General features: G+C 36.9%; 4 protein-coding genes and 1 long non-coding RNA gene across 5 annotated transcripts; all 5 read right to left on the reverse strand.

The window, feature by feature from the left end:
• Positions 1-149: 149 nt before the first annotated feature.
• Positions 150-14,398, reverse strand: LOC145207083 (sushi, von Willebrand factor type A, EGF and pentraxin domain-containing protein 1-like). Its single transcript, XM_080078575.1, has 17 exons — positions 14,300-14,398; positions 13,976-14,092; positions 12,850-13,038; positions 11,910-12,086; positions 10,497-10,676; positions 9,482-9,595; positions 8,388-8,564; positions 7,537-7,713; positions 6,622-6,831; positions 5,878-6,057; positions 4,717-4,908; positions 4,094-4,282; positions 3,228-3,390; positions 2,545-2,674; positions 2,154-2,307; positions 1,691-1,801; positions 150-778 (listed from the first exon to the last, which is right to left on the reverse strand). Exons 1-17 carry the CDS (start codon positions 14,352-14,354, stop codon positions 633-635), a joined length of 2,661 nt encoding a protein of 886 aa, XP_079934701.1. The 5' UTR covers positions 14,355-14,398; the 3' UTR covers positions 150-632.
• Positions 14,399-21,283: 6,885 nt separating this feature from the next.
• LOC145207084 (uncharacterized) lies at positions 21,284-26,375 on the reverse strand. Its single transcript, XM_080078576.1, has 8 exons — positions 26,142-26,375; positions 25,562-25,753; positions 25,076-25,264; positions 24,043-24,202; positions 23,270-23,399; positions 22,878-23,031; positions 22,238-22,348; positions 21,284-21,525 (listed from the first exon to the last, which is right to left on the reverse strand). Exons 2-8 carry the CDS (start codon positions 25,635-25,637, stop codon positions 21,389-21,391), a joined length of 957 nt encoding a protein of 318 aa, XP_079934702.1. The 5' UTR covers positions 25,638-25,753; positions 26,142-26,375; the 3' UTR covers positions 21,284-21,388.
• A 2,475-nt stretch (positions 26,376-28,850) lies between these two features.
• On the reverse strand, positions 28,851-29,635 carry LOC145207086 (uncharacterized). The gene is made up of 2 exons (XR_013853733.1): positions 29,439-29,635; positions 28,851-28,996 (listed from the first exon to the last, which is right to left on the reverse strand). It is a non-coding gene; the product is annotated as an uncharacterized LOC145207086 (long non-coding RNA).
• Positions 29,636-29,762: 127 nt separating this feature from the next.
• LOC145207087 (uncharacterized) lies at positions 29,763-39,643 on the reverse strand. The gene is made up of 5 exons (XM_080078577.1): positions 39,529-39,643; positions 31,645-31,761; positions 30,938-31,153; positions 30,315-30,491; positions 29,763-29,794 (listed from the first exon to the last, which is right to left on the reverse strand). The coding sequence occupies exons 1-5, from the start codon at positions 39,641-39,643 to the stop codon at positions 29,763-29,765; spliced, it is 657 nt and encodes a 218-aa protein (XP_079934703.1).
• An 819-nt stretch (positions 39,644-40,462) lies between these two features.
• On the reverse strand, positions 40,463-51,000 carry LOC145207088 (sushi, von Willebrand factor type A, EGF and pentraxin domain-containing protein 1-like). Its single transcript, XM_080078578.1, has 13 exons — positions 50,810-51,000; positions 49,795-49,908; positions 48,701-48,877; positions 47,850-48,026; positions 46,935-47,144; positions 46,191-46,370; positions 45,030-45,221; positions 44,407-44,595; positions 43,541-43,703; positions 42,858-42,987; positions 42,467-42,620; positions 42,004-42,114; positions 40,463-41,091 (listed from the first exon to the last, which is right to left on the reverse strand). Exons 1-13 carry the CDS (start codon positions 50,964-50,966, stop codon positions 40,946-40,948), a joined length of 2,100 nt encoding a protein of 699 aa, XP_079934704.1. The 5' UTR covers positions 50,967-51,000; the 3' UTR covers positions 40,463-40,945.
• Between the last annotated feature and the right edge of the window lie 366 nt (positions 51,001-51,366).

Consider the following 51,366-nt stretch of genomic DNA (forward strand, 5'->3'; position numbering starts at 1 on the left):
CAAAAAGTCTAGGAATTATGTCATTTTTTCTTTTTGGTTTTACAGTTTTGCTGGGTTTCAGCAGCTAAAAATGTTGCCAAAAACTTAAAGTCCAATTGTAAAACTTCTATACTTTTCCTTTGTACAAGTGAACATTCACTCAAAACAACTTTTGATATCAACACCTTTTATTTTCCAATAATAGTTCACAATTTGTGACAGCACAGCATCAGCACACAATATCTGCCATATGACAAGGATTTGTTGATCATCTTTTTAAATATTACTATCGTAACATGCACAAAGTATTTTCTATGAACAAAGCAATTCCGGAGCAGATTGTTTCTGACAAAAAATATGACATGTGATATTTAATGGCTCGTGTAAATACAAAGATTTATTCAAAAACGTTTGTTTTGTTTGTATGAAATTAATTTTTTAGTTGTCTTTATTTTGGAGTGCATGTTGATGGCAACCCTGACAATTTAGTTCTCACACTGGAGAGAGACCATATCGATGTAATATTTGTGAACTGCAATTTAGCAGTCGGGGATCAGTAGAAACACATAAACTAAAATCTGTGCTTAATAATTGCTCAAAAAATAATTTGATATTAACAAAATGTTTTGGCTTTTGGATAATTAGTGAGCTTCTTATGGTTGTTGGCTTTCAAACTCCACAACTGCAAGTTTTTGAAGGAAATCGTAGACTGCGTCATTTTCTACGTCATCATACATCGAACCGAGGAAGTACTTGCACCCGGAAGTGACAGTAGATCCGCATGCAATCTCGCTGAGATCTGGGTTCAAAAAGGATTTTGTTGTAGTATGGTCGGTATTGTTCTTGCAGTGCAACATAAAAGTTAAAACAAAAAACTCTACACTAGTTACACATAATAATAAAACTGCTTCAAAACCTTGTAGGTTGCAAAAACGTCAATGTGAAAACAAACGCAAGGATTTAAAATCGCAGCAGCCACCCTCAGGCATGTTTGAAAGCAACATTATCACCTTTTTACGTAGGGAATGAAATAAATAAAGTTTTGTTATGGTGCTGAGCGATCTAGACCAGTGATTATCAACCGGGGCCACGAGCTGTATTCCGGGGTCTACGGGTGTAGCCTCACCAGAAAGACGCACAAAAATCAGTGAGTTATTTTATTTTATTAGGCGCAGATTTGAGTGTGTGCTGCAAATATCTTTATTCCCTAACATTCTACATCCACATTGAGGTTTGTCAGCATTACAGTTTGTAGTTTACTTTATTCGACTTGTTTAAAGTCGAAAGTAATACTGAATTTTAACACGAGCCATTTACATTTGTTTTACAGGGCACAAACATTGTTATTTAAAGGGGTCCAAGAGACCCAAATTATACTTTTAGGGGGTACGGTCCATAAAAATTAAAGGCTATTGAAACAGTTCAAACAATGCGAAAATCAAAACCTACTTTGGCCACACGGGATGCTTGGCAACTGTCTGATTCGATATATTGCCTGGACTTGGCTTGGCGTACTATGTAGTTTATTTATGAATGTGCCGTGGTTGCTGCTCTGCAGTACCACATCTTAGTTGATTTTAATAAGTAATTTGTTACGTTGAGAACACAGAATTGTGAAAAATAGTTTAAACTGTAGTAGCCTGGACAAAATTTACGATATCGTTTTTTCTGGTCACCACCAATTAACAAATAAAAGAAACAAAATACGTACATTCCGAGTTTGCCTGATAGTCGCTGTCAGTGCTTTGTAAAGTTGATATGGTTAAGATCCTAAAGTTGGGATTGCTTGTTCGAAAATTTTCTGCCACAGTTATTGGAATACCTGAACAAAAACTGAATTAAGTTTCCTGCATGGACACTTAAGCGCTAAGTTTATTATGAAACTAAAAACAACACAGCAATGTAAAAATGCAAAGTGTCAAAAAAGGTTCAGAATCCTTATTACCATTATACAAAGAGGGGAAAAACGTTTAAATTATCTGCAAAGAATCACCATTAGCTGGTTAAATAATAAAAAAACAAAACATTCGAAGAAGTGTCAAAATGGGTCTATGCTGAAATTTAAGGCAGTTTATAGTGATATACTAACACAGTACCTCAAAAAATGCCAATCATACTCAAAGAAGTATTTGTTTAAAGGTCTTTTATTTACAATCAAGGCATAATATTCTTACTTAACGCGAAGCTATCTTTTCCAACAACATTCTCGCTGAAGATAATAGTGACATTTACATCCGCCTCGCCTCCCATAGGGAAATGGTGTTCAATTGCACACGGGAGGAGAAGCGAAAGGGTCCAGGAATTACATGCATATTCCATCATGCTCATCTTAAATGAATGTAAAAACGTTATAAGTTAAAACACGATAATTTAGATTGATATTTTTATATCATTTGTTGTGCATCCGTTACTGGAACAAAGGGACATTTATTGCATAAACATTGTTTTTTAGTTTTAGTGTAACAAAAAAAAAGGATGTCAAGTGTATGTGCTTTTTCGGTTACTTTGGTTATTTTAAGTAAAACACAGCAATGTTGCTTGAAATATGACAGTACTGAATCCTACCGTTGCTTCATAGTCAGTTTCATCGAAAGTCATCACAACATCATGAAAACTGTTGCTGGCTGAACAAGTTCCCGAATGCTGGTGGATTGCAAACAAACTGTTGCTGTTTTCAGAAAGCCAACGGTTGAGTCTGTAAATCGCGGTGTTGAATATTTATTAACTAAGTTATAGGAAATGAAACTCTTCATGAATAACATGCCTCTAATTTTTTCCAGATAAATCCAACCGATTTTACCCGCATCTAAAGTATTGCAATTTTGCACATTACTTGATGCATAAAAATTAAAATAACGTAGGCTACTGGGATTTGTCTATATGTTTTTTAGAAAGCCACCCTCTATACAGACACGGGTGAAAGCAGAAACTTTAGCACCCTTATGCATGCAGTCAAATTGATTACCTGGACATTCTGTGGTGTTATGTGATACATTGTCTTTTGTGTGCCACCCATATTGTTAATCGTAATGCACAAAATTTGTCATTGTTTTATGGTGAGCATGGAGCACAGATTGGGGGTTATTAAGGCCACGAACTGTTAAAGGTTGAGGCTAATAACATTAATAATAATAATAATAATTGTTCTAGACTTTACTTTCAAACTGTTTTGTGTGGTTAGATGGGTGAAAGTTTTTTTTTTTTGTAGCGTGCAAGAAAAAACAAAGCAAAACACGAGTTTATCTTACGCTATGAATCTGTCCATTTGATCGAAGTAAATGGGGAAGTTTGTACGGGTAAGCACACCACCAGCAGACGACTGCCTATGTGGGTTGCTTGAGGCTAAACTTGTTTCCTTTTGAAGACATTGGTCCAGTTCCTTATTGCCATCGAAAATCGCGAGTAACTTGGCTGCAGAAAACAACAAAAATCAATGTCAAGGATATAACACACATTACTTGTTAACACTAGACATAGACTGTTTAATTTGTCGTATTCAGTGTGCAGAAATGTTTTGTATACCCATGCTACTGGAGCACTGACATTCGAACCTGTTTTACAAATCAACTAAAAATCTGACAAACTTGGAATTAAACAACCTGCTTTTGCCAGTTTATTGTTATGTTTTTACATTTTTTAAAAATTATGGTAAATCCTCCAGAACCCGTTAATCATTGCAAGAAACTTTCCTACCATATTAAGAATCAGTCTCCCAGGTAAAATGTCGGTTAGCTTTTAATTGCTCTTGGAGAGAAAAAATAGTGAAATATACTTTGGTACAGGACGATGTAATGAAACATAAACACGACAATGATGTGCTGAGATTACTAAACCCAAACAGAGAGTAGTGGTACAATGAATGCTCACTTTGTTTTTTGAAACAGAGACACTTAGTATAATTTGTATGTGTAGCATTTAGTCTAAAGCAGGGTGCACAACCTGCGGCTATGTAGCTAAACATGACCAATAATACAAATGAACAGATAATAAAAAATCGTGAATTGATATATTTACCCATTTTTATAACTTTTTTTGGTTTTGATTTTTTTAATTAGGTTAGTGCAGGTTTTCTAGTCGTATGTCTGTGTTTTAGTCTAAATTTTGCTCCACTTACGAGAAATACATGAGACTTCTGTGACAGTGGGGAACATCCATTCTCCGTTTTCAATACACTCGTTGGTGTCATCGGTTCCTGATTTTATATATCCAGGATTGCAAAAGTAGAGGATCGTCGTTCCAACAGGGTTTGACGTGTTGGAAGTGGTAAAGTCTCCTCTTGTCAGCAGCGGAGTTGCCGGACAAGCTGGTGAAATAATTTCTGGGTTTTGTATTTTGTCGCTAAATCATTAACAATATAACTTAAGGGTAGAGGGAACGAGACATGTTTTTCCCTTTATAGACAATATTGTCATTAACGACTGCTGTTTTAAGTAAAATACTAAATATAGAAACAAGGTACCAAGTAATAAAAAAATGTATTTCGCTTACAAATATATTGTTACTTCATTTAATCTATTTAAACGAGTAACAGCCGATATCAATAATGATTGTATTTCTTGAAACGCGTTTTCATATTAAGCAACATCCAAAAAAGTTGCAAAAATAAATAACTATCTGGTTTCGGAGATTTACTTCAAACCCTTTTACAAACAGCTAGACTTTGGTTTCCAAACAACGTTTAACTGTGATTGCTTATTAGATGTACAACATGTGCATGATACAAAGAATATAACCCACGTTGAGCCTCAATAACACAGGTTGGCAGGTTAGCTAGTGTAATGCTCCAATTTCCACTCGATTCACATGTGGATGTGGCATCTCCCATAATAGTTCCATTGATGCAACCGTATTCAATCATAGACCCCTCTGTTGTGGTACCAGGGTCGGTGATTAGTTCGAGTGCATTACTGATAGGAGCAGGACCGCATTCTGTCGGGAAAAAATACATATTTTAGATGTGAATGCCATGATACATAGTTGTCTTAGAAACACCATCTGTTATTACAGCTGTGAAACTTCTTTTTGATAAAATAACCGATCACACCGACTAGTATTTAAGTGTCCTGCGGATTAAAATATATATACTGGCGACCGAGAATTGAAAAAAATGTCTTTGGTGGACATTTGTTTTTTTATTTAAAAATAACTGTTTGCAGTGGATTTGGTTTGAAAGAAAATGTATATTACTCGCCCAGTACAGTAGAGCTACTAACACCATACCTCACGGTAAAGCACTGGAACTCACATCACAGGCCTGCTAATTTCCGATAGGTGGCGCAACAGAGTATTTACGTTTACAGTGGCAATGTTTGTAGTTTCTACAAGTATTGCCAATGCAAACACTTAGGCTCTGTTGCGCCACCTATCAGAAATACGCAAACTTTTCAAGGTAAGTTCCTGTATGGTAGCTCTACCATACCTCACAGGAAACAAACATTTAGCTAATTTTTATTAGATGGCGCAAAGAGCCGAATTATTTATTTTGCAGCTGAAGAGTAGAAGGGTAGGGATGTAAGGATGTAAGGTTTTCTTATCTTATTGAAATTTAAATGTTAACATCCAACTCCAAAAGCCTTTAACGCCAACATTTCTAGAGATATATTGTTTACGATTGGTAAAAGTGCTCATTGCGTCCCCTACCGAAAATTAGGTAAATGTGGATCAACCGTGAGGTATAGTGTTTTAAGATTTACTGCCCAGTAGCCACACGTTTCGGACTATTGTACGGCTATTATGTGAAAACAATTAAATAAACAGGCAACAAGCAACGTAACAGAACAAATGGTGACGTCATAAACAGTTAAACAGTTAAAAAGCGTTTAAACGTGCATATTACTTAAAAAATACAAACGTTCAATCAGTTTGTAAACCACGCAGCAAAATAGAAGTTATCCTTACCTGCAGTACAGGTCGGGAATACAACTCCCGCCCAAGAACCATTTTCGAGGCATGTCAGGGTGTTTGCACCATCCATCATAGCTAAGCCTGCGCATTGAAGAAATACTTCTTCAGTGTGGTGGAGTGGTTCATTATAGGTTAGTTCAAGCAATTCGTCTAAAGCTGGGAACGGGTCACATTCTGCAAAGCAATGATTAAAACTACTGCAGGATTTCTAGTTTAACGTTTCAGCCGGAACCGGGTTTAAAACCTATACGTCTATGCAGAATATTGATTAAAAATTTAAGTCAAAAAAAAGTGAAGAATATAATAAAAAACAAAGAACCAATTGTGCGAAAAACAGTTGCATAGTGGAATTATAATCACTATTGAATCGGTTGTAAAGAGGTAAATATCGCTGCCGTGCCCCAGTTCGTACAACTCACACAGCTTGTTAAAATACGTCGTTTAAAATCGTTTCCTTTGTAGCTTCCTTTGCGTTGGTTTTGACAATATTTGAGTATTATTGCTGGTAAGGTGCACAATATCTCATACACACGCTCTTCGAGCATATCTATGAAAACGATAAATGAGACATGCAAAATTTTTAGTGGACGCTAAAACTGCACATTCGAATACCGTACGTTTAAACTACGCAATAATAAGCGCAAAGTAGATTTTAATTGAAAACACCTTAAGCAAGCCAAAATGTGTCTCAGTGAAGAACTAGATCGATTTCCTGATAGGAAAATATATTTAACCAACCTGCAAGACAGACTGGGAATGGGGCAGAAATCGAGCCGTTTGAAAGACACTCAAGGGTGGAAACGCCTTCGAGACGACCCATGGTGCAATTGAAATTGAGTACAACTCCGGGAACCAAAGTGCCAATTTGATCCTCGTAAGGTAAAAGCGCATCAGGGACAATAAGGTTGAATCCAAGTTTTATGTCAAAGTCTGGATCAAAATCACAAACTGCTCGAAAAAAAGAAAAGGATTAGAACAAAATGATACGTGGCTCAATTGTAATCAATGATCTTGGTTGACGCTGCTGATTTCTGCCGACTATTAATGCAATGGGCCAATACATTGTAAACAGTGTAGGCATTGTGTCGAAAAAGCATTACACAGTTTCGGCCTTACCAAGACAAAGAAACACAAAAATATTGTGTGAAAAAAGTAGACCTCGGTTTTTGTTTTTCCTGTGCGCTTTAAGCAAGCAGTTATTTAAGATCTCAAGCATAGAGTTTATTTTAAACACTGGTGTTTTATTTAGCAGCTAGTGAACTATAAATTACTGATTTTCACCGAGCTGATTAAAGCTGCATTTTTACATTGTGCTGGTAAGTATGGCTTCATCCCATGTTTTCTAGTGTTTATTTCTATTCCTGATAATGTTTGTCTGTTGTACAGGTCTCATTCGGATTTTTACAGACGAATTTAATGCCCAAACCTCTCTAACCAAAGATTAGGTATGTTCCGTTTATTTAAGTGCTATTTCGTGTCGCTTTAAGTTTTAGTTTTTCTCTCATAGAAAAAGAAACGGGATTGACCGGAACTTTAAAGTGGTTCGTTGATTTGGTGCCTGTGGTTACATTAGCCACCTTATGCAAAGCTTTCCGTCGACAGGTGCAAGCAAAAAAAGAATTTCAATGAAGAGTTGCAAAACAGTTCACTTGCCTAACAGACATTGTCCAGCTTCCGACTCTGACCAAACGCCGTCATTGCACGTATTTTCATACGGGGGCAGTCTTAAATAACCCTCTGAACAGTTGTATTTCACCACTGTCCCGTTGTCATGATTTGTGCCAGCCGGCGTGTTTACACCGTTCGGGTCCGTTGGAAGATTGATGCAGTCTGTGGTAGTAAAATTGTTAATTACTTTTATTGTTAAGGTTGGTCATTTTTGTGTGTTTCACATCTAAGTGTATAGCCTATGTCAGGGGTCGGCAACCTTTTAAGCGACGTGTGGCAATTTGCTTGTTATTCCTATTTGGCAATGACTTCGCGTGCCAAGATTTTTTTGTGTAATAGTGGTTTGTGAGGATATCAATTATAAGGAGGAGACAGCTAGTTCAGTATTAGAATTTTAGTGTTGGAAAGGCTTGATTTTAAGAGAATGGCATGATAGTAAAAAACAAGCAGTGTAACAGGTTAAATTATTACTTAACTATAAACACGCATATCATTTAGGATGCCAACAAAGTCACTTTGGGGTGAAATGTTAAAACTTGAAAGGAGGAATTGAATGCAACTTGTACTTGTGTAAATAGACAATTCTAGTCTCTAGGGTGCTAACACTACAGGCTGCGTATAGGATGGGTGTAAGGAAAACAATGAGCGGAAATGACGTATGAACCATTCATAAAACAAGTCAGTGTAAGTCGAACAGCTTTATTTAATCTCTGTATAGTGCACTACTGGGAAGAAAAAGTTGTATTTTTTCGTCATTTATAGTGTTTATTGTTTATAAGTCCAAAATCGAAGGATGTCTTTTAGGAGTGCATCTAATCTACTGTATAACAGCGTACCTGTTTGAGAGCAGATCGGCCCCACTGTGTCAAACCAAGTCTCATCATCCAAACATAGATTTTGGTTGTAACCGAAAAGGTTTCCATTTTCGCAAGTGTAGTTGACAATCTGTCCTTGTACGTATGGACCAGCAGGAGAAACAGTCACGCCGTCGCCGGCCGGGGGTGCAGGGCAATCTTTGCGTGAAAACATTGATTGGTTTAAACTTAAATAATTTGTTTATGGCTTGGGTTTAACACAGCGGTTTTTAAACAGATTTTGCCACGTCAAGTGGAATTTTACTCGATTTTGCATCCAGTTTATGAAAAAACTTTTGCAGTCTTGAAGTTATAATCACCCTTATAAAGTTTGTTTAATGTAGCATTGTCTATGTCAGGGGTGCACAACCTTTTTGCAAAGACGGCCGCATCGCAGATCCTTATTTCATCAACGGCCGCCAATTACCTGCTTGTTTTTGGTTTTTAAATTTATTCTGTGAAAATAGGGCTTGTCCCACATACATAAACCATCTAATGGCGTCTAAAAAGCCCAGATAATTTAAAACTTGATCCACAGATTGAACAGTCTGACGACCAGTCTGAGCTATTTATGACGTCATAATCTATATTGTGACGCAAGAGATGACTGTTCATTTGCATGTTTGCACACAATAGGCGTATATAAAGTGTTATGCACAGGGTTATTAGGCTGGTAATATTCTTTACAGTCTTACAAAATCTATTTATTGCAGTTAGAAAGTCAAAATATTTAGCAAAAGAGTTTTTTACGTCACGGCCGCCAGTGCATATATTTTAATAAACATGTTCACGGCTGCACAAAATCGTCTATTCGGCCGCATGCGGCCGTACGGCCGCAGGTTGTGCACCTCTGGTCTATGTATTGTGTGGAATATCGGAAAGAAATAAAAATGAAAAGTGAGGCAAAGTGTTGGTAAAAAGTTGGCAACCAGTGGATGTACACCAAGCCTAGCAACAGTAGCCTAAGTCATATACAGTTCCCCAAAACAAGGTATAGTTTGATAAGCCTGTTAAAGCTTACCTTGGTTTTAGGTAAATAACTCGTCAGATATAGCCTGAAAACCATTTTAACTTACTGAGGCAAAGATCACAAGATTTTGTGCAGTATTCTTCATTGTACTCAGCATAAGAAGGAAATCCGCAGTAGCCAAACTCAACGTTGACTGAACAATCCTGTTGGTCGACACAATCTACAAAACGAAATGTGTGTTTCAAATCAATGTTGTTTAAATGTTTACAAGTTGTCAATAAACCTTTAAATAGGCTATAGGCCAACTTATTGTTGGATAAACCAGGTGTGTCAGGATTTTTTTAACAGTGGTCAATTGTTTTTAGGTTAAGACGCCCGCGAGCCAAAATTTTTGCAAAGTTTTTATCCGTAGAATTGGAACACAAATACATTAGAGAAAACTGTGAAATTTTGTTGCGTCAGCGCAACATATGCTTTCTTTTTTATGGTAAATAATATTCCATGGAAAGCTTTGCGTGAAGTCGCTAGTCGCCAAAACCTAATCCCAATAATGACGAGCCATACAGTCGTGGTCCGCATTTAATCCGTAATTCGCCATTAAGACACTCCTGTCATAAACAAGCACTAAGGCGGAAGCAAATGCGCTATCGTGGATTGTTACAAAGCGCAACAAACGGCTCAATCATTGGAAGGGTATTTAAAGCGCTGCTTCTTTTTCAACAAAATTGCATTTTTTTACTAACAGCCCCTGTGTTTGGCGCATACCACTTAAATTTTTGGAACCGTAAGGCTTTGGAAAAAAATAGCAATACTTTATTTTTTCCGTTTTATTATAAGTTACCAAAATCTTTTTTTAATTTTAAGTTACCAAAAAAATATTTTGACACAAAAATAAAATGCAATTTTTGGGGTTTTGCAGCAAAACAAATTCTGCGTGCTCGATTTAGTACAGTTGTGAAATTTTACCTTTCTACCTGTTCCAGAACAAAAGATATGCGATGTTTTGGGTGTTTGCTGAAGCACTTTGTCGCGGATTTGCCAGGGTCGCGTAGGTATCTACTCTACATTGTTTTTGCAAGCCGTGACAAAACTTTGAGAAGCGAAAACCGTGTTTTCCCCACCTTGATAGCAGAAGGGGGCAGCGTTTGACCATTCTCCTTCTGAGCATGTGTTAATTCCAAAACCGACCATCAAACGTCGCGGGTTGCATGCATAAGATACGGAGTCACCATTTGCGTAGTCTCTGCTTTCTGGGTTGATGCCACCGCTTGCAATCATTGGTGGTGGGCCGCATGCATCAGCTGTAAACGGTAAGTGAAAACAGTTGTTGCTTGTTGCTGAAAGATATGTTGAGAATAGCCTAAAACCAAAAACCTATAAGGAACACTATGCACGGATCAGTTTATCAGTTTGAATATAACGGCCCAATTAGAAAAATCGGCATGCTTTATATAACGTTTCGGTTAATGCTCATGACTACGAGGCGCCAATGGTGAAAAATTTTTAACGCAGTTGTTGGACCAAAATTTACCCTGTATGTAAACATATATGTTTATATAATTATATGAGAACGGGAATGTAATAATTATTCCGATATAAATTAGAACGGTAAGTCCTTTTAATTAGCACTAAAGCGCGACGGACTGAGAAATGGGTCGGACCATTCAACAATGACAGGGGGTAAGTGAGAAAAAAAATTGAGGGAAGCCGTTTGCTGTAACTAAAAGTAGAAAAAAATGTTTTTAGGGTTGCAAAATTGTTGTTTCTTTGGTTTAAGATTTTTTAGTTTTCTTATGGTCTACTTCAAATACAGCAAAACTTTTACACTTTTGAAGGCCGTACACCCTATTTTTTATACTGGTTCGACCCATCCCAGAGTTCGACACGGTTCAGCGCTGATTTAGAATGACATTCGCGAGGTCTTTAGCTACATAAAAATGACAGATATTTTTACCAACGGCAATGCATACAAGCCATCATCAGTGATATAACCACTGATGTACAGGATATTTAACAGAAAATACAGAGTGGGATTTAGTCTACGAAATAGTTAAAATCCTTTAATCATAAACATTCATGCCAAATCACTGGTGTATATAGAATACATTGTGCGGACGTTCAACAAGCTTGATTGACAACCTGCACTGATGATGACAACGGAGATTGTTGAAACGTCTGCACGATGTATTCTGTATAAACCAGTACTTTGCCATGAATGTTTATGATTAAATTACTTTATAAGTCCGTGTATACTGTATACTGTACCTATGTTATCATCTTGTTGTCGATATAAAGTTTATAGTAATGGTTACGAACCAAATCAAAATAAAAAAAGAAGTTCACAATTGTAAGTGGTGGAATAGGCCTACTTGTTAGATTCGGATTCAAGCATGAACTTAACTTGCTTGATTTTGGTTTGGCTTTGCTGTGGGCATTACTTTATTTCACATTGACCAACTCATGCAACACAGTTTTATTTATTGCCCTCATGCTTTTATACACTATTTATTCACTAGTAATAACTAATAACTTACATGTTTCGCAGTCCGGAAGATCAGTCAAGCTCCAGTGCGTACCATTGCACGTACTGCTCAGTGGACCAGATACTGTAGCAGTGGAGTCAATGCAATCATAATAGATTGTATCGCCACTCTTGTAAGGTCCACTAGGAGAAATCGAAAGTTCAGGATCGGTTGCTGGTGCGGGGCATTCTAGATAAAGTCATTTAGAGATTAATTCTAAGCACGACAATAAACAGGTTATCAACAACGTGTATTGGAATAAGATTTTCACATAAAGTTTTAATCCGTGTTGTTATTATTCTGGGGTAGTAAAAACTGGTTTTAGAAACACTTATGCAGTTTGTCACTTACGGAACTTTTCATGGACGATGTGTCATTATTCCTTAAATCAGAGTTGCAAACGGGCCTGAAGTTTGAGCCCGAACCCGAACCCGAACCCGAACCCGATTCGTTTTTGAGAAGCTCGTTTAGGCCCGAAAGTTTTTTTCCCGTTCAGGTCTTTGTATTAAAAGCTTTCGAAAAGACCAAGACAACAATCACAAGATCAAGAAAGGCCAAGACAACAAATATAGACAATAATGGCCAATCGGTTTTGAACAAGGCATTTTTGGCATAAGACCAGGTCCAGCAACTAGCTCCTTTTAGGTAATTAAATTTCATGAAAAAAATACTGACTCAGAGTGTAAAGTCAGGCCCAAATCAGGCCCGATTTTAGAAGAAACCTAAGCCCGAATCCAGCTCGACTTACAACTCTGACCCAAACAACTGTTAACATACAGCTTTTGCAAATTCTTGAGCGTTTTTTTACAGCTGTTTCAAACTGTTACTTCGAAAACGTCTTAAATATCTTTACAAAACGTCTTTACAAAAAGTGCAACCTTCGCGTATGCCCAGGCTTTTCATACTTACCAAGTACAGAAAACTTTTATGAAAAACATATTTTACCATGTACCTGGCTCACAAGTGGGCGCCGTGGTCTCGTTCCAGTTTCCATTTTGCAAGCAGATGTTCACTTCAGGACCTACCAGAACATAGTTATCGCTGCAGTTATAGGTAACAATGGTTCCAGCAGCAAAAGTAGTTCCAGAAGGAGTGTTGCTGCCATCTGACGGAATCAGTGGCAAGCCGGTACATTCAACGTCTGCGAAATTGAAAAAGACCTGATTAGCCCTTGCGTTATTAATACCATGATTAACAATACAATTTACTGTAAAAAAAATAAAAATAAAATAAACATTACACTTGCAAAGTTGCACTGTGAGTTTAGCGTATGTATAGGTTAATATATAAAAAAAGTGGCTGGTCATTTCAACAAAACTACGTTTCTTTGAATAACTTTTTGTACTGAAATAAAAACAGAGCCGAAAATTAACCCTGGCTCACAGCTATTACGCTCAAAAGTTACAGAGTAACTTAAACAATAGAGTAAACATTATCAAACAATCGTTCGGTAGAACGCCTTCAATGGGCCTGGCATACTATGATTTATGAGTAAGTATACCGTAGTCGCTTGTCTGCATGGACGCTTGAGGTCCGCTGCCAGTATAAATGTATTCAATCTGACTTATTATCAAACATATTTTTCTATACTTGGCCACACCAACAAACACAGACGGGATTGTCATTATGAACGAAATGAAACCATATATACAGTGGTGGGATTCAAATATTTGTTCAGCCGGTTCTGTCACAAAAATCATATCTTCAGCCGGTTCTGTTACGAAAAGTCCATTGACAGTAACCAGTAATGCTAACCGGTCCGCTGATCTCATAAAATTTCGTGAGACGGTTTTATACAACAGGTGCGAACCGGCTTAATCCCACCACTGCATATATATGTGCGAAGCTTTTTTCAAATTATTTAATCAGTAAAGGCTAGCGAGGTAATTTTTCTGCGTCTGTGCATACACACAATTTCCCAGCGTAGACTGAGAAACCCTGTGAACAGCATTAGATACATTGGATGAGCACTTTGTGACGTTGCAACTGTATATTGAGCAGAAAACATATTCGTGCCCAATTGTGGAATCTGACAGTTATGCGTAAACAACGTGTCAAATGAACAATTGTATCCTTACCGGAGCACTGGGAAGGGTTGCATGTTTTGCCACACACGTCCTGAATGTTTTGTTGAACACAAAATCCGGCAGAATAGTAAATGTCACATATACTTTGATCCAAAGTATCTGTACAATCTAAAAAACCAAAAGAATTTTGTAAAATCTATTTTTTAACCATTTTAATTGCATGGGGTAGAAGAGCGTAGATAAAAAATCACGTTTTAAATCAAGAAATTTTTTTAAGCATGTTTTGCGACAATTGTGTTTTTACAAACAAACAAATTAAACGCTTAGCTGTTTGTGTTGATGTAAACGTCGGTGCTCGTGGCGTAACCCACTTACCTTGACAAAAGACTTTGCCAAACAAGGCTACCAGGACAAGAAGATAAATCTTCATGCTCTTCGTTTAAATTTATATTGTTCTCTAACACAATATTTTAAGACACTGAAAAGAAATAAATTTATTAAGTACAAAATAAATACTGTAGTACAGGGGTGTCAAAAACTTTTGGGGGCCAAAAACAAACTTTAAAGTAAGACAGCAAAATTATTCCGCCAGAGTAAACACATAACTTCTAAAAGTTATTTCGCGGGCCGCACTAAAACTCGTGGAGGCCGCATGTTTGAAACCCCTGCTGTAGAAAACGTTTTAAGGGGCTGTGTAATTAACAAGTTCTTCAATGCATTAACCGTGTTTTAGTCTACTTCTTGAGCGTTTTACAAACAGAACACTGCAACACGTATCACGTACGTACAATGCGAAGTCAATATTGATGATTTAAAATTCACCCTAATGATTTATTTTCCTGCGAAGTTTACTTTGCGCCAACGGTGGCTTTGAAACGCCACCTACCTCTCGCAACACACAACTAAATGATCGAAAAAACATCCCTAGCTCCTGTTTTCTACACGCCAGCGCAGCAGTGACTACTCCTAATCCTGGTTTCTGATTGGTCGAAATCCTCCGCATTGCGGAAGAATGCTTCGTTCTGTTGAAAAAATCACGGAAGCGCTAACCGATGGCATATTGTTTCCTCCGAGAGCCGGTAACTATTGTTCGGCAGCGCGTACGATTCATACCGGTGATGACAGCCTTATAGCTCCGCCTACACCTGCTGCGTCCAGTATTATGTATGCCATGCAATAATAGCAACATTATAATGTTCCTTCACAGTGCAAATCAGCAGTTACAAAACCTATAAAGGCATGTTAATTTCCTTCATATTACAAACCAGGTCTTTGAAAACATGTAAAGGCTTGTTTATTCACAAGGATAACTTCCTATGTAAAGGTGCAGTGAAAGTGGGCACAGCAATTGTTAAAACTAATGTTTTTATTAACTATACCTTTTAAGTCCATGTCAAATGTTTTTTTTATATTGCAAACATCGACAGGTGCCCTACCAATAGTGCTCCTCTAAAATACGCAAGCTACGCATACGCAATCTGCTTATAAAACGTATGCAACTTTAAAAATGTTGACGGTTAGGGATTTTAGGGTCTGGGTGAGGGTTGATAATAAAATTAACTATATAATTTAGTTTCAGATGCCCAGTTTAGGCTTAATATTCACATGTGTGTTAAGAGTGGTACTAAATACCGTATCGTGTCGCATATTAACACTTTTAAGCCCAAAAAGTTATCTCAGATTAAATTCTATAGTTATTTTTATTATAAACCCTTACATAGACCATAATAGCCCTAACCGTCAACATCTTAGTTAGTTTTTTTTGTAGATTGCGTATGGATTGCGTAGATTGCGTAGATTGCGTAGATTGCGTAGATTGCGTAGATTGCGTAGATTGCGTAGATTGCGTAGATTGCGTATTTTAGAGTAGCCCCTACCAATACGACTTTTAACGCTAGCAAAAGCCATAAACCCCATACAACCTGCGGCGGGCAGGAGGAAATGCAGCTTATTAAACAAAGGGTTGTGTTGAAGTTGAACACAATAGCCGTACAACAATGCTGTCACACACGGCTATTAAGCTTTTAGTATTTTTCCAGCCCAACTAATGACTTACAAACATTTAGCAAAAACGTTTTGTTTACGTCGCGGCTGCCAGTACATATTTTTTAGTATAAATGTTCACGGTCGTAAGTTGTGCAACCCTGGTTTAAATGTATTGTGCTTGTCATTTTAATGCAGTGCTATAGCGGGCCAATCCAACGGTTTTGTTTCCGAGCAGAACAATGCACATTGGCATCAACTTTTGTCATTAGAAAGGAAAAACGACGCTTCTTTATCCAGATGTATAATAAAACCTCTGGAAGAGCAATACTTATATGTAGACCCAAGGCCGGCAAACTTTTGATGCTAATTGTTAAATGATGACCTGTAAAAAACCTGGTGGTTGTAAATTGACAGCAGCCTAAAAATTTACTAGTACTGCAGTTGCGGGACGATTCCGGTTTAGTGACATAATCTCGTTAGGCCTGTTGTTAACAATGGATTCTGAAAAAACACACACACGCGCACACAAAGACTGAACAATTTCACACAATGCATGCGTTTGGAAACGCTACATATTTGCATGTCAAATTAAACAGTTCAATTTTGTTGGAAAAAAACTGTGCACAAAATTTGTAAACTTTTGAAGCAAGAAAAAAGCAGAAATAGAAATCTGGACAAAGAGGGCGCTATTAAGCTTAGTGGCTAATTAAGGAAGTAATGTGTCAGGTCATATTTCTGCTCAACGGCTGCCAATCGTTTTGGGCGAAAATTCCTGCTCACAAAACATTTCTATTAAAGCATCTAACAAAAGATACGTTGTGATAATTAATTTTTTTATAGAACAAGTCTACCATATAGATACAGCAAACCGGATTCGGTTATTCCGGATCTTCGAACAATTCGGACAAAGCTTTAGATACAAATGGTTTGTAATGTGGCAAAGCTTTAACCAATCAACATCCGTTAATCCGGATCTTCGACTAATCTGGACATTTTTTTGATCCAAACTGTTCCGGATTATGTTTACTGCTGTATAAGCATCTATTGTGCACAAACTGTTAGCAACGTTTGGCGATAACAAGGAAGTGATAACAACGCTGCGGAAAAGTTGCGATTACATTCGTTATATTCTAGATCATAAAATTGAGTTGAGTTGGCGAAGATATTTTTTTTACTCTTGTATCGTGAGATATTCTGATTGACTCGTCGATGGTTCAATTGTCATGTTGCAGCTCGAAGGCACTCTGGATTCTATAAAGAATATTGAAACATAATTTACTCATGTCGTTAGGATTGGGCAAATTTTGGCACAATTTATTTAAATGGCAACTTTATCACTGGCCAAAAAACATGGTGAACGTGATTTGTTTAAAAATCTCCGACACATAACGCATTGAGATGTAGTTGCAGTGCGATTAAATCAATTTAGGTGTGACCTTTATTGTTTTGCGCTTCTTAACGTTTCAACTCATCATTTGAATAAGCAAATGAGCAACTTTCGCCTATGTCGATTAATATATAGTGTTTTACTGTATTTTATCTGCTCATTAGGTAAACAACTAATACAAAACATGCGTATCCAGGTATAAAGCGAAATGATGTACATAATACGGATTGTTAGTCATAGGTGCCTACCTCGGCCATTATGATCTGGTTTTGGGGGCCTTGCGTTTGAACGGAGTGTCTGTAAACAAACATAAGTTTATTTTGCACCAGCAGGTCATCATTGTATTGTTGCGCAATTAATATCAGGTAAACGAGGAGGCGAGGGTTTAAACCTTATTACAAACTATCTGTAGAAAAGATCTAAGCTAAAATAAATATGTTTATGGAACTGCAATCTGCAATTTGATCAAATAATTTTTGTTAAAATAGTGGTGAAAAACCAACGCTTTTACAATGCCTGAAAAAACATATAATGTTGATCGTTTAACTACAATAAACGTTCTACACAGTACTCGTTGTGGCTGCAATTTTATTTATTTTTTGATTTGTTTCTTGAAAATTGCAAGTTCCGTATTTTGAACCAACCCTAAAAAACAGTCTTTCAGAAATGTACTAATGTATTACGATATTCACATCGACAATGTACCACTGTTAGTGGCCTGACTATGAGTTTCAATTAGCCAACATTATTCTCCAAATATGTAAAAAGCAATGACAAGAAGATTTTTTAGGTGTTTGGAAATTAAGTTTAAAATGTTTTATGACCGGTATGAGCTATACCAGCAGTTCTCAATCTGGGGTCCGCGGTCTTTTAGGGGTCCGTGAGCAGTTTTGGAAGGACCACAAAAAGATTGAATTAGCTTTATAATCTTATTTGGCGTCAGTTTGTGGCACTGAATAAGTTTAAATCAAAGTAGAATTGAGAATCGACTGTCTCCATTGCTTAACAATAGCCTTTATTGCATGAAAACTAACAAAAATGCAATCGTAATGTTTTTTGTCTTGTCTGTGATGTCACAACTTGTCTTTGGATCATTGTTTTTTCCCATAACTGCTGATTTTTTGCATAACTAGCTCAAATACTGCAATCAACATTCGTTTTTCTGAAATACACATTCAGGTTTAAGGACCACGAGCCCTCAAAATAATAGCAAAAAGACTGTTTAAAAAAATAATAAAAAAGTTTAAGAACCACTGAGCTAAACGATATTGTTTTCGTCATTTTTGTGTGTTTTTGTTTTGGTTGAAACACAAAGCATTTTCGATTCGTTTTTATGTGAAATCTATAACTTACGTGAGATGGTCCAATTGCCGACAATTCAATATAGCCATCCTCACCTGAGGAAAAGCCGAGAGTCAATTACATTATTGCGCAGAACAAACAAACGTTTTTTTTTAAGTCCATGCACCTGTGCATATGCGATTACTCCCGAAATATTTTTTTGAGATAAAGTGGTTTAATATTTTGAAATTATTCAAAAAGCTCTGAACCGCGTGTTTTTTTACCTGAAACTTTGCGAGTTATCAACGTGAAAGCTATAGCTTACTTTTACTTACATATGAAAACATTGACATTGTCTCGAAAGTTTTCGTATTCTGGAGTTTCCTGCGAAATGCAAAATTCGGTGTTTTATGTAAGCTAAAACGCAAGTAAAATAAAAAAAAACCACAGTCAAAAATGGCTATTTATGTCATGGTTGACACAATTAAATTGGATGTGTCAGTTAAAGTCAGTAAAAGAAAAAAATTCGACGGTGATATTAGCAGCTGGCCTGGCTGCAAAATCGTAAATCCAAACGAAATGTGAGTACTATGCCATTGTATCAACCACACATTTAGGGGTTTTCGTAAAAATAAATGACAAAGGAGATACCACCGTTTTGGTTGCAGATGGCTTGGTTGATACAGCATTATTAGGTTCTTCATACACTCCATGTGTACTTGTCGAATCTACGAAGATAAAGCATCGTATGTCTTTAATCACCTTCATATGAGATTTCTTAAATACGCAATCTACAGATGAAACTTATTAAAATGCTGGCGGTTGAGGCTGTTGAGTTTGGTGTAAGGGTTTGTATTACAATCGCACGGGAGTCATCTTTTTCACGGTTATTATGAAAAATAACACGCAAGGGTAGTTTGGTCCCCCCCTGCAACGGCATTATAAATCAACCCTAAAAAAACCTTTATGGCTCAATATTTTTACACGCGTTAACATGCGGTATGATGCGCTGTTTATAATATCACCCCCAACAATGTAGAGGAAGCAACATATAAAGTGCTTAGATTTGGAGACTAAAAAAAGTTGTATTTAAAACCTGAACATTGTTTGCTCAGTAGATAGATTGCGCAGAATGTTTTAGAGAAGCCCACAAAACGACAGTAATCCTACTCAATTTAGTCCAAAATTACTTCTTGATCTGATGTTTCAAACTCGGAAATGACGAACTTACAGCACACTATTGTATTTTCACCTGTTCTGATTTTCTTGCATCTTTGAATCAATTTGCAGCAAATTAGTAACACAGTAAGAAGTGCAATCCACCCTGTAAGCGACACCACTGCTATCATGAACGTACTGTTGTTGAATGTCACTTTAGAAGTGGCGTTGGAACAGTTTGACGAGGTTTCCATTATTATACAGTTAATCCATAGTTCAGCCCTGGCAGTGATTTAAAGCTTATAAAAACAGGTGTATATGAACGAATTTCTTATCGCAGAAGAAACAAATGTAATTGCACAATAGCGTTCAAGCCGTAATGTGCAGATATAGCAGTTTTTACACCGTAAATCGTTCTACAAAATTATAAATCGTATAAATCTTTCATAAAAATGTACTGCACTTTGGTGTCATGTTAATACCAGCTTACACAGAAACAGCTTTCTTTTTATTATAGACCTGGTCTTAAACAAGTTTGCTAGAGAGCTTATGCGTAGTAAATAACTCTTAAAGTTTGTTTTTTATTTGAGTACAGTCCAAGTTTTCAAGTTCTTTCCCTTTAAACATTCGATTTTCAGTTTCTGTCAAGTTTCAAAATCTCCAGATTGAGAGCATTCAAATTGCACTTGCTATTCATTGCAATACGACATGCAAATCATATTTAAATAGTTCTAAGTCTCTCTCATTGTGGAAAGGTCTATTCTTTTTGGCACTATATGTCTAATAATAGCTAGCCAGGAAATAATGCAAAACAGACCAGTTTGATAGTGAGGTTAACGAAGCAGTTTGTATAATAACTATTTGCATACACTTCTCCACTTTTGATAATATGTGCATGTTGTAAATTACATGAACTTCCTCTAAATAGGCACCATTCTGCATAAAACTTTTCTTTGTTTGTTCATATTGTCCACATAGCACAAATTAATGTTCTATTGCTGTGTTTAACAGTTTTGAACACACTAAAACCAAGACGCTTGGCGGACCGTTGAAGAATTTGGACATAACACATAAGCACCCTGTACAGCACTGAACCACTGTGAGCAACATCAGATGTGTAATACACTTACTGATTTTTTTTGTCTAAATGTTCAATGAATACCTATTCGAAACAATATTCCTGTAGAATCGTAATTGCCACTTTCTCTGAAAATCTAGGAATGATATCTTATCTCTTTTTAGTTTAAAGTTCCACTGGGTTTTAGTATGGTTGCCTTACCTATCAGTGCAAGAATCTTTTAAGCATTAAATTTAAACTGATATAATTTATGAAATAAGCTATTGCTGCCAGGCATAATGTATGACCAAGTATTGCTCATCCAGCAGTTTTATTGTAAACAATCGACATTTCGACGTCCTGATATAATTTAGTCCATTTTTTTTCCGTTTTCTACGTAATAAACAGTGTTATACAAAAACTTAAAATCCAATTGTGAAACTTCTATACTTTTCCTTTCTACAAGAAAACACTGACCCAAAACAACGTCTTGCCATAAACAGCTTTTATTTTCCGATTATAGTTTACAGTTTGTAGCAGTGCAGCATCAGCACACAATATCTGCCACATGACAAGTATATGTTGATAAACATTTCTAAGGATCGAAGTCTACAACTGCAAGGTTATCAAGGAAATCGAAGACTCCGTTAGTGTTGGCGTCACCAAACATTGAACCGAGGAAGTACTTGCATCCGGAAGTGACGCCTGTTCCGCATGCAATTTCACTGAGATCTGGATTCAAAAAAGGATTTTGTTGTATTTTGTTGTAGTATGGTCGGTTTAGTTCTTGCAGTGAAACAAGAAAGTTAAAAAAACTCTACACTAGTTACACACAATCATGAAACTGCTTCAAAACCGACTAGGTTGCGAAATCGTCAATGTGAAAACAAACGCTAGGATTCAAAATCGCAGCAGCCACCCTCGGGCATGTAGCCTATTGCTGATTGAAAGCAACATTAGCAACTTTTCACCGGGAATTTAAGAATTAAAGTTTTGCTATGGTACTAAGTGATCTAGACTATTGAAACAGTTTAGCTATTTTAAAATAATGTCTAAAAACGGGTTTCGTCCCTAAACAACCTTATATATACTGCAGGCGTTTTTGAAACTGAAATTTTATCGCGGACCGGCCTTCAAAAAACTACAAATATTTAGCAATGAAAACGCCTAAATTGGTTTATCATCCCCAGGATACATGGGCAAATTGTTTTAAAGCATTTAATATATAAAAGTATACGGCCCGGTAACGAAGGCCGCGGCCCGGCGCTTGCCGATCACTGGTTTAAAACAATGCGAAAATTAAAACCTAATTTTGCGACCGGCTGATTTGGTTTATTGCCTGCAATGGGCCTGGCGTACTATGATTTATATGTGAGTGTACCGTGAATGACGAATCGTGAGTTTGTTCATCCACAATTAACAGACAAAACAACAAAAGACTTACATTCCGAGTTTGCCTGATAATCGGTGTCATTGCTTGGTAAAGCTGATACGGTTAAGATCCTAAAGTCGGGATTGCTTGTTCGAAAATTTTCTGTCAAAAGTTTCCCAATATCTGCATAAAAACTTCATTAAGTTTCATGCATGGACATTTAAGCACTACGTTAATTATGGAACTAAAAACAGCACAACAATGCAAATGGTACAAGCGCCAAATAAGTTCCAGAGCCTGACTATCAGTATACAAAAGGGGAAAATATATTAAATTATTTGCAAAGAATCATTATTAGTTGGTTAAATAGAAACAAATTTTTTTTCTGTTTCAAAGAAGTGCCAATTAACCGAATCCTAATTATAATTTATTTATTACTGCTACACCGAGAAATGTTACTAGTTGGCAGTTTGGATTGCATAATTGTACCACGCATAATGCTTGTAAACTTGGACTATATTGCTTAAAGCTACTCATGGATCACGATTCCTATAATAGCCAATAAATAATAGATCAAAATTCGTCTATGCTGAAATTTAAGGCAATTTGAAGTGATGTACTGACACAATATCTCCAAAAATACCAATCTTACTCAAATTTAAAGCATTGGTTTAAAGGTCTTATATTTACAATCAGGACACAATATTCTTACACAACGCGACGTTATCTGATCCCACGATATTCTCGCTGAAGATAATAGTGTAATTTGCATCGGCCTCCGCACCCACAGAGTATTGGTGATCAATTGCACACGCGAAGAGAAGCGAAAGGGACCAGGAATTACATGCATATTCCATCATGTGTAACTAAAAAGATTGATCAGATGTGCTTTTTGTAAAGCACAATAATTTTGGAGTGAATTTTCTTACATTAGTTATTGTGCATCTTTTACCGGAGCAAAGTGACATGTATTGCACAAACAATGTCTTTTAGTTTCATTTATTCAACAAAGAATATCAAGACTATGTGCTTGTTTGGTTACTTTGGTTATACTATGTACAAATACAGCCATGTTGCTTTAAATATAACACTACTGATTCCTACCGATGTATTATAGTCAGTTTCATTGAAAGTCATCACAACATCTAAAAAACCGTTGCATTCTGTACAAGGTCCCGAATGCTGATGGATTGCAAACAAACTGTTGCTGTTTTTCGAAAGCCAATCACCGAGTCTGTAAATCACAGAGTTGAATATTTATTAACTAAGTTATAAGAAATGAAACTATTTTGTTCATGAAAAACATGCCTCTAATTTTTTCCAGATAAATCCAACCGATTTTACCCATATCCTGTGTACCTTGATGCATGAAAATAAAAAAAACTGGATTTTGTCTGTATTTTTTACAAAGCCACACTCTCACAAACATGGCATACAATTAAACTATTTAACAATAAAAAAAAGCTAGACCAGCGTTCCGTAACCGGGGCGCAATAGCTCTCAGGGGTGCCACAAACCTTTCCCTGCAATAGTGACACACACAAGTATACAGACACGTGAAAAAGCAGAAACTTTCGCACCTCTATGTAGTGAAACTGACTAACTGAACATTCCATGGTGTTAAGTGAGGCATTGTCCTTTGTGTCCCAACCGTATTGTTATTTGTAATGCACAAAATTTGTCATTATTTATTGGTGAGCAGGGAGGCACAGCTTTGGGGGTTAAAGGCCACAAACTATTAAAGGTTGAAGCAAACAACATTAATATTAACAATAATATTTGTTCTAAACTTTAAACTGTTTTGTGTGGTTAGTTTGGTTCAATTTATCTTGGTAGAGGACAAAAGTTAAACAAAGCAAAACATGAGTTTATCTTACGCTATGAATCTGTCTATTTCATCCAAGTAAATGGGGAAGTTTGTACGGGTGAGCACACCACCAGCAGTCTGCATATGCGGGGCGAGTGAGCTTAAACTTAGTTCTTTTTCAACACATTGGTCCAGTTCCTTATTGCCATCGAAAATCGCGAGTAACTTGGCTACAGAAAACAACAAAAATATATGTCAAAGATAAGCACTCGTATTCAGTGTATAGCAATGTTTTGTATCGAAAAACTTTAAAAAATACCCATGCTACTGGAGCACTGGCATTCGAACCTATTTACAGATAAACAAAAATTGTAAAAGATAATATACTTGTAATTAAGTTTATTACCGTTTTTCCATTTTTTTTTTATTTTTGCAAATTTCGTATAGGACTGTGTTCCCGTTAAACATTGCAAGAAATTTTCCTATAAAATCAAACAAAACAAAAAAACAAAACAGAATCAGTCTCCCAGGTAAAATGTCGGTTATCATTTTGCTCTTGGAGAAAAAAAGGTGAAACATACTTTGGTAAGGGCAATGTAATGTAACATTAACATGACAATGACGTGCTAAGATTACCAAACACGAACAGAGAGTAGTCGTATAGTGAGGGTTAACTTCGTTTTTCGAAACAGACAAACTGCGTATCGTTCGTATGTGGAGCATTTAGTCTAACTCTAAAGCATGCAGGGTGCACAACCTGCATCTATGTAGCTAAACACTGCTGATGGCACAAACGAACTCACAATAAAAAATCGTACATTGATATAGCTTTGTTCTTATTTGTCGTTTTAACCTGACGTAATGGTTGTTTGTGTGCTTGTAGGTGCATGATGTTCAAAAATTTAGGCTGAGTGTAGGCAAGTTTTTAATTTAGGCTCATTGGAAAAACATTAGCAGCCTGATGTTTCTGTTATGCTGCCTCGCATAAAAACTATTGGCGATCCTTAACATAGCTCACTATAAAAATAATACGAAGAACTAGCAACGTGTACAGACCTAATTCTGCCCAAGCTATTTTCGACTGTAAACAACCGATTACTTACGAGATATACATGAGACTTCTGTTACAGTGGAGTACATCCATTGTCCGTTGCCAATACACTCGTTGGTGTCATCGGTTCCTGATTTTATGTATCCTAAATTGCAAAAGTACTGGATCGTCGTTCCAACAGGATTGGACGTGTTGGAAGTGATAAAGTCTCCTCCTGTCAGCAGCGGTGTAGTCGGACAAGCTGTTGTTGGATAAATGTAAAACGTTACTACTGGTCGCAATACACACCAGCAAGGAAATCGCTCATCTAAAATCACCAAACTTTTTTATTGACAATTTGGGATACGATTTGCAATGAAACGGGATATGCGTTGAACCTGAAATCAGTTGGAAATGTTGCAGCATCAGTTTTCTCAGATTAACGCAGCAATAACAACTTAATACAGTAAAAACATTTTTTGCACAAGGATATGCCTCTTAAGTTACTACTGTTATGTACAATCCTTTACTAATAGAACTTGTTAAGTATAAAGCATACGTGAAACTTCATCAACACATGTGGGAAGGTTTTCTGCCGTTATGCTCCAATTTCCGCTTGATTCACATATGGACATGGATTCTCCTACTATATTTCCGATAATGCAACGGTATTCAATCTGTGTGCCTTCAGTGGTTGCCTCAGGATGAGCCACAAGTACTAAATCTCCATTTGTAGGAGGTGAACCGCAGTCTGCCAACAATATTGCCATTGTTAAAATATGGAATAGTTGTTTGTAGTTGAAAAACTAAAATGTGAATCACGTAGTTACTTGACTGTTTACTTTTTATACCACATAGCAAGGATACAAAAAATTTCATACGGCGAAACAACGCAGATAATTGAGGAAGCTTTGATTTCTTTTCGACAATTGGGAAAATACTATGAGGCCAGGTGTTCCCGTTTGGTACATATTAATAGTCTACCGAAGTTATGTAACAAAAAAACAGTGTTATTTGTGTGTTTGCAAACATCATGCTAGCATGATAGCTACCGGGTCGCTACAAAAAACATTTTGAGAAAAGCATCAAACAAACAGATTTATTTACTTGTTTACTGTGGTCACGGACGTTAAACTTACCTGCAGTACAGGTTGGGAATTCCACTCCAGCCCAAGATCCATTTTCGAGGCATGATAGCGAGGTTGCACCTTGAAGAGTTGCTAAGCCGCTACACGCGAATTCTACAGGCTGACCAAAGTAAAGTGGCTCGTTATGAGTAACTTCAAGTAGCTCATCGAAAGCTGGGAAGGGGTCACACTCTGCAAAGCAAGATTTGTGTGGAGTCAATACTAGGGGTGTTCAAAGAAGAATATCGAATGCTTTGACGGATTTGAACCCACTTTTACCGTTTATATCGGGTATTTGGAACCGATTTGAATGTGTGGCTTTATCGTTTGCAAAAATATAAACACACATTTATACGTCCACGCCCGGTCAAAAACGGGTATGCGGGTTGAACTGGAAGCATAATTAGCGATTAGCACGTTACGCTTGTTTGTTATGCATTAGTGATTACGCTGATGCAATTCTGTATGCAACTTCTCGTCAGAATTTTATTGTTTTCCGACTTTGACAACAAAAAACAGTCAACGGTTATGGCTTTAGACAGCATTAAGAAGCATGGCATTGTCTGTTAATATCGGAAAAACAGTGAGCAAATGTCAAAAATATATGCAGTTTGGGTCTTCTTAGACCCAGATACACATAATAATATAATGAGTAAAGCTGTGGAAAGTTCAACTTTTGTGCTGCAGAAGCACAGGTAGTTTAATAGGTATTTGAAAACTAACCACTCTATGTCCCACTTTGTTTGGGTGTCTGTTTTTGCAGTTGTTTCAAGTTAACAAACATTATGTGTTTGTGCACTAGGGAGTCTAAGTCAGTCCTCTACCATCAAACCAAATTACCTCACCAGACTGACAAAATAGTTACTCCTGTAGAAGGCAACAACCGCCACTAATTAAAATTGTTATGAGTTAATTTTTTCCAGTTGTGATAATTTATCTGTGTCTTTGTACAATTTGGGGCATTTCGTTTTACTGCAGTTGAGAAAGTTTTTCCCAGTGGTTTTTTCTTTGTTTTGGTTGTTTCTTTTTTCATATTAAATTAAAAATGTGTTTTATAATGTAATAAACTGATTTGCATTCATCAATGATTGAACAGCCAAAATGACATACGAATTGGATTTGATATTCTAGATTCGAAACAATTATTCTAGAATAGGCTACCCAAATATTCGATTTTGCGCATCCCAAGTCAATACTATATATCCAACTAGTCGTTTGGGCTAGAAAGTTTAGGGCGTACAATACCATTGTTTGTTGACTTCAAACCAACTAAAAAACTACATCATATAAACAGTGTTAATCTGAATAACCAATGTAGTTTAATTACACACGACGCAAGCCTGAAAAAAACATAACCGTACGTAAGCGTATGAGACCGATTATTATCGGACACACGTATGTAAATGTAACAAAAGCAACTGCCGCATCGCACCGTTATACCGTTGTCATGCACGGTTCCACTTGGCGTATTTACACCGTTGGGGTCCGTTGGTAGATTAGCACAATTTAATCTCACACAAAAATACCGCTTTAAAAGTGAAGTGCAAGTGTTTTAGCGCAATATTTGTTAACACGAAAGTTGTAAAAACAAAAAATGTTAATCACTTATAAAGGCATCGTCAGTTCTCGTCAGTTTAAATTTACAAACAAAGAAGGACAATTAGAACTAGTGCAAAAGCCAAAAGAAAAGTAGATAAAGAAGTTGGAAAAGTAGATAATTGCACTAGACTTATATCAGGTATAACCATTTTGATCTGCTTAGCGCATTTGCTAAAAAAAACTTTATATCTGCTTATCGCAAGAAAACCCATATAGATCTGCTTACGCATTTGCTAACCCAAATTCTACGCTAGGCACAAAGTATGCGAATCATGACATAATAAATGCTTTTTTTGTCACTTGACATTACAAACGAAACCGGAATTTGAATAATTTTAAACAGCCTTGTTTGAATCAAACAATCTTTTAGCTCTCTTCATGCAAAAATAAACTAACAAGATTTGGGGAAGGAAAAGGAGCATTAGTGGTTTAACCCCTTTTGTAGATATTTTACAGGATTAAAATAAACCTGGTTGTGAACATATCGGTCCTTCCGCCTCCAGCCAAACATCATCACCCAAACACAGATTGTCGCTGTAACCGATAAGATTTCCATTTTCGCAAGTGTAGTTGACTTGTTGTCCTTGTACGTATGGACCAGAGGGATCTACGCTCACACCATCGCCGGCCGGGGGTGTAGTGCAATCTATTACACACAAAAAAACTTTATTCTTCTTTGTTTCGGCAAAACACTCTTGTGGTGTGTTCTTTTAATGTTTTTGTTGTGTGTTTACAGCTTTAAAATCACCAATTGATTTCTCTTTACTCTTTCTCTTTATAACCTTGGTTGAAAACCCTTCTTGCAATAATGGCAGGTAAAAAAGAAACAAATACTAGGTAAAACAGTCGAAGTGCAAGTAGTTGTGTTTGCAAGGTTGTTGGTTCTAATCCTGTCTTGGTCAAGGTGTTTCCCTAGGCAAGAAACAAAAGCGGCATTGATCTGGCCTAGCTGGACCCTAACTAAATTGAAATCACCACTTTCTAAGTCGAGAAAATCAAAATGAATGATTCAACAGCTTTGCAATGTCGGACTTACATCTATCGATTAGGACTCTATGTTTTAAGTGCAGTTAATTATTGTGGCTTGTAAATTAGGGCGAGTAAACAGGCGGCTAAAAACAGATTTCACATCTCAAACTAAAGACAAGACTTACTAGTGCACTTGTTGCATGATTTACGACAATACTCCAAATTGTCAGCCTCGTAGTCTGGGTGGTCGCAGTAGTTGAAATTCACATTAACCGAGCAATCTTGTTGGTCTGCACAATCTGCAAATTGCAACGTTTATTAATCTGCAATTTTTTGTATTGTTTTTTATATATTTTTTTGTACTGACTGTTGCTGCCATTTTTACTACATAGGTAATGGTTGCTTTTCAAGCAGTTATATTTACACAGTCAGCTAATTTTCATTCAAGGCGCTTTAATTAGGGTGCAGTGAAATGCAAAGAAACATATTTGTTGTTAAGAACGGAGGGGTAAGTAGGTTCCGAATTTTTTAAGTCGGGTTTATTTAGGGTTCTTCAGTTTAATTAAAACTAGGTTGATTTAAGCATAAATTCACCCTTGACCAAATGTTTGTTAATAAATTTCGCATTCCGGTCTAATTTGGGCATTTATCATAACATTTTGGTTTCGGAGTTTGCTCATCAAAACGCAATGTTTTTCTAACTGCAGTAATGAACTGCGTTTAAGCATTTGAAATACAAACCCTGGTAACAAACTGGAGCAGGATACAACCATGTCCCATCCAAACACGTGTTAGTGTCGAAACGTTTCAGCAAACGTCGATCGTTGCATGCATAGGTGACGCTGCTGCCTGTGGCGTAATCTCGGTTTTCTGGGTTAATACCTTCGCTTGTAATCATCGGAGGGGGACCGCATGCATCAGCTTTGTAATACGCGTAAATGTTAAATAAATGTTACACAAGTCCGAAATAAAAACAGGTAAATTGTGTTGTGCAACCGAATGGTCCAACACACTGGTTCTCAAACTTTTTGGTAAACTTCCTCCCTTAAAAGTTCAAAAACAGTATCATTCCTTCCTAATATACTTCATGGTAGATGCTAAAGCATACATTGATAATTGAAAATTGGGTCTTTTATCAAATTCACGGGTGATATTCCATAAACGAAAGTGTCTATTTATAAATCAAGTGTAAAATTATGAAAAGTAAATTCTTCCCTTCAAGATTCAAAAAATCCTCTCTTTGGGAAACAGTGGTCTAACACAGGGGTCAGTAACCTTTTATGCACTGCGGACCGTTTTTGAAACTAAAACTTTATCGCGCACCGGTCTTCAAAAAACTACAAATATTTAGCAAAAAAAAGCGCTTAAGATAGTTATCATCCCCGGGATACATGGGCAAAATGTTTTATAGCATTTAATCTTAAAAATTATTCAGCTTGGTAACAACCGGTGGTTGCCGACCACTGATCTAACACCCACAAAAAAACACTGAAGCCTTAATCCTATGAAATCATTTACTCTTTTAATTTAAAAGTACATATTGACATCAAAAACTTAGATTAAAAGATTTTTGTTTAACTTCCCTGGAGTCTTGAAAAAAAAACAGTTCAAACTTACACGCGTCGCATGTTGGGAGAACAGCCAAGCTCCAGTGGGTTCCGTTACAAGTGCTTTTGTTTTCACCAACTTCCACAGCAAGAGGGTCGACGCACGAATACGTAATCGTGTCGCCGCCTTTGTAAGGCCCACTGGGGGAAATTGAAAGTTCGGCATTGGTTGGGGGTACGGGACATTCTAATGACAAAAATAGAATTAAACCGTTTAGGCCTAACAAAACAAAAGCAAAAAATGACAACCCAAGTGTGGAAAAGCCTGTCGAAACTAAATACAATTCATTTGTGTGATGTGAGATTAGTTTTGTAAGGAATAAATAAACTTTTAGTTTCAGGATTGTTTCGCAAAGGCATATTCAGTTTCTTTCACAGAGTTAGCTAGGACCGCGAGAGATCGCTGAAAGAGTTAAAAACAGAGGGTGATAAGTTGGTTCTTTAAACTATTAGCTGGTACGCGCACGTTAGCGCCACGTAGCGGACGTCTATTAATTCCTCTTGAAAAAAAAACTCTTAAAGTGGAAATTGCTCCCGCGGCTGGCTCAAAGGTGGGCGCATTCACAAACATGCTTACAAAAAAAGTATTAGCTGTAAGTCGCGTATGCACAGGCTGTTTACACTCGGATGTACCTGGCTCGCAAGTGGGTGCTGTGCTCTCACTCCAGCTTCCATCTTCCAAGCAGGTGTTACTTCCAGGGCCTACCAGGACATAGTTATCACTGCAGCTATAGGTTACAATGGTTCCAGCAGCATGTGATGTTCCTGCTGGAGTGTTACCTCCGTTTGACGGGATCTGTGGTAAACCAGGACAGGGGTTGTCTGAAAAATATCGTGATGATAAATTTCCTTGATACACAAATTCAACACTTCAAGTTTATTTCTCTTTAATTTTCCTGAACTGATGGTGTTAAAATTTTTGGTGGCGGATTAACGTTGTATGGTCATAAACTTTTTCGGGACAGATTGATTACGGGACAGATTCTTATGTATTTATACGTAAACAACTGTAATGAATATATCAAAAACATTAAAACTTTTGTGGTTATCTAATGGTGGGATCTCTGGGTGCAAACCAGTTAATCTACCCCTGCAAAAATATTTGTTAAACTTAAAAATATTTGTTAAACTAAAAACTTAAAAGCAAATACTGTTTAAACATTTTTGTATTACTGACACAAATTGGTAAGGGAAAAACTTACCGTGGAGTTTGCCAGTATAAAACTTCTCAGAAAAGCATTAGAGACATTTTATTGTAAATATGTTGTCGTTAAATTAGTGAGTAAGGTTATAAAACTGATTTTATGTTTTCATTTCTCTAAGAATAAATTCACACTTACCGTTACATTCTGATGGGTTGCAAGTTTTATAACACAAGGCCTGAAGGTCAGCGCGATTACATTGTCCGGTTGAAAGGTAAGCATCACAGACATTTTGTGGCAACTCGTCGACGCAGTCTGGAGAACAGTGAACTCAGTGAAACTACAACTTTTAGTTGATTTTTTCCTACTTGAACCAAAAACATTAAAAGGATGACAAAACGTAACTGCCGAGTCGTGCTAACATCGCACATTTATCACCCTACTGGTTATGCCAGTTAAACCGGATTTGAAAGTCAGTTTAGGCTTTTCGTATCGGGTTCGGGATTAAGTTTTAAGTAAATGGGCTTAATTCAAACCTAACTTTATACTCATACTCTTGTATTGGAAATTTGCTAGGTCTCAAAATCTTCGAAATCAGGCATGATTCGGGCGTGTATTCAGATACGTGTCTTTTATGTACTTACCTTGGCACAAGACCGAGCCGAATGCGACTGCCAAGACAAGAAGAAAAATCTTCATCATAAATGTTGTTGAAAGAAGTTTTGATTTCTAATGCGAATGCAAAGAACACAGCGAAAACAATACCTAGAGTCTTTAGTATAAACAATCCGCTAAAAACTAACAGCATATACAAGTCAGTATTTACATCTTTTTATAGCACAAAGATGTCTGGATGAAACACCTTAGCAATTTATGACGATACATTCTATTCACACCACACAACCGAATGAACCAAAAAACCTTGATACTGATACTCACTCCAAGTTATGGCGAAATGTGATTGGTCGAAATCCTCCTCATTGCGGATGTTTTCGCAAATGCGACAATGGCGTTGGCGCATTGCTTCCGCATGTTTACCAACCACCTTTGCTTAACAATGAGGTCTGTATGTGTAGTTAGTAGGTTGTGCCAAGCATTGTAAGTTATACGCTCTTATGTTTCTAATATAAATCCTGACGTTCAGCCATGCTTTTGGAAGTGAATGTTTGTCAATGCTTTCCCTCGTTGGAAAAGTTTGAGATCTTAAATTTAAATCCCACATGGGGAGCTTGGTGTTCTTCTGCCGAGTATAGTGGGACTGTAAACACATTAAAAGCGTTTCTGTTGGCTGAGCACTTTCAATTCAATTGGGATCTCTTTCGAAAAACTACAAGGTGAAGGTACCCAAGCAATTGTACCAAAAATGTCTTTAAAACACAGTATTTCGGCCCTTATTGACACTACAAGGGCGATTCAGAAGCAGTTTGGCCTAAAACGCAACGCTTGGATATGGAATACGAATTAGTGTTGGAATATGGTGACGCAATGACCTTTTAAAAAGGCGCCATTATGTTGTACTGGTCAACATTTATTATGTTTTTGGCATCCAAACAGCACATTAGCACATACTGTGTTTACCACCTGCGATAGCTTTTGTGCAGAGATTCTGCATTCGAACTGGAGGCTGCAAAACTGTTTGCTACGTCCCGTACGCTGATTGGTTGAAATCCTCCGCATTACGCCGAGCGAGCAACCCGTCTCGGTACGAGCGATGACAAAGAGTTTCCGCTGATTTCCAGGTAGCGCTTCCACGTTGTGTTAAACCCTATTATGTGGTGTGTGAGATGTTTTCCTCAGGAGCTCCGAGCATTTCCGTTCGCTCGCAACTGCTCTTTGCGCCTGATACAGATATCGGAAATAACATCTCACATATTGTCCTAGTATAGATTTTGCAATTATCATCTAATGTGTTGCCCTGATACCGACGTTGTTATGTATTAGATGGTGTAGATACAAGGCATTCCTTCTTCATCTATAAATTGTGTCTTGTGCATTTAGGTCCACAAATGTTTCACTTTTGGGCAGATATTTCTGGTTTGTAAGTTGTGCTGTTCAAACTGCTTCACGTTTATTTCCATTTACCAAATGAAACTCAAGGTTTGTAACGACTTAATGCTTTTCCGTTATTCGTGGTAAACACTTTTCATTGTCAACCATTAGCCTTCGGGCTCAAAACACTACACCAAACTTTACAGCTAATACTTTGTCCGTTTTATGTAATTTAGTGTGACACGAATAATCCTTCACAACAGCTGATAGCGTGGGCTTCTGATACACCAGCTGCCAATGGTATAAGGCCCTGATATGGTATAATATTAGTCAAAGCAAGAGGTAAATCGAAGAAGTGATGTTAGGTTGGGTTGCAAAGCATTTTGCCTGTTTGCAAGGGCGGTCCTACATGGTCTCTAGGTGGCGCATGCGTTATTGGAGCTTGTTCTGCTGTGATTCACGTGGAGATTTCTGATTGGCTGAATTTCTCCGCATTGCGGGATGAGCACAGAAATGCTACGTTGGTCAAAACATCATTTCTGGTCCTGGCGTTTAAACTGTTGTGCTAATATCTCCTTTTAAACTAACTTACAAAAGATCTTGGATGTTGCAAAGAGTGATTTAAGAGTCAATATTTGCATTGATATAGTATTCTAAGCTTTGTTTATGTTAATAAATGCCTTGCAATTGATTAAATGTAGCTTGTGGAGTTTTGTTTTTATTGCCACTTGAATTTATTTAGTGATGATTATGTTTCGTGCAGCAGAGAAAATGTTCCAAAGTGTGCATATTAATCAGGCACTGCGACTAAAAAAATAGATCCTTTAACTACAATAAAAGTTCTACGTTGGGTTTGTTGTGGCTGTGATTTCATTTTTTTTTCGATTTGTTTCTTTAAAATACTTTGCTGCAAGTTCTGTATTTTGAACCAACAAAATAAAATCGGTCTTTTTATGAATGTACTAATGTATACCGATATCTACATCGACAAATATTTGGCTTACGTGTGACGGTCTAATTGCTGACAATTCAATACTTCCTCAGCTGAGAAAAAGCCGAGAATCAGTTACATTAATGCACAGAACAAGCCAATGGTTTTTAAGTCCATGCACCTTTACATATGCGATTTCGCCAGAAATATATTTTTGCAGAAAAAGTGGTTTTATATTTTAAAATTATTCAAAAATCTGAGAACCGCGTGTTTTTTGTTGTTGGAAACTTGTTGAGTTACCAAAGTAGAAAAGTTATACCTTACTTTTACTTACATATGAAAACATTCACATTGTCTCGAAAGTTTTCGTATTCTGGAGTTTACTGCGAAATGCAATATTCGGTGTTTTATAGTTAAACTTAAAAAGCAAGTTAAATCTTTAAACCCACAGTCAAAAGTGGCTATATATGTTATGGTTGAAACAATTAAATTGGATGTGTCAGTTAAAGTACGTAGCCTAATACAAAAATTTCTACGGTTATGTTAGAAGCTAGCCTTGCTGCAATTCGTATCAGTCACACGCTTAAGGGTTTTCGTAAAAATAAATAACAAAGAAAATACCACCGTTTTGTTTGCGGATTGCTTGGTTGTTACCGCATTATTAGGTTCTTCATACACTCCATGTGTGCTTGTCAAGTCTACAAAAATAAAGTATAGTATATCTTTAATCACCTTTATGTGAGACATAACAAGTTTCTCTTATATACGCATTCTATTATTAAAACTAATATAATTTCTTAAAATGCTGGCAGTTAAGGCTGTTGAGTTTAGTGTAAGGGTTTGATTTGCAATAGTCACCAAACTTTTTTCACGGTTAACATTAAAAAATAACATTCGAGGGCCAAACAGCTTACAAACTCCAACGTAAAGCCGTTCCAAAACTTGGGCCCCCGAAAGGCCTTTGCAGGACCAACAAGAATGCAATCTTATTTAGAGTCAGATAGTGTTACTGTCAAACAGTAAATTGTATTTGAAGCTTGAACATAGCATTGATTCTCATTTTAATACAATAAATTCTGCAAATTACATTGTTTGCAAAGTAGATAGATTGCGTACATTGTTTTAGAGGAGCTAACAAAACGACATTAATCCTACTTAATTTAGGCCCAAATCACTTCATGTTCTAATGTGTGAAATGGAAATGAAGAACTTGCAGTACACTATTGTATTTTCACCTGTTCTGTTATTCTTGTATCTTTGAATCAACTTGCAGCAAAGTAGTAACGCAGTAAGAAGTACAATCCACCCTGTAAGCGACACCACTGCTGTCGTAAACTTACTGTTGCTGAATGTCCTATCAGGAATGGCGTTGGAACAGTTTGACGAGGTTTCCATTATTGTACAGTTAACCCATAGTGCAGCCCTAGCCGTAATTTAAATCTCCTAAAAGAAGGTGTCTGTGAACGAATTTCTTAATGCAAAAGAAGCAAATGTTATTACACAATAGAGTCCGTTCAAGCTATTATGTGCAAATGTATCAATTTTTACACCTTAAATCGTTCTACCAATATGTAAATCTTATAAATCTATCATAACAATGTGCTATACCGTCATGTTTATACCAAGTAGTTTTATTTTAATATAGACTCAGTATAAAACAAGACTTCCGGAAGGCCAATGGTTAATGAATACTTTTTTACGACTCTAAACAATCGCCATTATCCTCACCTCAAAAAGTGTCTAATTTGCCTAAATAACGACAACAGCAATAATATTTTAAAGTATGCGAAAAGTGTGTTCACTGCTTAGTCAAGCCTTCTGTACGTTTTGATTTTCAATCGAGTACAGTCCAAGTCTATCGTTTCTAAGATCTTTTCCTTTTTAATTTTTTTCGATTTCTGCTTTTGTCGAATTTCCAAATCTCCATTGAGAGCATTCAGAGTTCGTCCGCTATTCGTTGCAATACAATGCGGAAGACGTATTTAAATATTTCTACCTCTCTTTCATTGTGGAAAGGCCTATTCCTTTTTGGCACTCTATATCTAATAATAGATATTCAGGAAATATGGAAAACAGACAAGTTTCTTAATAAGGTTATTGAAGTTGTTTGAAAGTTTTCACAATAACTATTTGTATACACTTCTGGATTTTTTGATGATATATGAATATTGTAAGTTATATGAACCACCTCTAAATAGGTACCATTCTTCATAAATCAGTTTAAATCAAATCTTGTTTTTTCGATATTATCTAAATCGCACAAATAAATGTTCGATTACTGTGAACAGTTTTAAGCCCACACAAACAAAGAAGTTTGGCGGACCTTTGAAGACTTTTGTTAGTAAGAAACAGCTAGCCTATAATACACTGTGGTCCACTTTGAGCAACGTTGGACGTACACGTTGTTCCCAAACACCAGTTTACACGCCTGTTTATTTGCCACATAGACTTTAGTGAGTCTGGACATACACATAAGCACCCTAAGTAGTAAGTACAGTGCCGGCAAAAAAAATCTTTACATTCGGTCGGTAAAAAAAAACTTTACATGTCATTTATGCATAAGTTCTTCGCTTACCGTTTCCGCCAAAAGCATTGTGTTACAAAAACGCTTATAGTTATGTCATAAGCTACTGTCTGGCTACACTTCACAGCGAAGCTATTGCATGAGTGCCTTGTGTTGCTTTACAGCAGGGGTGTCCAACCTTTTTGACCAAAGGGCCACATGCGGTTTACGAATGATTGCGCGGGCCGGTTGAGTGTTACTGCCAATTTGGAGTCTCTGTCTTATAATTTCTTATTAAAATCCTCACACCGAAATTCTAATCTTAGAAATGTGTATTATTCTCGTTACAGTTAAGAACAATAAACACACCAAGATACAGTTGAGTCAACAAAGTTTTTCCCACACGTCGACATTTCAATGTGCAAGTTTGGCACTGTTTTTCTCTAACAAGTTTGGCAATATTCGGTGAGATGGACGATGGAGAAATGCAGAGCGATTTTTCTACATGGCTGTCAGAAATTACTGATCTTACAGGGGATTTGAAGTCACATGTCAACCTTTCTTGGAAAGTTCTGTTGGCGTTACTTGCTTTTTATTTCCTGTTTGGCATAATCTATATCACTGCAGAGTGCGGAAGATGTTTTTCTGCTAAATGCGTTTTGCGCGAGTCTCTGATACCATACGGATGTATTTCAATGAACCAAGAAACATTAGGCTACTGACTGACTCTTCAAGCACGAGTCAGATTGTGACGTAACAATGTAGAATTTGTGATGCGTAACAATGCGCATTGTGACGCAACAAAAGTAGCTTGAACAGTTGTGTATTACTACTCTATTAACAAAGAAATAAGGCAAACAACAATTAAAATGTCAATTTTTCGGAATGAAAGTTTGCCATAAATTACGTAGGCGATTAAGATGTCATTTCAAAAAATACTACGCGGGCCACTCAGAACCTTCCTTCGGGCCACGGGATGGACGCCCCTGCTTTACAGCTTCGTGAATATTAAGGTCGGTGAAGTTACACAACGTTTTTTTTCCCTAAAGTTTCGAGGTAAAGTTTTTGAGGGATCGAGGCAAAAGTTTATTCAAGCACTAAACTGTGTCTATGCAAATGGTAGAAAAATCTTGTGCCTTGACTTTGTTAGAGAATGGAGATTCTATGATTGCTGTAGCCAAAGATATTGTGGGTCTCAAGAAACGCAATTTATCAATTAAAAGGTCAGCGGCGTAATTGCCACATGGGATGGTTCCGAAGAAGAAGTCAGGTTCTGGCGAACCTAGGAAGACTTCGCCAAGTACGGATAACACTGGCCGACATGATTTTTATTTTCTGGCGGAAATGGGGACTTCTAAGATAATTTGCTTACGCTGATTACGAATATGAAGTCGCTTTTTTTCTATCACGTCAAGATTTTTTATAATTTGTAATTTAAAATTTTGCATTTCACTACTAATAACATCCTGTTCTATGAAGTATTCCTTGCTGTTGGGTCATAGTTATTATTGTCATAGCCATTATACATCATTGTGACATCATAATAATTTTATTGTGCGTAAACCAGGCTACATGCAAGCACAAGTTGGCAAAATACCAGCACATGTACAGTACATTATGTCAGCTTGTGCGTATATATACGGCAGAATATAACACCATTTGTCAAAAATGTTTATTATGCCTATTTTGGTGTGAAATTAGGACCAAGACAAACCATGGGCCCCCACACAAAGTGTGTCGTACTTGTGTGTCATCATTGAGGCAGTGGAGCATTCGAAAACAAAAATCTTTAGCATTTGGTGTGCCAATGGTTTGGAGAGACCCGAATGGACAAGGAAAAGAATGTTACTTTTGCTCATGTGTTGTTTTTGGATTCAATGTCAAAAATAAGCATAAAATTCAATATCCTAAAGCACTTGGATGTCTAATGAGTTTGAAGGTTCATTTTCTACACGCACATTTGGACAATTTTTCTAAACTTGGGTGACATGGGTGAGGAGCATGGTGAACGATTTCACCATGACATCAAAACCATGGAAACGCTGTATCAAGGGCGTAACGATGATGGCGGACTACTGTTGGTGTCTGAAACGCGACTGCGAGAATAGTGAGGTTGCAAGAAAAGCTAGAAGAAGAAGATTCATGCCAAACACCAATAAGAAAGAAAAGTTGTTTGAATCAAAAGCTTATTGACTACATGAACATAATTATGTGCTTTTGGGGTCTAGGGTTTAGGTTTAGAGGGTTAAGGTTTAAACAAACAAAATCTCAAGTCCAATTGAGTAAGTTAAGCGCCTTGTAGACTGTGTTTCGTTTCACATACGGAGCTCTTGACCTCTAATAGGGCACAAGCCCCCTTAATATAACCGTTTTTGAGTAAACTTTTTATTCAATTTTTGCAAAAACGTTTGACGTGATAGAAGAATTCTGACTGCAAATTCGGAATCAGCATAGTCAAACTAGGTAAACTCAATTAAATGTTTTAAAAAAATAAAAAAAAGTTGAAAAATGTCGCCCAGTGTAAGCTTTTGAAGCATGAAGTAACCCCATATCCATCTATAACCTCCATTGAATTGAAAAAAAAACAAGCACCCTGAGCGTCTCCACAACGTTTTAAAAAGGACAATTAGTCATCGACTCCAGAAGGATCTTAACCTACCATGTGGCAAGGCAGCAAAGAACCTCATGCTCACTGCAGCAATCACAGAATCTCTATTCTCTAATAAATTCAAGGCACAAGATTTTTCTTCCATTTGCATCTTCTTTCGACCCATTTTAGTGCTTGAATAAAATTTTGCACGACCTCGAAACTTTTGGAAAATAAAAAATATTATGTGGTTTCACTGACCTTACTATTCACGAAGCTGTAAAGCAACATAAATATTAGGCACGCAGAGCAACTGCTTTGCGGTAAAGTGTAGCCAGACAGTAGCTTATGACATAGCTATGAGCGTTTTTGTAACACAATGCTTATGGCGGAAACAGTAAGCTAAGAACTTTTTGCAGAATTTACATGTAAAGTTTTGTTTGGCCGACCGAACGTAAAGATTTTTTTGCCGGCACTGTACACTAAGGACCGCTGTGAGCAACATTTGATGTTCATGCTATGACCAAACGCCAGTTCATGCGCAGCATTAATTTTTTAACCTGTAAAGAGATATGTATAAGCATTTTGACTGCACTGATGACAGCTGCGAGCAGCATTAGATCTTTAAAACATGTACACCCACACTCCATGCATGTACAACATATCTTTTCCAGTGCGCTTAGAATGTAAACTAGTTTTGTTGGTCCGTTTTTAAAAATTCATCCAAACGGTACATTTGTTTTGGTGGCGGTCAAACATAATGTGTAATACACTTGCTGAAATTTTTGTTTAAATGTTCAATAAAGGCCAATTAGAAACAATAGTACAGTAAAATTGTAATTTCCACTTTTGATTCTCAAAAAGTCTAGGAATTATGTCATTTTTTCTTTTTGGTTTTACAGTTTTGCTGGGTTTCAGCAGCTAAAAATGTTGCCAAAAACTTAAAGTCCAATTGTAAAACTTCTATACTTTTCCTTTGTACAAGTGAACATTCACTCAAAACAACTTTTGATATCAACACCTTTTATTTTCCAATAATAGTTCACAATTTGTGACAGCACAGCATCAGCACACAATATCTGCCATATGACAAGGATTTGTTGATCATCTTTTTAAATATTACTATCGTAACATGCACAAAGTATTTTCTATGAACAAAGCAATTCCGGAGCAGATTGTTTCTGACAAAAAATATGACATGTGATATTTAATGGCTCGTGTAAATACAAAGATTTATTCAAAAACGTTTGTTTTGTTTGTATGAAATTAATTTTTTAGTTGTCTTTATTTTGGAGTGCATGTTGATGGCAACCCTGACAATTTAGTTCTCACACTGGAGAGAGACCATATCGATGTAATATTTGTGAACTGCAATTTAGCAGTCGGGGATCAGTAGAAACACATAAACTAAAATCTGTGCTTAATAATTGCTCAAAAAATAATTTGATATTAACAAAATGTTTTGGCTTTTGGATAATTAGTGAGCTTCTTATGGTTGTTGGCTTTCAAACTCCACAACTGCAAGTTTTTGAAGGAAATCGTAGACTGCGTCATTTTCTACGTCATCATACATCGAACCGAGGAAGTACTTGCACCCGGAAGTGACAGTAGATCCGCATGCAATCTCGCTGAGATCTGGGTTCAAAAAGGATTTTGTTGTAGTATGGTCGGTATTGTTCTTGCAGTGCAACATAAAAGTTAAAACAAAAAACTCTACACTAGTTACACATAATAATAAAACTGCTTCAAAACCTTGTAGGTTGCAAAAACGTCAATGTGAAAACAAACGCAAGGATTTAAAATCGCAGCAGCCACCCTCAGGCATGTTTGAAAGCAACATTATCACCTTTTTACGTAGGGAATGAAATAAATAAAGTTTTGTTATGGTGCTGAGCGATCTAGACCAGTGATTATCAACCGGGGCCACGAGCTGTATTCCGGGGTCTACGGGTGTAGCCTCACCAGAAAGACGCACAAAAATCAGTGAGTTATTTTATTTTATTAGGCGCAGATTTGAGTGTGTGCTGCAAATATCTTTATTCCCTAACATTCTACATCCACATTGAGGTTTGTCAGCATTACAGTTTGTAGTTTACTTTATTCGACTTGTTTAAAGTCGAAAGTAATACTGAATTTTAACACGAGCCATTTACATTTGTTTTACAGGGCACAAACATTGTTATTTAAAGGGGTCCAAGAGACCCAAATTATACTTTTAGGGGGTACGGTCCATAAAAATTAAAGGCTATTGAAACAGTTCAAACAATGCGAAAATCAAAACCTACTTTGGCCACACGGGATGCTTGGCAACTGTCTGATTCGATATATTGCCTGGACTTGGCTTGGCGTACTATGTAGTTTATTTATGAATGTGCCGTGGTTGCTGCTCTGCAGTACCACATCTTAGTTGATTTTAATAAGTAATTTGTTACGTTGAGAACACAGAATTGTGAAAAATAGTTTAAACTGTAGTAGCCTGGACAAAATTTACGATATCGTTTTTTCTGGTCACCACCAATTAACAAATAAAAGAAACAAAATACGTACATTCCGAGTTTGCCTGATAGTCGCTGTCAGTGCTTTGTAAAGTTGATATGGTTAAGATCCTAAAGTTGGGATTGCTTGTTCGAAAATTTTCTGCCACAGTTATTGGAATACCTGAACAAAAACTGAATTAAGTTTCCTGCATGGACACTTAAGCGCTAAGTTTATTATGAAACTAAAAACAACACAGCAATGTAAAAATGCAAAGTGTCAAAAAAGGTTCAGAATCCTTATTACCATTATACAAAGAGGGGAAAAACGTTTAAATTATCTGCAAAGAATCACCATTAGCTGGTTAAATAATAAAAAAACAAAACATTCGAAGAAGTGTCAAAATGGGTCTATGCTGAAATTTAAGGCAGTTTATAGTGATATACTAACACAGTACCTCAAAAAATGCCAATCATACTCAAAGAAGTATTTGTTTAAAGGTCTTTTATTTACAATCAAGGCATAATATTCTTACTTAACGCGAAGCTATCTTTTCCAACAACATTCTCGCTGAAGATAATAGTGACATTTACATCCGCCTCGCCTCCCATAGGGAAATGGTGTTCAATTGCACACGGGAGGAGAAGCGAAAGGGTCCAGGAATTACATGCATATTCCATCATGCTCATCTTAAATGAATGTAAAAACGTTATAAGTTAAAACACGATAATTTAGATTGATATTTTTATATCATTTGTTGTGCATCCGTTACTGGAACAAAGGGACATTTATTGCATAAACATTGTTTTTTAGTTTTAGTGTAACAAAAAAAAAGGATGTCAAGTGTATGTGCTTTTTCGGTTACTTTGGTTATTTTAAGTAAAACACAGCAATGTTGCTTGAAATATGACAGTACTGAATCCTACCGTTGCTTCATAGTCAGTTTCATCGAAAGTCATCACAACATCATGAAAACTGTTGCTGGCTGAACAAGTTCCCGAATGCTGGTGGATTGCAAACAAACTGTTGCTGTTTTCAGAAAGCCAACGGTTGAGTCTGTAAATCGCGGTGTTGAATATTTATTAACTAAGTTATAGGAAATGAAACTCTTCATGAATAACATGCCTCTAATTTTTTCCAGATAAATCCAACCGATTTTACCCGCATCTAAAGTATTGCAATTTTGCACATTACTTGATGCATAAAAATTAAAATAACGTAGGCTACTGGGATTTGTCTATATGTTTTTTAGAAAGCCACCCTCTATACAGACACGGGTGAAAGCAGAAACTTTAGCACCCTTATGCATGCAGTCAAATTGATTACCTGGACATTCTGTGGTGTTATGTGATACATTGTCTTTTGTGTGCCACCCATATTGTTAATCGTAATGCACAAAATTTGTCATTGTTTTATGGTGAGCATGGAGCACAGATTGGGGGTTATTAAGGCCACGAACTGTTAAAGGTTGAGGCTAATAACATTAATAATAATAATAATAATTGTTCTAGACTTTACTTTCAAACTGTTTTGTGTGGTTAGATGGGTGAAAGTTTTTTTTTTTTGTAGCGTGCAAGAAAAAACAAAGCAAAACACGAGTTTATCTTACGCTATGAATCTGTCCATTTGATCGAAGTAAATGGGGAAGTTTGTACGGGTAAGCACACCACCAGCAGACGACTGCCTATGTGGGTTGCTTGAGGCTAAACTTGTTTCCTTTTGAAGACATTGGTCCAGTTCCTTATTGCCATCGAAAATCGCGAGTAACTTGGCTGCAGAAAACAACAAAAATCAATGTCAAGGATATAACACACATTACTTGTTAACACTAGACATAGACTGTTTAATTTGTCGTATTCAGTGTGCAGAAATGTTTTGTATACCCATGCTACTGGAGCACTGACATTCGAACCTGTTTTACAAATCAACTAAAAATCTGACAAACTTGGAATTAAACAACCTGCTTTTGCCAGTTTATTGTTATGTTTTTACATTTTTTAAAAATTATGGTAAATCCTCCAGAACCCGTTAATCATTGCAAGAAACTTTCCTACCATATTAAGAATCAGTCTCCCAGGTAAAATGTCGGTTAGCTTTTAATTGCTCTTGGAGAGAAAAAATAGTGAAATATACTTTGGTACAGGACGATGTAATGAAACATAAACACGACAATGATGTGCTGAGATTACTAAACCCAAACAGAGAGTAGTGGTACAATGAATGCTCACTTTGTTTTTTGAAACAGAGACACTTAGTATAATTTGTATGTGTAGCATTTAGTCTAAAGCAGGGTGCACAACCTGCGGCTATGTAGCTAAACATGACCAATAATACAAATGAACAGATAATAAAAAATCGTGAATTGATATATTTACCCATTTTTATAACTTTTTTTGGTTTTGATTTTTTTAATTAGGTTAGTGCAGGTTTTCTAGTCGTATGTCTGTGTTTTAGTCTAAATTTTGCTCCACTTACGAGAAATACATGAGACTTCTGTGACAGTGGGGAACATCCATTCTCCGTTTTCAATACACTCGTTGGTGTCATCGGTTCCTGATTTTATATATCCAGGATTGCAAAAGTAGAGGATCGTCGTTCCAACAGGGTTTGACGTGTTGGAAGTGGTAAAGTCTCCTCTTGTCAGCAGCGGAGTTGCCGGACAAGCTGGTGAAATAATTTCTGGGTTTTGTATTTTGTCGCTAAATCATTAACAATATAACTTAAGGGTAGAGGGAACGAGACATGTTTTTCCCTTTATAGACAATATTGTCATTAACGACTGCTGTTTTAAGTAAAATACTAAATATAGAAACAAGGTACCAAGTAATAAAAAAATGTATTTCGCTTACAAATATATTGTTACTTCATTTAATCTATTTAAACGAGTAACAGCCGATATCAATAATGATTGTATTTCTTGAAACGCGTTTTCATATTAAGCAACATCCAAAAAAGTTGCAAAAATAAATAACTATCTGGTTTCGGAGATTTACTTCAAACCCTTTTACAAACAGCTAGACTTTGGTTTCCAAACAACGTTTAACTGTGATTGCTTATTAGATGTACAACATGTGCATGATACAAAGAATATAACCCACGTTGAGCCTCAATAACACAGGTTGGCAGGTTAGCTAGTGTAATGCTCCAATTTCCACTCGATTCACATGTGGATGTGGCATCTCCCATAATAGTTCCATTGATGCAACCGTATTCAATCATAGACCCCTCTGTTGTGGTACCAGGGTCGGTGATTAGTTCGAGTGCATTACTGATAGGAGCAGGACCGCATTCTGTCGGGAAAAAATACATATTTTAGATGTGAATGCCATGATACATAGTTGTCTTAGAAACACCATCTGTTATTACAGCTGTGAAACTTCTTTTTGATAAAATAACCGATCACACCGACTAGTATTTAAGTGTCCTGCGGATTAAAATATATATACTGGCGACCGAGAATTGAAAAAAATGTCTTTGGTGGACATTTGTTTTTTTATTTAAAAATAACTGTTTGCAGTGGATTTGGTTTGAAAGAAAATGTATATTACTCGCCCAGTACAGTAGAGCTACTAACACCATACCTCACGGTAAAGCACTGGAACTCACATCACAGGCCTGCTAATTTCCGATAGGTGGCGCAACAGAGTATTTACGTTTACAGTGGCAATGTTTGTAGTTTCTACAAGTATTGCCAATGCAAACACTTAGGCTCTGTTGCGCCACCTATCAGAAATACGCAAACTTTTCAAGGTAAGTTCCTGTATGGTAGCTCTACCATACCTCACAGGAAACAAACATTTAGCTAATTTTTATTAGATGGCGCAAAGAGCCGAATTATTTATTTTGCAGCTGAAGAGTAGAAGGGTAGGGATGTAAGGATGTAAGGTTTTCTTATCTTATTGAAATTTAAATGTTAACATCCAACTCCAAAAGCCTTTAACGCCAACATTTCTAGAGATATATTGTTTACGATTGGTAAAAGTGCTCATTGCGTCCCCTACCGAAAATTAGGTAAATGTGGATCAACCGTGAGGTATAGTGTTTTAAGATTTACTGCCCAGTAGCCACACGTTTCGGACTATTGTACGGCTATTATGTGAAAACAATTAAATAAACAGGCAACAAGCAACGTAACAGAACAAATGGTGACGTCATAAACAGTTAAACAGTTAAAAAGCGTTTAAACGTGCATATTACTTAAAAAATACAAACGTTCAATCAGTTTGTAAACCACGCAGCAAAATAGAAGTTATCCTTACCTGCAGTACAGGTCGGGAATACAACTCCCGCCCAAGAACCATTTTCGAGGCATGTCAGGGTGTTTGCACCATCCATCATAGCTAAGCCTGCGCATTGAAGAAATACTTCTTCAGTGTGGTGGAGTGGTTCATTATAGGTTAGTTCAAGCAATTCGTCTAAAGCTGGGAACGGGTCACATTCTGCAAAGCAATGATTAAAACTACTGCAGGATTTCTAGTTTAACGTTTCAGCCGGAACCGGGTTTAAAACCTATACGTCTATGCAGAATATTGATTAAAAATTTAAGTCAAAAAAAAGTGAAGAATATAATAAAAAACAAAGAACCAATTGTGCGAAAAACAGTTGCATAGTGGAATTATAATCACTATTGAATCGGTTGTAAAGAGGTAAATATCGCTGCCGTGCCCCAGTTCGTACAACTCACACAGCTTGTTAAAATACGTCGTTTAAAATCGTTTCCTTTGTAGCTTCCTTTGCGTTGGTTTTGACAATATTTGAGTATTATTGCTGGTAAGGTGCACAATATCTCATACACACGCTCTTCGAGCATATCTATGAAAACGATAAATGAGACATGCAAAATTTTTAGTGGACGCTAAAACTGCACATTCGAATACCGTACGTTTAAACTACGCAATAATAAGCGCAAAGTAGATTTTAATTGAAAACACCTTAAGCAAGCCAAAATGTGTCTCAGTGAAGAACTAGATCGATTTCCTGATAGGAAAATATATTTAACCAACCTGCAAGACAGACTGGGAATGGGGCAGAAATCGAGCCGTTTGAAAGACACTCAAGGGTGGAAACGCCTTCGAGACGACCCATGGTGCAATTGAAATTGAGTACAACTCCGGGAACCAAAGTGCCAATTTGATCCTCGTAAGGTAAAAGCGCATCAGGGACAATAAGGTTGAATCCAAGTTTTATGTCAAAGTCTGGATCAAAATCACAAACTGCTCGAAAAAAAGAAAAGGATTAGAACAAAATGATACGTGGCTCAATTGTAATCAATGATCTTGGTTGACGCTGCTGATTTCTGCCGACTATTAATGCAATGGGCCAATACATTGTAAACAGTGTAGGCATTGTGTCGAAAAAGCATTACACAGTTTCGGCCTTACCAAGACAAAGAAACACAAAAATATTGTGTGAAAAAAGTAGACCTCGGTTTTTGTTTTTCCTGTGCGCTTTAAGCAAGCAGTTATTTAAGATCTCAAGCATAGAGTTTATTTTAAACACTGGTGTTTTATTTAGCAGCTAGTGAACTATAAATTACTGATTTTCACCGAGCTGATTAAAGCTGCATTTTTACATTGTGCTGGTAAGTATGGCTTCATCCCATGTTTTCTAGTGTTTATTTCTATTCCTGATAATGTTTGTCTGTTGTACAGGTCTCATTCGGATTTTTACAGACGAATTTAATGCCCAAACCTCTCTAACCAAAGATTAGGTATGTTCCGTTTATTTAAGTGCTATTTCGTGTCGCTTTAAGTTTTAGTTTTTCTCTCATAGAAAAAGAAACGGGATTGACCGGAACTTTAAAGTGGTTCGTTGATTTGGTGCCTGTGGTTACATTAGCCACCTTATGCAAAGCTTTCCGTCGACAGGTGCAAGCAAAAAAAGAATTTCAATGAAGAGTTGCAAAACAGTTCACTTGCCTAACAGACATTGTCCAGCTTCCGACTCTGACCAAACGCCGTCATTGCACGTATTTTCATACGGGGGCAGTCTTAAATAACCCTCTGAACAGTTGTATTTCACCACTGTCCCGTTGTCATGATTTGTGCCAGCCGGCGTGTTTACACCGTTCGGGTCCGTTGGAAGATTGATGCAGTCTGTGGTAGTAAAATTGTTAATTACTTTTATTGTTAAGGTTGGTCATTTTTGTGTGTTTCACATCTAAGTGTATAGCCTATGTCAGGGGTCGGCAACCTTTTAAGCGACGTGTGGCAATTTGCTTGTTATTCCTATTTGGCAATGACTTCGCGTGCCAAGATTTTTTTGTGTAATAGTGGTTTGTGAGGATATCAATTATAAGGAGGAGACAGCTAGTTCAGTATTAGAATTTTAGTGTTGGAAAGGCTTGATTTTAAGAGAATGGCATGATAGTAAAAAACAAGCAGTGTAACAGGTTAAATTATTACTTAACTATAAACACGCATATCATTTAGGATGCCAACAAAGTCACTTTGGGGTGAAATGTTAAAACTTGAAAGGAGGAATTGAATGCAACTTGTACTTGTGTAAATAGACAATTCTAGTCTCTAGGGTGCTAACACTACAGGCTGCGTATAGGATGGGTGTAAGGAAAACAATGAGCGGAAATGACGTATGAACCATTCATAAAACAAGTCAGTGTAAGTCGAACAGCTTTATTTAATCTCTGTATAGTGCACTACTGGGAAGAAAAAGTTGTATTTTTTCGTCATTTATAGTGTTTATTGTTTATAAGTCCAAAATCGAAGGATGTCTTTTAGGAGTGCATCTAATCTACTGTATAACAGCGTACCTGTTTGAGAGCAGATCGGCCCCACTGTGTCAAACCAAGTCTCATCATCCAAACATAGATTTTGGTTGTAACCGAAAAGGTTTCCATTTTCGCAAGTGTAGTTGACAATCTGTCCTTGTACGTATGGACCAGCAGGAGAAACAGTCACGCCGTCGCCGGCCGGGGGTGCAGGGCAATCTTTGCGTGAAAACATTGATTGGTTTAAACTTAAATAATTTGTTTATGGCTTGGGTTTAACACAGCGGTTTTTAAACAGATTTTGCCACGTCAAGTGGAATTTTACTCGATTTTGCATCCAGTTTATGAAAAAACTTTTGCAGTCTTGAAGTTATAATCACCCTTATAAAGTTTGTTTAATGTAGCATTGTCTATGTCAGGGGTGCACAACCTTTTTGCAAAGACGGCCGCATCGCAGATCCTTATTTCATCAACGGCCGCCAATTACCTGCTTGTTTTTGGTTTTTAAATTTATTCTGTGAAAATAGGGCTTGTCCCACATACATAAACCATCTAATGGCGTCTAAAAAGCCCAGATAATTTAAAACTTGATCCACAGATTGAACAGTCTGACGACCAGTCTGAGCTATTTATGACGTCATAATCTATATTGTGACGCAAGAGATGACTGTTCATTTGCATGTTTGCACACAATAGGCGTATATAAAGTGTTATGCACAGGGTTATTAGGCTGGTAATATTCTTTACAGTCTTACAAAATCTATTTATTGCAGTTAGAAAGTCAAAATATTTAGCAAAAGAGTTTTTTACGTCACGGCCGCCAGTGCATATATTTTAATAAACATGTTCACGGCTGCACAAAATCGTCTATTCGGCCGCATGCGGCCGTACGGCCGCAGGTTGTGCACCTCTGGTCTATGTATTGTGTGGAATATCGGAAAGAAATAAAAATGAAAAGTGAGGCAAAGTGTTGGTAAAAAGTTGGCAACCAGTGGATGTACACCAAGCCTAGCAACAGTAGCCTAAGTCATATACAGTTCCCCAAAACAAGGTATAGTTTGATAAGCCTGTTAAAGCTTACCTTGGTTTTAGGTAAATAACTCGTCAGATATAGCCTGAAAACCATTTTAACTTACTGAGGCAAAGATCACAAGATTTTGTGCAGTATTCTTCATTGTACTCAGCATAAGAAGGAAATCCGCAGTAGCCAAACTCAACGTTGACTGAACAATCCTGTTGGTCGACACAATCTACAAAACGAAATGTGTGTTTCAAATCAATGTTGTTTAAATGTTTACAAGTTGTCAATAAACCTTTAAATAGGCTATAGGCCAACTTATTGTTGGATAAACCAGGTGTGTCAGGATTTTTTTAACAGTGGTCAATTGTTTTTAGGTTAAGACGCCCGCGAGCCAAAATTTTTGCAAAGTTTTTATCCGTAGAATTGGAACACAAATACATTAGAGAAAACTGTGAAATTTTGTTGCGTCAGCGCAACATATGCTTTCTTTTTTATGGTAAATAATATTCCATGGAAAGCTTTGCGTGAAGTCGCTAGTCGCCAAAACCTAATCCCAATAATGACGAGCCATACAGTCGTGGTCCGCATTTAATCCGTAATTCGCCATTAAGACACTCCTGTCATAAACAAGCACTAAGGCGGAAGCAAATGCGCTATCGTGGATTGTTACAAAGCGCAACAAACGGCTCAATCATTGGAAGGGTATTTAAAGCGCTGCTTCTTTTTCAACAAAATTGCATTTTTTTACTAACAGCCCCTGTGTTTGGCGCATACCACTTAAATTTTTGGAACCGTAAGGCTTTGGAAAAAAATAGCAATACTTTATTTTTTCCGTTTTATTATAAGTTACCAAAATCTTTTTTTAATTTTAAGTTACCAAAAAAATATTTTGACACAAAAATAAAATGCAATTTTTGGGGTTTTGCAGCAAAACAAATTCTGCGTGCTCGATTTAGTACAGTTGTGAAATTTTACCTTTCTACCTGTTCCAGAACAAAAGATATGCGATGTTTTGGGTGTTTGCTGAAGCACTTTGTCGCGGATTTGCCAGGGTCGCGTAGGTATCTACTCTACATTGTTTTTGCAAGCCGTGACAAAACTTTGAGAAGCGAAAACCGTGTTTTCCCCACCTTGATAGCAGAAGGGGGCAGCGTTTGACCATTCTCCTTCTGAGCATGTGTTAATTCCAAAACCGACCATCAAACGTCGCGGGTTGCATGCATAAGATACGGAGTCACCATTTGCGTAGTCTCTGCTTTCTGGGTTGATGCCACCGCTTGCAATCATTGGTGGTGGGCCGCATGCATCAGCTGTAAACGGTAAGTGAAAACAGTTGTTGCTTGTTGCTGAAAGATATGTTGAGAATAGCCTAAAACCAAAAACCTATAAGGAACACTATGCACGGATCAGTTTATCAGTTTGAATATAACGGCCCAATTAGAAAAATCGGCATGCTTTATATAACGTTTCGGTTAATGCTCATGACTACGAGGCGCCAATGGTGAAAAATTTTTAACGCAGTTGTTGGACCAAAATTTACCCTGTATGTAAACATATATGTTTATATAATTATATGAGAACGGGAATGTAATAATTATTCCGATATAAATTAGAACGGTAAGTCCTTTTAATTAGCACTAAAGCGCGACGGACTGAGAAATGGGTCGGACCATTCAACAATGACAGG

Source organism: Phallusia mammillata, unplaced genomic scaffold, assembly GCF_965637545.1.
Source record: "Phallusia mammillata unplaced genomic scaffold, kaPhaMamm4.hap1.1 HAP1_SCAFFOLD_77, whole genome shotgun sequence".
NCBI lineage: Eukaryota > Metazoa > Chordata > Ascidiacea > Phlebobranchia > Ascidiidae > Phallusia > Phallusia mammillata.

Coding starts and splice junctions, on each gene's coding strand:
- LOC145207083 (XM_080078575.1), bottom strand. CDS start 14,354: ATGAAGATTTATCTTCTTGTCCTGGTAGCCTTGTTTGGCAAAGTCTTT. Junction 14,093..14,299: donor TGGCAAAGTCTTTTGTCAAG/GTAAGTGGGTTA, acceptor TTGGTTTTTTAG/ATTGTACAGATACTTTGGAT. Junction 6,832..7,536: donor AGCTGGACAATGTCTGTTAG/GCAAGTGAACTG, acceptor TTTTTCGAGCAG/TTTGTGATTTTGATCCAGAC.
- LOC145207087 (XM_080078577.1), bottom strand. CDS start 39,643: ATGGGTCGAAAGAAGATGCAAATGGAAGAAAAATCTTGTGCCTTGAAT. Junction 31,762..39,528: donor CTTTGCTGCCTTGCCACATG/GTAGGTTAAGAT, acceptor ACTGTTCTCCAG/ACTGCGTCGACGAGTTGCCA. Junction 30,492..30,937: donor AGCACCCACTTGCGAGCCAG/GTACATCCGAGT, acceptor TTTTGTCATTAG/AATGTCCCGTACCCCCAACC.
- LOC145207084 (XM_080078576.1), bottom strand. CDS start 25,637: ATGTCCATATGTGAATCAAGCGGAAATTGGAGCATAACGGCAGAAAAC. Junction 25,265..25,561: donor ATGTGTTGATGAAGTTTCAC/GTATGCTTTATA, acceptor ATCCAACAACAG/CTTGTCCGACTACACCGCTG. Junction 24,203..25,075: donor AGAAGTCTCATGTATATCTC/GTAAGTAATCGG, acceptor TGTTTTCTGTAG/CCAAGTTACTCGCGATTTTC.
- LOC145207088 (XM_080078578.1), bottom strand. CDS start 50,966: ATGATTGCAAGCGGTGGCATCAACCCAGAAAGCAGAGACTACGCAAAT. Junction 42,115..42,466: donor AAAAGATAGCTTCGCGTTAA/GTAAGAATATTA, acceptor GTTTTTGTTCAG/GTATTCCAATAACTGTGGCA. Junction 41,092..42,003: donor CTATCAGGCAAACTCGGAAT/GTACGTATTTTG, acceptor TTTTGAACCCAG/ATCTCAGCGAGATTGCATGC.